Here is a 72,089-nt window from a genome sequence, read left to right on the forward strand (position 1 = left end):
GAAAGGTATTCTAGGTGGCAGTAGCTCAACCCTCGTAAAGCAGGAAAGCGAATTCAGGAAAGTAACTCTGTCTACTTGTATAAATTGATTATAGAGAGGATATTGATGATGCCATAATAGAATAATGATCTTTCATAACACTTGTGATAACCTGTTATTGATTTTTGAACCCTGATATTGATACTTGTGCTAAACATGTCATTGATCCTTTGAAATACCCTGATACTGATCCTGTAATGACTTAATATGATTAGTGTTCAAATCTTAATAACAACCCTGTTGATTCATATCCTGATTACTTGTTGTCTCCTATTGATACCTTGAATTCTCGTAAACCCTAAAAAAAACCTTTATGAACTGCCTTGCGTATTGTTTTGAGTAACCTAACTCCTTCATTCTTTTGTATCCCTTATTATGTAATGATCCTTTAAAATGTCCTGATTCCCTAACTTGCGTACTTTGTTTATCATTTGATCAAGATCTTTACATTGATCTTTGCTTACCTTTGATTCATTCACTGTCTTTGAATTCTTGAATTGAACTTAATAATGATTTTCGACTTGAAAGAGTCTGAATGATTTCATATTCTTGGTAATGATAAAATGAACTTAGTCAAACCTTTCTTTTCCAACACAAGGTTTTCCAAATGAATTCCTGATGGACTGGATTGAGACGTAAGAGACTAGTGGGACTAGTCCAGTCATATAAGAGGCTAGTGCGGCTAGCCCAATTTAAGGCTGAAAGTATGCCATAGGTACCTTAACGACCAGATGGAGGTCGGTACGGGCTGATCACCCGTATTATTATTTATGAAAGTTAAAGTAGTTCAATCAAGGGTTCCCCGTCACTTTATAAAGAGTAATTATATACATTTCCTTAGCAATTGCTTCCTTGAAAATGAAATGATTTAAAATGAATTAAGATGAGTTGATTGTGTTATTGTTTAGCATATAGCTTTGAGAACCCTGATTCTTATCTCTGACATTGTTATTAATCACAAAATTGATTCCCAGAGTTGAATAGATTCTTGCTTTCCACTTGAAAGATTCATTGAGATCGTGCTATTAATTTGTGATGAATGTCGGCTTTCACCCTGTCATAATCCTTGATCCTTGAAAGCCCAAAACCCTTTTTCGATACCTTTGCTTACCCAAAGATAGAAATCTGCCACCTAGAGAATTAAAGTAGAATGCCATAAAAATTATTTTGGATATTTGATATTGTTGCATCATAGAACTGTCATATAGTTACTTGCTGAGCTTTTTGTGCTCATGTATTTTGCTTTGTTCTAACCATGTCAGTTACGCAAGAGGATGTCCATACTTAGGCACACTGCTCGTAAGAGCGTACCTGGTGTCCCCTACCGTGTCGTAGGCTTCCAGATGCCAGAGCAGGTAGTACAGGATGTGTGAGCAAGCGTTGTAGTGGAAAGTTTGTAATGATACAATGGGTTATCTTATTATATAAATTGATGCATGATTCCAAGTCGGAATCGATTATGTAAATTTAATATTATATTTTGGGTTGTAATAATACTTACTGGTTAGTAGTTATGTCTTGTCTAAAACTTAATCCTGTTTAGATCCTGTTTATAGTTAATCGGGGTTTATGCTTATTTATTGTTAGTTTAATGGTGTGTGGGTCCTCATTTCTTGACCCCGAGATTGAGGGAGTCACACAATGAATTCAAGTACAAATTTCAGGGCGTATCGACGGAAAATAAATTGCGCGTGTCGAGTGGATCAGAGAAGGCAGGGTTCCCCTCCAAACCATTCGAGCTAAAATAGATTTTTGTTCATATACAGTTCGTCACGACACGCCTAATCGATTGGAATTGAGAAAATTCTGTCCATTTTGTTACAAACATATGATTCATGGGGAGATAAAGAAATAGATCGAATCGAGCACATGTATGTAACCCTGCCAATGAAGGGTAAAAATGCTATAGATCGGGTTCTGGGGTCTTCCCTCGAACTCCCCGAGTGGTATTTCGTAATGTAAAGTTAGTCTAAAGTAAATGGCTATTTAGAAGCTGGAAAGTATTGTAGGTTTGAATCCTACCTGGGGAGATTTGATTCATTCTGAATTCTTTAATTCAGGATAAAAGAAAGGGGCTCTCTGGTGCAGTCATATATTTTTTCCCGATTCATTCTTCCATGAATTGCTGAAAGCGAAAAGAGGTTCATCAAAATTTAATCAAAAATTCAAAACGACTCTTCAAATTAATGATTTTTTGTTTCTCGAATCTCCAACTGGTGATTTATTTAATCACATAGTCACATAGTTTGAGCTCCTAGAATATGTCGCCCTTGGGGCATTCTATTTGATTGTATCGAAAGGCCCAATAAATTGGGATTTCCCTATTGGTCCAGGTCATTTCGGGGCAAGCGGATCCTTTATGATGAAGAGGCCAAAATTTTTTTTACCTATATCTCTCGGCAATCTATTATTAACAACTTCTTCCCAACTTCTTTCACTGTAAAAGAATATGTATGATATTCTATCTTCACAATTTGTCTTAAACAAAAACAAGATAAAGAAACAAAACAATCATAATTTTTTTTATAGATATTCACGATATGTTCTCTATGATAACTGGGTTCATGAATTATGGTCAACAAGTAAACTCCCCCTTTCAATGGGGTTTCGAAGATAATTTTTTTTTATTGTCCCATAAATTCACCTAGGTAAATACACGAACTTGTTTTGATTATTCCTTTTTTTCATATTTTATTAAATTTAAAGAAAAAAAGAAGGATATCGGAAATGAAACCGTGGGCTTTTCAAAGTGTTTTTTTGTTAAGTATAGTCATGATTTTTTCGATCAATCTGTCTATTCAACAAATAAATGGTAGTTCTATCTATCAATATGTATGGTCTTGGATCATAAATAATGATTTTTCTTTAGAATTCGTTTACTTGAAAAAAAAAGGAAAATAAGTAAACTAAGTAAATATAGAAGAACCCATATTCCAAAAGAACAAATTCAAACTTGAAAAGAGTCTTTCCGATTCTCGAAGAATGAGGGGCAAAGGGATTGATCGAGAAAGATTTCTTATTCTTATTATAAGATCAATTTTTACAAATTATCCTGGATAAATTAAAATCAAAATATAATCACACCAATTAAAGCAAAATATTATGTATTTTTATCGGTCTAACATAAATTTTTTACCAGGCTTAAAAAAATTAAACCAAAATAAATGAATATCATTAGCAAGATTTGTTGAATTTAGTCTATATAATGGGTCTTAGGATAATACAAAATAATTTACTAAATCAAAGATAATTCGTATACTATTTATCTAAGCGAAATTTTTTTAACTATAACATATTTATTTTTTTAAACACAAATATAAATATCAATAAAACTAAAATTTTCAATTATTAATAAATTTTCTTAAACAAAATAGCACTAATTTAAAAAATATCATTAACTTATACACGGGTGTGTATTATCAAATCATATTATTTAAATTTTTAAATAAAAAAATTTCATAACTTAACAGTTTCACTTCAAATTAAAATAAAAAAAAATCATAATATTAAAAAAAATCCGTATATCACACGAGTTTTAAAATAGTACTCCCTCTGTCCTAACCATTTTTTTACAATTTTATTTTTAGGATACCCCTTCCAATTTTTTATATTTCAAAATTTTCCAAAAGTAGTAAAATTTTTATAATATAAAAAGTAAACTCTTTCGCTTCTTACCTCCACTATATCCACTTTATACATAAAATATTAATCGGTCCCATCACTTTACTCACTTTTTTTAACTTTCCACCACTACTTTATCATTTTTTTAATATCCGTGACCAACGCAAATGGAAACAAATAATCGGGATGCAGGGAGTATATTTTAAAATTTGAATGAACAAATTTCGTAATTTAAAATTTTCAATTCAATTGATAGTTTTTCAAAAAAAAAAAATAAGATTAGAAAAATTCGTACCATTGCACGATTGTAAGTTAGGCGGTGCTAAAAATATATTGCTTACTTATCAAAAGAGAATAATTGGGTGTAAAATTAAGATGTTATTTAAAAAAGAAAATGTTTTGGTAAATTAAGTCGGTCCCACATAGGTTTATTGCTTCAAGACGAGGGTAGTAAAAATTTATTGAAAATATCTTGACTCGTAGCATATATACACATCACGACACTAATCCAGCGTCTTACGAAGTCTAAACACACTCACCACAGAGAGAAAGAGAGAGTTGAATCGAGAGAGATGTCGTGGCAAGCATACGTAGACGATCATTTGTTGTGTGAGGTTGAAGGTAATCCGGGCCAACACCTCTCCGCCGCCGCCATCATCGGACACGACGGCAGCGTTTGGGCTCAGAGCTCCTCTTTCCCCAACGTAATTTCTTTTATTAATTTTATATTGATTCTAATATTCATTTTCCTTGGATCTCTTGATTGTGTTTGTTTCTATGGCATATGCGTTTCGTTGATTGTTGAGATCTGATGTGGATCTGTATTTGTTCAATTCATTTCTGCTTTTTTCATTTGATTTTAGATTGTTTTATCAGCAGCTTTATATTAACAATTATTATTTGGTGTGTAGATTTGATTATTATTTTTGTTGAAATATTCAGTAGTGGCAGGAGTTTATTCTGTACAGATTAGAGCTGTTTATAGCTCGAGCATTAATCTGATTTTAGAAATAAATGATTGTTAAGATTGCTATGCCTATCACCGGTTTCACGGTTTGTTATCTTGTTTTCTTGTTTGTCCGTGCAGAATTCATATTGTGTTGATTTAGTTCTGGTGTGTAGATTCAGTCTATTAGATTGCGACTTTAGTGTTTGTTATTCAAAATTTTGTGTTTAGTATATTCGATCCCTAGCGGTTGAGTTTGTCAAACACCAATCATCTGCCATTATTTTTGTTTTGTAGCTTATGTCTTATTAGGTGTTCTGAAGCCAGGGTTTACAAATTTCTATATATTCCGTTTTACAAAACTTGTCATTTTAGAATATATGTTTTGTTCCAGTTGATTGTTATTTCATTTTTCATTTTACTTTTAGGGCAACTTTTTTCTACTTCAGTTGCATTGTTGTCATAGCGCATGGCGCCCGACTAGTTGATTATTCAGTTTCAGAGGGTTGACTGGAGAGTGGAGAGTTTGACTTGCAAATTGTTCAAAAATTGGTCGACTGGTGCAAATCCTGTCAAAACTTGGTCCAAATTCAATAAAATGTGTTTTCTAATAACCTACTCAACATTTACATGAAAATCTCAAGTTTTTTATTATTTTTTAATAGAAGCTGAAATATGTGTCTGTGTGTATTTGTAAATTGATTAAATTTATATATGTCACAGTGTTGTAGTAATTAATATACATATAGGAACTTGGACATTTTTTGTGAGTTGTAAGTAACCACAGATATAATATATATCATTTAAATTTTATTAATTTATCAGCTAGTCAGCAATTGGATCTCCATCGAACTGATTTGGAACCATGTTCCAATGGTTAAAACAAAAAAAATGACGGATAGATGCTGTAGTCTTTATATGCATTTATAATGTATCAGGGACAAGTAAGGAATAAATTTTAACGACAAATTAAGTGTGAAACCCGCTATAAAACACGTGTATTGTGCCGGAGTTTATAAAAACTAGTATCCGCTAGTATCTCCAGTTCTTCGCATTATTTTGCCTCTCTGTATTCAGTTACAATGCACTGATCAATCTCTTGGTGCCTGCGACACCTTTTGGAAAGAGGAGCTGATCTTAAATAAATATTTTGCAAACATGCTGCCTTCCAGAAGTTACAAATTCCTGAAAACATTTCATATTTCTAACTCGCCAACACAATATCTAAAGTTCTATTTGCTAGTATCATGTCTCATGCTTGATCTTATTTGTTGAAGGATGTATTAGAGTATTTCCATTATGTATAGTTGTTTTCTAACTCGTGTGTGTGCGTGTTTCATGTAATTTGATGTATTCTGACTCGTGTGCGTGTGCGTATTTCATGTCATTTGATGTCTATGACTAATTTTGAGTTACATTTGCAATGTAGTTTAAACCTGAAGAGATTGCTGGTATTATGAAAGACTTTGATGAACCTGGCCATCTTGCTCCTACTGGACTGTACCTTGGTGGAACAAAGTATATGGTTATTCAAGGAGAACCTAATGCTGTTATTCGTGGCAAAAAGGTACATTTTAATCCTTTATTATCTTTGTATAACTCTTATATGTGAGTCTTGGCTTTATATTTCTATTATTGAATTTGAGTCCATCTATCTTTTACCAAATTAGTCCATCTTTAATTATTACTCCCTCCGTCCCAAAAAGGTTGAAACAATTTCCTTTTTTGGATGTCCCAAATTAATTGAACTTCTATTTTTGGAAAGTAACTTTATTATTTTAAATTACACTTTGGCCGTAACCAATGACAGCATACGTACTATTACCTGCCAAATTCATTAAAGTAGATATAAAAGGACAGCCACATCTTGCTTTTAGGAGTATAAACCAATAAAAAATTTAGTTAAATGGTGGTTTCTTAAAATTTGTGCAATCTTGACCGGGCCAATCTTCAAGGGACCAAGGGAGTATCTTGTTACATGACCATATCCTTGGAGAAGTGTTCCAGTCATATACTTGGTGAATGTTTCTTGACTATTTTTATGAAGAAGTTATACAATCTATTAAATCAATAAGCTAATATTAAAAAGAGAAAGATAACATTCTGAAGCTTATAAAGCTCCCGTTTTATAGTGGTCAAATTCAGGTTTTGATGTTAGGATCTTCCTGTGCAGGGCTCCGGAGGTGTGACCATTAAGAAAACTGGCCAAGCCCTAGTGTTCGGAGTCTATGATGAACCTGTAACTCCAGGACAATGCAATTTGATTGTTGAGAGGCTCGGAGATTATCTCATTGAGCAGGGTCTCTAGGCCTCCTCTGAAGTCATTTATTACATTATATATCTTTGATTTTGTTGGGTATGTGGTTTGTGCTTCTAGCTTCTATGGGCTGCACTACCATTGGAGTAGTGTTGGCTGAAAAATAACAATATGACTTGTTACCCTGTTGTTGGGTACTTGGTGTTATTATTATTTATCTTCAGTTGCTTCATACCATCTGTATTCTTTATAGTGTTTTATAATTACTGATGGTACAGTCTCTAAAACTTTTGATATGTGAGATTTTGACCGTTATTTGATTTATATGTTGGCATGAATCATGATTAAGGAGCCTTTGGCTGCCCTTTCTTTCTTAGATATGGAATGTAATTCATCTTTAGAATTAACGTTGTTCCCAACTGTGGAGGCATCGTAGACGCCTGCATTGATTTGAAATTTTAGTAATATTGCAACTCATTTTATTGTTTTCTTTTATGGTCTCTCGCGGCGATGTTTAGTACCCTTGACAGTTGGTTTGTGTTATGATCACGAGGACTCGTCCTGAACTATCTAGATCCTTACGGGTAGATACTTCACTTGTTAAACAAGTGATACTATTTTGCACAATTTATGTATACTTATATAACTCTTTCCCTCCTTGGAATCAGTTGTCCTAAACAGTTGAAATATTAACCCTTTTTTGCACCATATATTATAAATAAATACATGTTTAATGCTTCTAAAAAAGTAAAAATAAAACCTTCTACTAAAATAATATATAACAGACAGGACGATAAGAATGTAACAAAGAATGGACATGAGACGAGTAATGTTCAAACCGAGCGATACAAACATAAAACCTCAGTCCTTCAGTTGACATTCATGTTAAACACATGCATGTACTTCATTAAAAAAAGAACAAGAACACAACTACATACAAAGGCTATAGAATAAATCTATTGACGTGCTCAAGGGCGGAGGGAGAACGGGGGACGGTAGAATGCACACAGAGGCGTCCCGACATATACTTTCTTTCTGGCGTGCACGCATCTGTATAGTCAGCACTCAGCAGGTCTCACTTGCTCTTCAGTCTCTACATTTCGTTATCATGCTGCCTCCTGATGGTCTTATCCAGCACCTTGGTGTCATCAAGCCAATCTCTCTTGCCGGCCCCACCGATACTGACATTTTTCAAAACGATGAACTCCAAAAGGTATGTTTCTTTCTGATCATGTACTCATATGTACATGTATGCACTGATCTTTCTTATAAATATTGATTTAGCAAAATCTTTGGTTTGTGAGCTTTACAGTTTCTGAGTAATGCTAAATTATACGTCACTAGAGAGGAAGCTTCTAAATGCCAACATGTTCTTAGTCGTATCAGGGAGGTAATTTCTTTTTTTCAGTTAGCCTTTAATTTTAGTACTAACTACACAATACGAAATCTGCTAGATGCTTTCTTAGAAATTATGTAACTGGTCCAGCACTTACTCAAAGCAATTAAAAATGTTGTGTCAGATAAAAATGAAGGTTGTTGCTGGTCTATTTCCATTAACTTAATAAATTTCATAGCTCTACTCATTCTTTTTCAATCATAGATCATCAAACTTTGGGTCAAACAACTAACTCGCTTACGAGGTTACCCAGACCAGATGGTCGAGGATGCCAATGCTGCCGTGTTTACATGTGGCTCTCATTGTTTAGGGGTAAGCATGTCGACATATTTCTCTATTATCTCATACAATCATTTTGTTTGTCTTATTTGTAATTGATGGTTTATAGTTGAAAGTGACAAGAAGATTTAAGTACTAGTATATGCTAGATTGCTAATCTGATAGTGCTAGAGGCCAGAAACAATACTACAGATGTCGTTGGAAAAGAACTGAATTTTTTTATGTATTTTGCTAATTGAGAAACCGAAACTTGACTTCAGCAGATAAGTACTAAAGATAAGTTTGAGGAATCGTAGGCAAAGAAAATCCTAAAATTATGTGTAACTTCTGCTCATTTCATTTATGTTTGATTAGGTGACAGATTGTTTACTGAAATTGTCTTGCACGTCTCTTATAGTTATCCATTGTATTGTTAGGATGTGATATTTAACTTGGTGTCTTCTTCTATTAATTTTTTAAAATGATTGGAAGTTAAAAGAAGTATTTTTCAAACCAAGCCAACTCACATGACCTCTCCTTTCTTGACAGCTCCTTCTGTTTCAATTGCTTATTTGTGTTTCTGTTTTAGTTCCTTAACATTTCTGTTGTTGAATATGTTCCTCCTGACACTTTTTTGTTGCTTTATTATGTTTATAAGATTCTCTCAGTTGTGGGCTGTTTTGAATTTTGATAGGTACATGGTCCTGCAGATGACATTGAAACGCTCTACACATCTTATGTCAATAGAGAGGTAAATCATGGAGCTTTCCGATATTCTCTCAATTCATACAATATTTTACTATCTGTTATACCCAAAAATTGGTATATACTTTATTCGGGTCAAAACCGGGTCAATTGTTCAGAATTGGGATGTCGGTGCCTAAAATTAAGGAAAAGATAAGACATTTATTTTATTACAAAGGAAGAAGGCGCGCCCTACAGGTATGGGGAGGTGCGCCCTTATGCATACGAAAATAGTAATGCTGGCGTCTTACATAATCAAAGCGCGCCCTCGTTGGTGAAGGAGGCACGCCCTATTGATATATGAAAAAAGGAGTTCAACTGATTCTGAAAGCTATCCCCTAAGGTATTAGGGCGCACCCTAAGTGAGAAAAATAGCTTAGATGAGACTTCAACATGGTTACTTGGACAGGTTCTTTGGATGATTCTCGGAAGAGGGAGATTATTATTACTAACCTATTTGATGCAGGTACTCTATTGAAGAACTCCTTCCTATGGCATATCTACAGGAAAGGCGGTGTCCGTGGTCAGAGACCTCCAGGGGTATACCTGGACTGAAGGCCTCCTCCTGTAGTCAATGGGTGTCCTCATTGAGGATGTGGGGTGAAATTTGGTGTGTGCTTTGGGAGCTCTGTCTCTGTAGTCAACGGGTGTCCTCGTTGGGAGACTTTGGAGTATCCTGCACTTTGCACCTAAAAGCTTGGGATCACTTGTCCTGCAATTTGGTAGGGGCTCCTTATTGGGGGACAAGGATGCGTCCAACATTTGGGGTGAACCACGGCTATACCTGCGTCCACGGACTAGAGAAACAGCTGGTAGCGGAAGATTATCCTTGGCCAGGGAGATGCCTCATCCGTGAAGTCTCGAAATCGCGGACGAGCCTTGGGCCTTTGTGGTTGGGTCTCATCGACGGACATTCCTAAAACTAGTAGAAGACGGTTTACAGTGGGTTTCCCATTGGGCCTCGGGATAAGAAATCTAAGCCCATTAGGTTTCTTGTTCCCCAAGAACTACGTGGGCTTGATTCCCTATAAATAGGGATACGTAGGCAAATTGCAAGAGGGTCAGAAGCGAGAGCGCAAAGGAGCCACCACTAACCCTAAGTAATCTCAGCCCCCAATAATCTCCATCACCAAACACTGTTCATCTTTTCCGATGAATACTGTTCATCGGATCCACCGACTACTGTTCACGTTTCCGACGAAGAACCGCCGTCACAGATCTTGTTTCCGGCTACGAACCTCAAATTTTGTTGTTACCAAATTCCTCCGTCAACAAATTGGTGCTAGAAGGAGGGACTAATCAAGATCATAATCTCAGGAGGAAGAGATTTCTCGTCACGATGAAGGTTCTTTGACGCGAGAATTGAAGGATAGTCACGGAGGAGTTGCATACAACGACCACGAAGGAGATCCGTGAATAACTGTTTTCGGCAGGGGGGTCGAAGGATATTTGAGTGTAGTATCCGCGGTCACGAGGGAGATCCATGGATGACGATATCCAGCCATGGAGGTTGAAGTTTGCAGCCATAGCCGTGAAGGAGCTAAGTTGGATGCAAAATTCGGATTTGATGGGTTAAGCGATTTGCTTACACTGTTTGGGCCGTATCTCGAGTTCCGTAAGTCAGATTTGAACGATCTTACAGTCTATGCGAAGCTTGTTGAATTCTCTTTAATTCGGAGATGATATGATTGCGAGAATAAAAGTTGAGCAGTCCGAAAACAGAGGAAAACAGTAGCTGCGAATTTTTCCAAAAAATCCTATTTGGTTTAGAAGATTGGGAGAATCCTATTTGGTTTAGAAGATTGGGAGAAACCTATTTGGTATTGAAGATTGGAGTATCCTATTCTAATTAGAATATTGGAGTATCCTATTCTAATTAGAAGATTGAAGAATCCTATTCGATATAGAAAATTGGGGAATCCTATTCTAATTAGAAGATTGAAGAATCTTATTCGATTAAGGAGATTGGAGAATCCTATTCCAACAAGAAGACTGAAGAATCCTATTTGATTTAGAATATTTGAGAACACTATTCAGTTTAGAGGACTTAACCAAGAGCAAATCTGAGGAGGATCGGGAGGAGAACACTTCAAGAAGAAGGCATTACTGCCATGAGCTAGTCATTGCCGTTAAGATGATTCCTCGAGGTAACACTCGACTAGTTTTGTTGTGTTTTCTGTTAATTGTTTCTAGGACTTGTGCAGGGGGAATATTGTGAAAGAGATTTAGCACGACAGAGACCCCCACAAACACTTCGAACACGCCTTGATGAAGACATCTGAGGCCCAGGAGACTTCCAACATATTTCAGGAGAGTTTGCTGATTGGACACGTTCGTCCCTCTAGGACGCATCCTCCAGGTAACATTTAAAGTTCCATATTAATTATATTTCTTGCAGGTGGGAAATATTATCTGGGAAAAATCTCATGATTTGCGAAGCACAGTATCACAATCTATTAAGGCGCGCCCTGTGCATGTGAAATATTTAGTGGAGAATTGCCCTCCCAGGGCGCGCCCTCAGAAGAAAAATGGAAGTTTTCAATGAAGATGTCTTGATGATCAGATGAGTCATAGTCAGTACTTGAAGAATGGCTCGACTAGAACTAATTTCTTGTCTTTCAAGACGCGCCCTTTCTTTAAGGTGCGCCCTCAGAAAAATATTGAGAGTGAGATGCCCTTTATTGGATGACACTTCGTGAGATGCCCAAGAGATGTTTCTACATGAGATGGTTTCAGCATCCCTTGAGCTTTGTAGAAGATAGAAGCCTTCTAAGAATATTGATCTTTGATTTGGTTTAATTACATGAAGATTCTGTAGAAGACCCTTGTCGAGGTAGATGCTCATGTTACAGTGGACGCACCCTCCAAGGATGATTTCCCTTGTCGAGGTAGATGCTCCTGTTACAGTGGACGCGCCCTCCAAGGATGATTTCCCTTGTCGAGGTAGATGCTCCTGTTACAGTGGACGCGCCCTCGACAAGATGATTTTCCTTGTCGAGGTAGATGCTCCTGTTATAGTGGACGCGCCCTCGACAAGATGATTTCCCTTGTCAAGGTAGATGCATCTCTGACAGAGGACGCGCCCTCCATGGATGATTTCCCTTGTCGAGGTGGATGCGTCTCTGATAGAGGACGCGCCCTCCAAGGATGATTTCCCTTGTTGAGGTTGATGCGTCTCTGACAGAGGACGCGCCCTCCAAAGATGATTTCCCTTGTCGAGGTAGATGCTCTTCTGACAGAGGACGCGCCCTCGACAAGATGATTTCCCTTGTCAAGGTAGATGCGTCTCTGACAGAGGACGTGCCCTCCACGAATGAATAACCTTGTCGAGGTAGATGCTCCTCTGATAGAGGACGCGACCTCGACAAGATGATTTCCCTTGTCGAGGTAGATGCGTCTCTTCCAGAAGACGCGCCCTCCAAGAATGAATATCCTTATCGAGGTAGACGCGCCTCTTACAGAGGAAACTCCCTCCAAGGATGATTACCTTTATCAAGGTAGACGCGCCTTATATAAAGGACGCGCCCTCCAAGGATGAACACCTTTTTTAAGCAAAACGCTCCTCGTAAAGAGGACGCGCCCTCTAATTCACAGATAATTTTATTTGAAGAAGACGCCGCCACTATGAAGGGCGCGCCCTCTAAAAATATATGATTGTAAAAGATCGTAAAGATTTTGACTTTGAGTTAAAATGAATCACACTACTTGTGGAAAAGACGAGATCAACGATTTAGAGTTATGATTTGACAAGGAGCAAGAAATCGAATATGGAATGGTATTGTGTTGTTCATGGAATGATCACTCTCACCAACAAAACACGTCCTCCTTTCATCAAAGATTACTTATTATTTGAAGATCAGAGAACTGGTCTTTTATTCTGGTTATGCCTTCCCTTAGAGAGCGCCCTCTAATGATGACCCTTTCTGTTTAAGGCGCGCCCATGAGAAATCAATATTAGGATGAAAAAGTTGGAGAAAACTCTCAAATCTTTGTTAATGGATTGTGTTTTTCCAAGGTAAGTTAGGTGCACACTTTTATACAATTTCTCTTGTTTCTTATGCCGAGTTAGCTCATGTAAGCTTAGAGATATGGTGCATAAGTGGTAAACCTCTTTATACACGCCAAGGTTAAAGCTATAAAGATGAGAAGCAGATGTTACGCTGGGGGGTGTAAAAGTTGTTGTATAGATTCATGAGACGCGCCCTATTATGTTCAAAGAAGAAATATAGCAAGATGAAGAAAGAGGAATGAATAAGTTCGTAAAGGCATACCCTCAAATTGGTAGATGCTCATACAAAATTTTCAAGTTTGCTAGGGGGGTTGAAAATTCCAATCCCATTTTCAATGGCATATGGAATTTGGGGGGTAGTTGTTATGCCCAAAAATTGGTATAAACTTTATTCGGGTCAAAACCGGGTCAATTGGTCAGAATTGGGATGTCGGTGCCTAAAATTAAGGAAAAGATAAGGCATCTAATTTACTACAAAGGAAGAAGGTGCGCCCTACAGGTATGGGGAGGTGCGCCCTTATGCATACGAAAAGAGTAATGCCGGCGTCTTACATAATCAAGGCGCGCCCTCGTTGGTGAAGGAGGCACGCCCTATTGATATATGAAAAAAGGAGTTCAACTGATTCTGAAAGCTATCCCCTAAGGTATTAGGGCGCGCCCTAAGTGAGAAAAATAGCTTGGATGAGACTTCAACATGGTTACTTGGACGGGTTCTTTGGATGATTCTCGGAAGAGGGAGATTATTATTACTAACCTATTTGATGCAGGTACTCTATTGAAGAACTCCTTCCTGTAGCATATCTACAGGAAAGGCGGTGTCCGTGTTCAGAGACCTCCAGGGGTATGCCTGGACTGAAGGCCTCCTCCTGTAGTCAATGGGTGTCCTCACTGGGGATGTGGGGTGAAATCTGGTGTGTGCTTTGGGAGCTCTGTCTCTGTAGTCAACGGGTGTCCTCGTTGGGAGACTTTGGAGTATCCTGCACTTTGCACCTAAAAGCTTGGGATCACTTGTCCTGCAATCTGGTAGGGGCTCCTTATCGGGGGACAAGGATGCGTCCAACATTTGGGGTGAACCACAGCTATACCTGCGTCCACGGACTAGAGAAACAGCTGGTAGCGGAAGGTTATCCTTGGCCAGGGAGATGCCTCATCCGTGAAGTCTCGAAGCCGCGGACGAGCATGAGAAGATGATCTGGTGTGAGAAGATGATCTGCTATAAGCATGAGAAAACGAGCATAGTAACATGATACCCTACGATTTGTAGAATGATCACGTAGAGCAGTAGTGAGACGTCTTAAGAGAATGGGAAAAAGTAGTTTTCCAAAATTGATCCTTTGATTGAAAACAACCGCAAGACCAATATACTGCAGAGTGGAAGTGATGTTGTGAAAGTTGGATTTAGTGCAGTTGGCAAACACTTTAGAAAGTGTATCGAAGAAAATGTCACATTCAGACACCAAATTGGATTTTGAAAGTTTGGTTAAATTGATCACCCCCTGATAGTGAATAGCATGGAAAAAGTTTGTGATATCATTTTCAGAGGGAAAATTACAGAAATTGTCCATAGGAAAATTTAAAGCTTGATTGACGACTGTTTCATCAACCACATACTGTGTGTTTGCCACGGTGAATGAAAAAGATTTTGAATCATCGTCCACAGTAAAGGTTGTGCAAATCAGTCTAAGCAGATCGACATTTAAAATCACATTTGATTTAATAGCAGAGCTAACAATCGAATGGTCATTTAAAAATCTAATCCAAGGCTTAAATTTTTCCACATCACATTTTTCTGGATTAAAATAACCAACCTGATTATGCGCGACAATTTGGAAATTGAGAGCCATTTAAAATAATAATAAGACACACACTTTCAGAATTTTAAGAATAATATTAAGAAAATTTGAATTAATTAAATTAATTTAATAATTCGAATTAAATTAATTATAATCGAAAAATTTAGACAGAAATGTATCTCGTTAAAATTCTTAACTCACAAACGCAGATTTGAAAAGCCAAAAGACACAAAACAGAAATTAAAATTAAAATTAAAAATATCCAAAAACACCAAACACAAACTGATTTTTTTTAGCAAAAATCCAACAGCACTTCTGTATGTATATACTTGTATGTATATATCACAGGAGTGATGATTTTTGTATGCTGAGTAAAAACTCGAGCAAGGAAGACAAGGAAGCAGTTGAGTTTGATTCGAATATGAGAGAGAGAGAGAAGAGAGAAAAAAAAACTGAAAGACTGTTGAAAATTTTAAAAAAAACTATAGAGCTGAACTGATGAAAAGAAAACACACACAAAAATGATTAAGTAGTATAACTGGTATGACAATCGGATTGTCATACCGATTGTCATACCAGTATAAAATAAAAGGAAAATATTTATATATAAGGTTTATAACTGGCAAGACAATTGATAGTCATACCGATTGTCTTGCCAGTATAAAACTATACTGATAACCAAAATAACACAATTATATACTGAAATGACTTTCAGCAAGACAATTTCAATTATCTTGCCGATTGTCATTCTGGAAATAAAGCAATTATAAGCAGAATTAACATATTTATATATAAATATGTACTGAAATGATTTTCAGCAAGACGATTTTAATTGTCTTGCCGATTGTCATTCCAGTAGAAAGACAATTATATACTTACAGAAAATATTTATAAAAACAAAGACAATATTTCAGAATTAATTATTTTTGTTCCAAAAATAGATTTCTGTTGAATTTTAGCAAATAAAATTCATAGAAAAATATTTTTAGAGAAAATAAAATATTCTGAGATATTTGAAATTAACAAGAAGAGTAAATAAAACAGATAAGATAATATAAATTACATAGAATTAAGCAAGAAATATGATAAAATGATAAAATAAATTTGCAAATGAATTTTTCATTTATGAAAAATTCATTTGTAAATTCATTCAAGAACAGATCTCAGATATTAACTAAATTAATCACTAAAACTATTCAACATTCCCAATTTACCAACTAATCTGGTAAATGTGGATTCATCAAGTGGTTTAGTGAAAATATCTGCTATTTGTTCTTCTGTTGGAACAAAAAATAGTTCAACAGTACCATTCATGACGTGCTCTCTAATAAAATGATACCTGATGTCAATGTGTTTTGTCCTCGAGTGCTGCACAGGGTTGTTGGTGATGGCTATTGCATTTGTATTGTCACATAAAATAGGAATTTTGTTCAATACAGAGCCATAGTCTCGTAGCTGGTTCTTAATCCACAAGATCTGAGCACAGCAGCTTCCAACAACAATATATTCAGCCTCGGCCGTTGAGTTGGAAACTGTTTGCTGTTTCTTGCTGTACCATGAGACTAGTCTGCTACCTTAATGGAGTTTTCACATGGTCCAAGCTTGACAGCTATAGTTGATGGAGTCCTTGCTGATGCAGAATCCTCTAGATTGTACTTTTTGAGGAGTTCCTTGAGATACTTGGATTGACAAATAAATGTTCCATCTAACCTTTGATTTACTTGTAATCCAAGAAAGAACTTCAGCTCTCCCATCATGCTCATTTCAAACTTGCTGTGCATTAACTTAGCAAATCTCTTACAGAGATTATCATTAGTAGACCCAAATATTATATCATCCACATAGACTTGGACTAATATAGTATCATTCTTATGTTTTTTAGAAAAGAGAGTTTTGTCTATGACACCTCTAATAAAGCTATTTTCAATAAGAAATTCAGAGAGAGTGTCATACCATTTTCTTGGAGACTGTTTGAGCCCATAGATAGCCTTGAAAAGAAAGAAGACAGAATCCAAATGATCTGGATCTTCAAAACCAGGAGGTTGCTCTACATATACCTCTTCATCCAGCTTTCCATTCAGAAAGGCGCTCTTGACATCCATTTGATAAACTTTAAAGTTTGAGAATGCTGCGAATGCCAGAAATATCCTGATGGCCTCAAGTCTAGCCACTGGAGCATAGGTTTCATCATAATCAATGCCTTCAGCTTGAGAATACCCTTTTGCTACCAGTCTTGCCTTGTTTCTTGTAACCACACCATCTTCATCTAGTTTATTCCTGAATACCCACCTAGTACCAACAGCTTTCTTGTGTGTAGGTCTAGGTACCAATTTCCAGACTTGTTGACTTTCAAACTGATTGAGCTCATCTTGCATAGCAATCACCCAATCTGGATCAGTCAGTACTTCTTCAATCTTCTTAGGTTCCATCTCAGAAAGAAATCCTGAGAACAGACACTCATTTTGAGTAGCACGTCTAGTTCTGACTCCAACATCTGGATCACCAATAATCAACTCAAAAGGATGAGCTTTATTCCAGACAGTCTGTCTTGGAAGATTTGATCTTGATGATTCGCCTTGAAATTCATTGGGATGTTGTGTCCTACTAGATGATCCTTCAAAATCTCCCCCTGAGTTGTTGCCATGTTGACTTGAAGATTCTCCGTCAGTAGCAGTGGTATCTCCATTGTTGCCAAAGTTTCCATCACTATTACCTTGAGTATCATCATGATTAACAGGTTCTTCACCAGCAACAAACTCAGGTTCTTGACCATGTTCTAATTCTGAATCTGACATATCATCAAACTTCAGTTTCTCAGAAGGATCTTCAGTTTGGATACTAGGGAGTTTAGTGTCATCAAATGTAACATTGACACTTTCAGTTACTTTGTGTTGATCAATGATATACACTCTGTATGATCTTCTTCTATATCCAACAAAAATACCCTCATATGCCTTTGCCTCGAATTTACCACGACGATCATCTCCATCCTTGAGCACGAAGCATCTGGCACCAAATACATGAAAGTATTTGATAGAAGGTTTCTGTTCATTCAAAATCTCATAAGGAGTTTTCATGAAGTCTTTGTTGATTAGAGTTCGATTCTGAGTATAACATGCAGTATTGACAGCTTCAGCCCAAAAGTACATTGGAAGACCTGATTCACTTAACATCGTTCTTGCAGCTTCAATCAATGTACGATTCTTCCTTTCTACCACTCCATTTTGTTGAGGGGTTCTAGGAGCTGAAAATTGTCTGGTAATCCCTTTGTCTGTACAGAATCCATTGAGAAGTGAATTCTTGAATTATGTTCTATTATCCGACCTTATTGCTATAACAGGAATATTAGAATCTAACTCAATCATCTTGATATGATCAATCACAACTTATGGTGTTTCATCCTTAGAGTGAAGAAATAAAACCCACGTATACTTGGAATAGTCATCAACTATCACAAGACAGTAACACTTCTTTGACATCGAAAGGACATTAACTGGTCCAAATAAATCCATGTGCAATAATTGCAGAACATCAGTTATGGAAGATGTGTCAGTGCCTCTGTGACTTGCTTTCTTTGACTTTCCTTTCTGGCAAGCCTCACATAGTCCTTCTGGAGAGAATTCCAGCTGAGGCAGACCTCTTACCAATTCTCTTTTTACAAGAGAATTCATTGTTTTGAAATTGAGATGAGAAAGCCTCTTGTGCCATAGCCAACTCTCATCTGACGATGCCTTTGCATAGAAACAATTGACTTCAGGATTGCTTCCAGAGTTCATGTCAGCTACGAACAGATTTCCTTTCCGGATTCCCATTAAGGAGGGTTTTTCACTTTTCTTGTGCAGAATCTGACACTTCAGCTTGTCGAATAAAACATTGTAGCCGTTGTCACAGAACTGACTAATGCTAAGCAGATTGTGTTCAAGTCCTTGCACAACATACATATTTTCAATGATAACATTTCCAGCTAGCAAACAGCCATATCCCTCCGTTAAACCTTTGTTGTTATCTCCAAAGGTAACTACTGGGCCAGCTTTCTCAACCACATTTGATAGCAGGGCTCTATCTCCGGTCATATGTCTTGACGATCCGCTGTCAAGAATCCACACTACCGGTTGTACCTGTTTAATGCCCTGCAATATAAATGGATTAGACCTTCTTCGGAACCCAAGCTTGGCTGGGTCCGACATATTTGTAAAATTGGCCTTTATCAGGCAAAACAACATTCTTAATTTTAATATTCTCAACTTTCTCAATGACTGGACATTTGACCTTGTGAACAGCCTTGACAAATTTCTGTTTAGGCTTAGGCACAAATGTCTCCTTTCTAGCTTTAGGAGGACTAGCAGTCTTAGACCTATCATGCTTTCTATTATTCACATGCTGACGAGGAGTAGTCTTATCATTAGAAACATGCTTACCATTAAAATAAGCATACATCAGATTAAAAGCACAAGACATATAATCAGGAACACCACATGCTTTATGAGAGGGATTAACAATAGGCAACTTATGCATGGTAGACATGGCATTTGTGTTATCCAACTCATGTGTGTCTGAGTTAGTCTCAGTTGCTTTCACAACCTTGACTGGAACTTTTGACACACTTGACTTGGAGACAGCTTTCTCATTAGCATTATCTTCAGCAAGGATTTCTTCTTGAATAATAAATGAGGTCTCATCAAATGGTTCAGCAATTGATTCTTTATAGAGGGGTTCATCAACACCCTTAAGCACATGTGGTATTTCCCTGCCTTTAGCACAGACATGAGGAGGGGAGTTTATGCCTAATTTTCCAATAGCAGCATTGTAATCATAACCTATTTCAGATGTTTGATTAACAGCTTGCTTATTGTAAAACTCTTTGGACTTCGAACAAGAATTAAAGTAAGCTTTAACCTTAGCCTCAAGACCGGTGATCTTGTCTTTGAGAATAGTTTCAAGTTGTCTATAACAGTCAACTCTATTCTCTAGAAAAGATACTTGTTCTTTTAATTTATCTTGATTAATGTGCACAAGTCTTAATTCATTGACCTCTTTCTCAAGGTCTTTGATTTGTTGATTTAACAATTCATTATCACGACGAGCACAATCTAAGGAACCTCCTAGATGATAAACTAATTCAGCATCAGTAAATTTTACCTCTTTTCTTGATGATGAGGTGTTTGCATCACTAGCCATGAGAGCAAGATTCCCAACTTCTTCATCTTCACTGTCAGTATCATCCCAGCTTCTTCCCTTTGCCAGGTAAGCCCTTTCAGATTTACTCTTCTGATTAAAATCGTAAGAGTTCTTCCTAACTTGTTTTGGCTTCCTGCATTTTGTGGCAAAGTGTCCCAACTCATTACAGTTGAAGCATTGAATGGTGCTTCGATCAATCATCCCTGTTTTGTACCCACCACTGCTGGTGTTAGAGGATGAAGATCCACCTTTCTGGAATCTGTTGTAATTGGACTTGTACTTGAACTTGGGATTCCTTTTGAATCTGACATTTGAGAATCTCTTGACAATCAGGGCCATTGACTCATCCTCCAATTGCTCCAGTTCTTCCAAGGAATAAAAATCATCTCCTGATTGATTTGTAGTAGGAGGATCAAATTCTGCTACTATCACATTTTCTTCAACCTTTGAAGACTGTACCATTCTTTCTGACTGTTGAGATTGTTGTTGATATTGAGGTTGTTGTTGTTGTTCATCAGCTACTAGAGCAGTAGACGTGCTGACCACTCTTCCTTTCCCGTAAACTTCCTTCTGCTGAATCTGCTCCAACTCATAAGTCTTTAACACACCATAGAGCCTATCCAAAGAAATCTCACTCAGATCTCTTGCTTCTCTTATGGCAGTGATTCTATGTTCAAGATGAGTTGGCAGTGTTAAAAGGAACTTTTTGTTGACCTCCCTGATGGAATAGTATTTATCATTAATGTTCAGGTTGTTGATCAATGCATTGTACCTCTCAAACACTTCAGTGATTCCTTCTCATGGATTGGATTTAAAGTATTCATACTCAGAGGTTAGGATTTCTAACTTGTTCTCCCTAACTTCCTTTGTGCCTTCATTAATAACCTCAATAGTTTCCCAGATATGTTTGGAATCTTTACGATTCATCACATGTCTATTCATCAAGGGATCAAGGGAATCTACTAAAATTAATTGAAGGCTAGCATCCAGGGAGGCTTCTTCTATTTCAGCAGGAGAGAAATCCTCAGGATCTTTCACATAAGTTCTCGCTTTGGTGATCACCACATCATTTTCTATTACCTCTAGTTCAATAACCATAGGAATTTTTGGACCCTTCTTTAACACTTGCAGATATTTGGGATTAGCAACTTGTAAAAACAGTAGCATCTTCTTCTTTCACATAACATAATTTTCTTTATCGAAAAGTGGAATTTTAACAGTTCCAACTTTTTGTGTAGTCATTATGAATTTTTTGAGTGAATAAAAAAATTCAAGGAGTGAAAGAAACACAAAAGTCTAGGATCTTGATTTGTACGTTAATCAGAAGGCTCTGATACCAATTGTTAGGTCTCAATATGTTTGTAGAAGGGGGGTTGAATACAAACAATACCGTTTAATCGAATAAAATGCGGAATAAAAATGTGAAACAAAATTCAAGTTAAATAAAATTATTATTAAACTTGAAAGGTGTTACAACAACGGTATCGTTTACAAGGGATTAATCTCAAATCAATTATCACAAATCTAGAATAAATTCAACATGAACTTTTTCTATTTTTGCAATAAAAAGATCAAATGCTATAAGCGATTTGAGATTAAGTTCTAGGGATTTTGATCCGCTAGATTGTTACACAAGAACAAGATAAATAATTCTAGTGGTTTGGATTTAACTTTACAATCTAGAATTTTGATCTTGAATAAAGCAGATGAAAAATGATATGTCTTGCTTTTTGTTTCTGCTGTGTTCTTGACTTGTGTATTCTGTATGATATTTGAATGAACTGCTCCTTCTGCTTCTTTTAATCCAACAGTCGAGTAGAATGTACTGGCATGACAATCTCTTTGAACTGGCAAGACAATCAGAATGAACTAGCAAGACTTTCGGTATGACTATCAATTGTCATACCGATTGTCATAGTAGTTCAAAATCAGATTGTCTTACTGAATTAATAATAGATTTTAATGTAATAAAAAATCTGATAAGACAATCCTTTTGAATTAGCATGACTTTCGGTATGACTATTGATTGTCATACCGATTGTCATACTAATACAATCAGTTGTCTTTTTGAATTAATAACAGATTTTAAATCAATTAAAATTCTGAAAAACCTTAATATTAATTCTGAATTAATTAATCAATTAATTTAATTAATCAATAAATTAATCTTTGCAGATATAATTTATTTTCTTAATTAAATTATATGACTTAATTAATTAATAGAGAATTAACACTAACCCTGAGCAGCATCCATTCTTCTGTAAAACTTCTGAAAATCACTGAAATATATGAATCAATTCCACCACTTCAACGTTGACACTCGATGTACTGTCTGGTTCATGAGTGACTAACTTCCGTGACGTTTCTTCAAGCCTTGACCTTGATACTCTTGATTTTCTTCAGACTAAATCCTTGTAATTAATTGATACCCTGACGAGATCTCTGTCACTTGATTAAATCCACAATCTTGATTTATATCACTGAGGCTTGATCAATTTCTTGAGCTTCTTCCAGTGAATTAAGTCTTCAAGTCTGTAGATGAATAATGTTTCTTAACCCTTTGACAGATGTTACTCTGTGAGATCTCTCTAACGATAGATCCACTATTTACTTATTACATTCTTATTTGAGTTGAGTTAAATCCTCGAATAAACAAATAGGCTTAACATATGCCTTTCATAGACTTATGGGTTCAAATCCATAATATGCAACTAGAATTCATATCAGAAAAGGTCATAATGGAGATAGGTAATCAAGTTGGAAAGTACGTAAGTTCATGTCCAAATAACTACAAAGGTATCTTACGTGAATACATGTGCATCAGGGTTACATTGGACATCTCAAATCCATTAACAAGGAGAATGAAAGTAAGAAAATCCGGTAACGAATGGAGCTGGTTCACTTTTAAGTATAAGAACGTGCCAACATTTTGTTTTATCTGTGGTGTCCTTGGGCATTCGGATAAATTCTGTAGTAAGCTGTTTGAAACACCAGAAAATGAAATAAATAGGCCGTTTGGAGCTTGGATGAGGGCTCCCCTGCGTAGGCTAGTTAACCTAGTCGGATCTCAATGGTTGAGAAATGGAACGGAAAAGATAGTTACTGGAGAAGGGACCTCAGGAGGTGTGGTTCAAGCGAAATCAAAGGAAACAGTTGAAACGGATAAATTAGCGCCTAGTTTTGCGGGAAGGATGGATTATGAGGTGCTACAAAAGGGGGATATGATGTATCACAATCAAGAGCCTCGAGTAAAATCAGGAAATTCAAATAGTGACAACCAGGTGGAAGGAGGGAAAATGAATACGGGGCTAAAAGTGTAATCTTAGAGAGCAAGAAAAGGAGAACAGATTCAGGAGATGGGCCTATAATGGGCTTACATACAGAAATAGAACAGGAGTCCGATAATGAGGATACAATGTTCGTGGAAAATATTGTGTCAAAAAATGAATTTGGGGCAGGTTTCGTGGATCGGGCCCGCTGGGTATTATGAGTATTTTAAGCTGGAATTGCCACGGGCCTGGGACCCCGTGGGCTTTTCAATTCCTAAAGGACCTAGTTGTCCAAAAGAAGCCCAACATTATTTTTCTTTGTGAGACATTATGTAACAAAGAAAAAGTTGAGAAAGCAAAAAAATCAATAGGTTTTGAAGGGATGTTCGCGGTGGACTGTCAAGGGCAAGGGGGAGGTCTAGCAATGCTGTGGAGGAATTAGGACGAGATCACAGTTCAGACCTACAGTAATAATCATATAGACGTGCCAGTAAAAGCGCAAGGATGGAATGAGTTTAGGCTGACTAGACTGTATGGAGAACCTGATAGATCGAAAGAAAAAGTACTTGGAACCTTATTCGACTGCTATGTTCTCAAAATCAGATCCCGTGGTGCTTGATAGGGGATATAAAATGTCCTTGGTCAAGCTGATAAGAGAGGAGGGAGACTTTATCCGGCAAGACTGATACAAGGCTTTCAAGAAGTTTTGGATGAGTGTGAACTTCAAGATATGGAGTTGCAAGGCTACCCTTTTACATGGAAGAGGGGGCATGGAACGAGTAAATGGGGTGAAATTAGGTTGGATAGGGCTCTGGTTACTAAGGCATGGACAGACATATTCGTGAATGCTAAGTTGAGTAATCTAGAAGTTACAACATCTGATCACTGTCCAATTTTACTTGAACCAGTCATAGCCAGAACTATTCACGGAGAAGAAGACCAAAGTTTAAAAACGCTTGGCTGAGAGAGCCAGTTTGTCACAAATTTTTTAAAGATTCATGGACAGAACATTAAGAAGAAACCCTGTAGATGAAAATAAGCAAGTGCCTGGAGGCTGTTTCAGCTTGGGGATAAGATTTTACAGGTAACTTCAAAGAAAGAATTAACAGGTGCAAGAGAGTGATAACCAATACGAAGGGTAGTAGAGATATTAAGGCAGTCCAGAGACACCAGAAGGCAACTAAAGAGCTGTTAGAGGTTTTGACACAGCAGGAAGTTTTTTGGAAACAACGCTCCAAGCAATTATGGTTAAGAGAAGGCGATAAAAATAGTAAATTTTTTCACGCAACAGCAAAGGCTCGGAGAAAAAATAATCAGATTCAATCTTTGTTCAATAAGGAGGGGAAATGGTTTACTGGGATACTGGCCTAGATAATGTGATGGTGAATTATTTTGAAGAGTTGTTTAAAATGACAAATTCAAGCTGGGAAGAGGTGCTTGAGTGTGTTCCAAGATCAGTTGCAGATGCTCAGAATGCTTTGTTAGTAAAACCAGTTGAAGCAATCAAAGTCAAGAAAGCACTGTTTCACATGCACCCAGATAAATCTCCAGGTCCGGATGGTATGAGCCCATGTTTTTACCAGAAATACTGGGGTATTGTTGGTGTGGACATCGTCAATCTGGTCAGGTCTTTCTTTGATACAGGTCATTTTGTGGAGAGTCTTACAGATACTAATATTGTTCTTGTTCCAAAGAAGAAGAATCCTCAATACATGACTGATATTAGATCTATATATCTGTGCAATGTAAGTTACAAAATAGCGTCTAAGGTCCTAGCAAATCGGTTGAAGGGGGTTATTGACACAGTCATATCTGAGAGTCAAAGCGCTTTTATCCCAGGAAGGCTAATCTCAGATAATATCATGATCTCATATGAAATTATGCATTATATGAAGAGGAAAAATACAGGAAAGAAATGGTGGATGGCACTTAAACTTGACATGAGTAAGGCGTACGATCGTGTGGAGTGGAATTATCTGCGAGCAGTTCCTTGCAAAATGGGTTTCAAAAATTCAATTATCGAACTGTTTATGAAGTGTGTGACGACAACTCGATTTAAAATCGCCTACGGGGACAGGGAGTTCGGAAATACAATACCTGAGAGGGGCCTTCGACAAGGCGACCCACTCTCATCTTATTTGTTTCTTGCCTGTATTGAGGGACTGCCAGCTATGGTGAAGAGCTACGAAAACAGAGGGTTGATCAGAGGTATAAAAGTGGCTCGGGGTGCTCCAATGGTGACACACATGTTTTTCGCTGACGATAGTTACATATATTATCGCGCTAGTAAGGAGGAAGCCACCCAAATAATGAATCTATCAGCAAACTTTGAAACAGCATCAGGGCAGAAGATTAATGTGGAAAAATCTAGCGTATTTTTCAATGTACGCACAGATACAAAGAACGAGATCTTGGATGTCTTAGGGTTTCATGAAGCAGGCGATAACAGTCACTATCTGGGCTTACCAAACTGCATAGGGAGGAATAAGTCAGCTATGTTGGGATATCTAAAAGAGAAGATGAGGGCTGGTATTCAAAGTTGGGATGGAAAATTGCTAAATAAAAGTGGTAAGGAAATCTTATTAAAAACTGTTACGCAGTCGATGCCAAATTACGCTATGAGTGTGTTTCTCCTTCCGCTTGAGATGTGCAAGGATATGGAAAAGATGATGTGCAAATTTTGGTGGAAAATATCTAGTATGAAAGATAAAAACATCCATTGGATGAGTTGGGAGCGGATGAGTAAATCTAAGTTGGTTGGGGGTTTGGGTTTCAGATGCCTACATGATTTTAACGTCATTTTACTAGGAAAACAAGGATGGAGGTTAACAACTAAACCGAATAGTCTAATGGAAAGACTATTTAAAGCAAAATATTACCCTAATGATACTTTTCTGGGTGCCAAGTTGGGGGCAAGTCCTAGTTATGTATGGAGAATCATATTGGCAGCACAGGACATTTTAAAATAGGGTATGGGGTGTAGGGTGGGAAAAGGAAGCAGTGTGAGTATAGTAGATGATCCTTGGATACCTGATATCGAAAATCCATATGTTACTACAAGAAATGAAGCTATTAAGGGAAAAACAGTTTCAAATCTGATGGTAATGGGAGAGAGGAGGTGGGATGTGGACTTAGTGCGAGATATTTTTAACCAGAGAGACACAAGCCTTATTTTAGCTACTTCTGTGGGCGAGGATAATGATGGTTGGTACTGGAGAAAGGAGAAGCTTGGTCAATACTCAGTAAAATCTGCATACATTCTTATTCAAGAAAACAAGGGCCATGCAGATACTATTGGTAGCTCAAATTTTTGGAAGAGAATGTGGAATCTAAAAGTTCCACCTAAAGTAAAAAACTTTATCTGGAGAGCGAGTACAGGTTGTCTCCCTACTAAATATATGCTATGTATGAAGCAAGTGAACGTTAATATTCTCTGTCCATTATGTAATATAGAGGCTGAGAGTGCAAATCATGTTCTAATTTCTTTTACTTTTGCTCAGTCTTATTGGGACCTGATTGGAGGTAGTGGCGCTTCAGACTACACGGGCAATTTTCTTGCATGGATAACAAATATTTTTGACATCTGGGAGATCGAGAAGAGGTGTATGGGAGTCCTTCTATGTTGGTCTATATGGAAATGTAGAAACAATTTGGTTTGATCACAGAAGGGTATGGAAGCTAGGGAGGTAGTAGAGTTGGCTAGAGTGGTTCTTAGTCAGTGGCGTGATGCTCAGGATAAAACTTTTAACCGATCGTGGGGATTATTAGAACCTCATGATGGGGACGAGCACTGGACATTTCCAGAGATTAATAAGACTAAGGTAAATACCGACGCTGCCATTTTTCTTGCTTCTTCATGCTATGCTTTTGCGTTTATTGCCCGAAACCATCAAGGAGATTTAGTGGAGGCTAGATCGAGCTGTAAGCCAGGAAAGGTGACCCCAGAATTCGCAGAAGCAGTGGGGATACATGAGGCACTGAGTTGGATAAAGTCCAAGCATTTGATTGATGTTGTTGTAGAAACAAATTGTTTGGTTGCTGTGCAGGCCATTAGAGGTACAACAACCTTGTTTTCATATTTCGGAAAGGTTATTGAAGAATGTAGGGTTCTGATGAAGGAGCTCAAGGGCAAACGAGTTATCCTTAAGTTTTTAAGCGATCTACGAATGATGCAGCTCACTCTTTAGCGAGTTGTAGTTATTCAATAGTTGACCGCATTTGGAAAGCAAATGAAGCTTGTCCAGATTTGATTCATGTACTTACAAACGATTTGAAGTAATGAATATTATTCTGTTTCCTGGCAAAAAAAACAATGATTACACATTCTTAAATGATATAAAATAATATTAAAATAATTATATATATATAATAAAATAATAATTATCTTAATAAAAATAAATCTAAGTAAAAGTTAAACAAATTATTTGTTTTGGGTTAATTTTTAAGAAGATAATTTTAATTTTTATCATATAAAATAAGAAATAAAGTTTGATCAAAAATTGGAAAGTTGTTTGCTGTTTGCATCTTGCCAATATTTCATAATTTTTAGGTTTTAGTAAGTTTTTTTTTAGAAAAATACTTTATATTTTTGTTGTGAAAGTACTTTTAAAATCAATCCTATAAAACATAAAACGAGGAAGAAATATAATAATAATAATAATCGTAATAATAATAATAATAAAATCATTACAATTTAAAATTGAAATACAAATTTAATAAAATATATTATATACTATATTTATTTCATCTAATAATTTGTATAACAAACACAATAGGTAATTAATAAAAAAAGTAAACTATAATTACACATTTTTAAATGATATAAAATGATATTAAAAATATTTATATATATTACAAGTAACAATTATGTTAATAAAAATAAATCCAAGTAAGAATTAACAAATTATTTATTAATCGGGTTAATGTATATCATTTTTAAAAAGAAAAAAAATGAAATGTAAAAATTTGATTAAAAATATTTATAAAAATTAATTTTAAATGTTTATCATATAAAATAAGAAACATATTTAGATTATATTTAGGTATAAATATTATAGGCGTTTTGTTTGAATTTGTAAAAAGGGAAAGTTATGAATTGTCTTTTAAAAAAATGAATTTTATAAAATATAAAAACTAGGAAGTAATATAATAATAATAATAAACTATTATATTTCAAAAAATTGGAGTAAGGGTGTTTTGGTGGGAGACACTTAATATAGACTATGTTTATTTCATTTATTCTATTATTCTACTGTAATATCTAATAATATGTATAACAAACATAATAGGCAATTAATTAAGAAATTGGACTATAATTATATATTCTTAAATGATATAATATAATATTAAAAGTAATATATTATATATATAATACAAACAACAATTATCTTAATAAAAATATATATAAGTAACAATTAACAAATAATTTATAATCGGGTTAAAGTTGTATCATTTTAAAAAAAAAAATATTGGAGTGGGTAAGTTTGATTTAAAATGATAATAATCATTTGTATCTTATAAAATAACGAAAATATTTAGATTATATTTATGTATAAATATTATATTATTTTGTTTTATTTTGTAAAAAGTGAAAATTACGGATTGCTTTTTAAAAAATTTAGAGCACATTAATCCTCTAAAAGATAAAAAACGAGGAATACATATAATAATAATAAATCTATTACAATTCAAAATTAAAATACAGATTTAATAAAATACATTACTGATTATATTTATTATATTTATTTTATTGTAATATTTAATAATCTGTATAACAAATGCAATAGGTAATTAATTAAAATTTGAACTACAATTATATATTTTAAATGATATAAAATAATGTTAAAAGTGTTATATATATAAAACAAGAAATAATTATCTTAATAAATATAAATATAAGTAACAATCAACAAATCATTTGTTAATCGGGGTTAAAGTAGTATCATTTTCTTAAAAAAATTGGAATGGGTAAGTTTCATTTAAAATACTTTTGAATAGATAATTTTAATTTTTATCTTATAAAATGAGGAACACGTTGAGATTGAATTTATGTATATATATTTTTTGTTTCATTTTGTAAAATAAGAAAATTACGGATTATATTTTAAAAAATTTAGAGTACATGAATTCTATAAAACATAAAAATTAGGAAAAAATATAATAATAATAATAATAATAAATTATTACAATTCAAAATTGAAATACAAATACCATAGAATACATTTAAAAGTATTATCACAATTGATTAGTAAACAAAGGTACTATTATTGTTTTCAAAATCATTACTAAATAGGAAAGAATATAAAATATTGTTACACATGAAAGTCCAAACAACTTCTCAATCTTTGATCAAACTCTTGAAAAGAAAATATATAAATAAAAAAAAATTAATTACATAAATATATTATGTGGTATGATTAAAATATTATTTTTACAAATTTATAATGTGAAAAAATAGACAACAATGAAATAAAATAAATTATAATATTTATATTATATTTAGGTTGTTAAGGTCAAATATAAAAATATAATAATAACTAAATATATAAATATAAAAAGTATAATTTTTTGAAAAATCTATTATTTTGAAAAACAAAAAAATTGTTTAGAGAATAAAATTATTATATTAAAATTTAATTAAGAAAAAAAAAATATTCAAAAACAATTATATAAAGAAATAAAAATCATCAGTGCAGAGGACCGGCACAAAGCTAATTCAAGATGATAAAATGCAATTTTAAATATGATTCGGTCGGTGGCCGTGTGGTCTTTTCCCTTTTTGATAATACTTTTATGGTCTAAGAAAAGAAGGGTATTATCTGATATATAAGTGTATTTTAATATTAAATAGCATTAAAATTATTATAAAAGTTTTTTAAAATTCGTTGAATGTTTATGAGATAAACTTAGGAACATCGATCTCTATAAGATAATAGTAGAATGTGGCAGAAAAAATATCTTCTTTAGTGACTGAAAATTATATATAATCGAATGTTAGTTTGTAATTTTTAGAAATTTGGAACTTCAGTAAACAAAATATAAAAAATAAAGCATAAAAAGTTCAGAACAAGTACATTTTGGTAGCCGAGGCTAGCCTTGGTGGAAAATAAAAAGCAAAACGAGGGGCTTCCTCTGTTTTACAAATACCATGTTTTTGTTGGTCTCGTCAACTGGTTTACTTATCTCCTTGTCTATAAATTTAATACAACTGTCAATCACATATATAGAAAAAAAAAGAGAGAGAGAAATTAAATTGAAGAGAAGACGGAGTGTGGGATAAGATGGTGACTAGGAAAAGTGCAGGACGAAATGGACGGGTTCCCACCTTTGTCAACCTTATCCTCTTATCCTCCGCCTTCTTCTGCACTTTCTACACTTCCCATCAAATTGTGATCATTTGAAATAGTTTAATTAAAGTTAGGACAATATTAATGATATTAAATTGGTTTTTAAAATGTTACAAAATATTAAGTATCAAATTAGTCCTCCTGTATCCAGGGACCCAGGCAGGGGTCGGCCGGCGGCCCCAAACTCCCGTATAATAATAAAATTTATATTATAATTTATGAAAATAAATTATATATTTACATACTTAGTAGTAAAAATTATTTATTTTCAATTTTCGCCCCCTCAAAAATGTATAAATTTTATGAATTTAGTACTAATATTAATGATGTTCACAATAATTATGAATTTATATACACGAATTCAAGTATATTTTGTATATTGAATTTGTTAAAAATAATAGTTATTAATTTATTTAATATATACTAAATTAAAAATATATATTAATTGTTCCCGAAAAAATTTCGCCACCCCAGACTTCGATTTCTGGCTCCGTCCCTGCCTGTATCTACACAAGAAGCACTAATAAATTTTTTTAATAAAATTATTTAATACTGCCACATTAGGCATGACATACATTTTGTAACAATTTATTATATCATTTTTTGTATATCTAGTGTTATTGGTGTAAACGTAAGAGGTTCATTTTTATTTAGCAAATTTAGCAAATAAGGGTCTAACACATCACATTTTTTTTAACTATTTTCAAAACTAATTTTGTATCCGTATTTATTTTTAATTTTTAAAAGGTTCTTTGTAACATTAATATGGAGAATATAAAGTAATGGAATAAAAAAACATTACAATATTAATATTAGTTTGAAGTATTAGAATTTAATTATTTTAACATATAAAAAAATGGAAATTTTCAAGGTGACCATTTGGGGATAACTAAGAAGCAAAAAAAACCTAATCCACACATTATTCAATGCATGCATGGCCCCTTGCCCATTTGTATGGTTATAAAGTTTCTTGCAAAGCTCCCCAAAAACCAAACATATTTCATGCTCATCCTATAAAAGCAGATTTATACATTCATTCAGCTCATCACTGCTATTTATTTCACCTTGTCAAAATTAATATTACCTTTTCAACTTATTGGATTATCATCTTTCTCACATAAGGAGGAAACAAATACATAGGATTATGATGATGTCAATGAATCATGATCAAGCTGGTAAAAACCATTTATTTCAAGGCTCGTGTGGAGAGCAATCTATATTTTTAAGAAATTTGGAACATGATCAGAAATGGGATTTGATTGAAAAGCAAAGTTGTGATTCCGATCAATCATCGTCTATTGGAGTAGCTTCCACAAATTCAGATGGATCTTCGATATCTTCTTCTTTAGACACGTCCGATGATGCATCTTCATCGTTTACGTCTAATCCTGCAAATTCAAGTGGATCTTTGTATGATTTATCCGATCTCATGTCCCAATTACCGATCAAGTAAGCTCATTTCTTTCGTAAAAATAAATTACCTATTTCTCGCAATAGAGCTGAGGTCGGTTTAAATTTTACGACATATTTGTTTAGTTGACATTTATATGCTGTTCTTATTTTAAGATCATGTTAGAGATTTAACTCGGACAGTTTTAGATAAAACAGTTACTTAACGGCTTCTTGTATGTAATTAGTGTGTAATACTGATTTTCAGGAGAGGGTTATCAAAGTTTTATCAAGGAAAATCTCAATCATTCAGTTGTTTGTCAAGGGTGGGAAGCATAGAAGAAGTTGCAAAGAAAGAAAGTGCTTACAACCACAACAAAAGAAAGATAATCAATGGATGCAAGAGTTATGGTGGTGGCTTGAATAACTATAAATTATACAATCTTCCAAAGCCAGTTATTTCAAAGAAAAAATCCAGGGGATTGTTTTCTTCTTCATCCCTTTCCAATCGAAAAGGATCCAAGTAATTATTTCAGAAATGTTCCGTTCATGTCAACCTTTTATTCCAAGGTTATAAATGTTCTTGCCGATGCATCACCGTGATCGCATGACTGAACTTATATAAACTAACAGATAAATTTTTGGTTTTTTTTAATTTATAAATCGAAGATTAGAATGTATTGTACCCCATATCTGGAAGTCGTAAGGAAAATTACTTGATATGGTGATATTTTATGGATGTTCGTTGTTATGTAGAAATAATTCCGGTATATTTATGCATAAATAAAAACACATGCTTTTGGGGAAGTATCGAGGATGTGATATATAATTAAAAATGATTTGGAATATTCAGAAGTTTATTGGAATGAAATTCGGTTTACATAATTAATGAAATTCTTATTTTTGAATTGACATTTTGATCATGTCAAGCAATAAACTTGTTTATTTTGATATACGACATAAGGGAATACGTTACAAAATTAACACAAATAATTATGTTTTGGTGCGAAAATTTGACATACAAATATGAAAAAATATGAATATCATTAGTTTCAGATTTGATTTTCAATTAGCTTTACGGGCACACGACACGGAACGAAAATAAACGAAATAAATAAATAAATAATTTCCAAATATATAATATTAATAATAAAATTCATATATCTTATTTTATACTAAATAACAAATACGACTAAACTATTCTATTTTTCTATACTTTATATAAGTACTAAATATATTATATTTCACAATTAATATTTCCTATGCAGTATTTAATTATCCACCGCATATTCTATCACGTGATTGACATGATATAAACTCCTTACTAGACCGGGTCTGGGCCACCTAGTCCAGGTCCGGGTAGGTCTAACTCCTGCCCAATCCTTTGGGTCCATCTCCGCCAAAACTCGGAACTGAAGTTTCCTCGAGGCTCGGGTCTCAGAAAGCCCAACATGTGAGGCACGAGCTCAACCACGTGACAATGACATCTATTAATGACCAATCATGAAAACAATCAAGTCACGTGTCGGAGGATTTTTGGAACACTCTGGGGGGTGAATACAGTTTATGCAGATAAATCTATTCAAACACTCAACAAGATAAACAGTTTTGTATTGATGATAAAAACTGATTACAAAGTAATCTCTCAAAGGATGAACAAATATTCTTGAGAGCTGCTAGGTTACATAAAGAATATATCAATACACGACACATAAAGTATTAACCTAATCTATGTTTATATACTGGACAACTACACAATCAAATTCCTATATTATATTACAATAAGGAATCATAAAACATATCCTTAATTTGATTTCTACTAGAAGTAAAGTCCTTCACCGATTTGAATTATGCAAATTCTTTCCTTCTTCGATATCTCCTGACTTTTAGCTGAAGTGAACAAATACTGATACTAATTACTGATCAGCAAATGCCGATGACATATGCTGATGACCTCACCTTTTGTTAAACTCTGATATCAAATACTAATAACAAACTCTGATAGTTTATAAGCTGATATCATTAATTTTTTCTAACAATCTCCCCCAACTTGTGCATTATGAAATATGGACAAGTTCTAAATTGATGATGTCAATACTATCTAAATGCAGAAATTCAAACAGATAATCTTTCTTACAGTCAGTGCTTCCAAACTTTATCTTCGGTCTTGAACTTCAGTACAATCAATAGCTTCATCAAGGAGTTTATTGAGTAGTCTTTCAAGAACATTTACTTCCATTATCTGCTTGATATCTGTGAGCTCCTTTGTAGATTCATCATTTTGATAAATAACAACTCCGAGGTCATAAAGATTTGATTCTCCAAGTGATAAATCATCCAGTTCCGAAAATCCAATTTTCTTTCCATCATGATCGAAAGTAAGAACTTCTCTTCCTAGAGATTTAATCACTTTGGCTCCTCCAGTATGCATATCAACAGTATGTCCAGATTCATGAATGTATTTTGGAACATAATTGGACTTGTATGTCATTCCTCTCTGCTTCATATGTACTAAGTTCTTCAAAAATTCAGACCATCTAGCAGTAGTAGAGTTGGTTACCTTGAGTAGAGTAGTGATGAATTCCAACTCCTGCCATGGTTTATTCTTCAAATGCTCTTGAGTGAGCCTTAACCTTCTTTCAGACTCCAGAAAATAAATCAGCTTTTCACCAACTAGATTATTTACAATCTGAACTGATTTAATTTTATGCAACCCTTCAAGCTTTGCGTTATCACCAATTTCTGTCAGATTTTCAGGATTCCTTAGAATCAAAGCATCAACAACAAAGTTATCAGCATTTGGAAGTCCCAAGCCACTTCTTATATCGGCTCTTCTAGACTGAGAATTTTAACTGTAGATCTTGTTTATAGTCTCAGAAGAATCCCTTACTAGTGCAGATGTCTTGGTTTTTCCATAATAGCTTCTTTTTTCTTCTAAGGTCAACTCTGGTATATCAGAGTTTAAATTCTCTGAATCAGGATTTGTGATTTTAGCTTGTTTTTTACTTGAACTGTCAACAACTTGAGTAGTATTAGAGGTTGTGACTGGTTGGGCTTCAGCATTTGTTTCGTCTACAACTTGAGCATTGTCAGAGGTTGTTACTTCCTTTAATTTTTTAGCCCAATCAGTTCCATGAATCATCTTTCTCTTCTTGTGGAACTGGTTAGCTTCTTCTTATGGAATCTTCTGATCCTTAGCATCATCATGAGGTAAAACTACTGAATAGATTGGATCTATCAGTATTTGAGATTTTGAAACATTAGATGTTGATTTCCTCTTGGATTTAGCTTTAGGCTTGGATTTTGACTTTTCACCAATATTTTCTTTCCCCTTATAACTCCCGTCAGCATTTAAAACTGCTTGAGACCTTAAAGACCCTTCAACATCAGTTTGACAGACCTCCTTAAACACCACACCTTTTGTAGGTCTTCTACCAGGAATATCTTCATAAGGTAAGAAAGTATCAGTATTTACTGACTTTAAAGATTTGTATTCTTCTTCCAAATGCCTAAGATGTTCCCTATCAATTCTAGGATTTTCTCTTTCAAAAATTCTTCTACTTACCTCAGAATCAAATGCTTGAATCTTTGGATCCTCGTAGAATAGAGTTGTTTTCTTTTCTTTCACCTTCAGTGTTTGTAGATACTAACTTGCTTCAGCACCGGCTTTTATCTCCAGAATGCCTTGGTCTTCATCAGCATTTGTGACTTTCAGAGTTTGAGATTTAGTCATGGTCAGTTCTTTACTTTTCACAGTCTTTGAGACTTGCCTAGAAGATATCCTCATTTCTCCACCTTGTCTAGACTGAGTAGTGGTTTTTGATATACCTCAAGAACCAATCAGATCTCCACCTTGTTTCTTCAAAACAAACTCCTTTTTACTACCATGACCACCTCCACCATGACCATTCTTATCATCAACAGCTTTCATCGAGAGTTGTTTACATTTAGATTTTAACACTTTCTCCCCATTTTTGCCATCATCACCAAGTAGGAGGGAAACAATTAGCTCCATGGATTGCTGTACCTCATCTAATTGACTAGACATCTTAGCTTGTATAGCTTCCAACTTAACCTGATTGGCTTTCATTTTATCATGTCTAGCAAGGATAGGTGCTATCTGCCTTTGGATCTCCTTGGTTGTGGTCAGCTTGGTTTCAAGAAAGGATTCCTTGAGTTTATCAATATGAGTATTAGCCTGAGACTAAGTATGCAGAACTGATTTGACCAATAATGTAGATACCTTAAGATGTATCAGAATATCAGGATTTGTAATACTATGCTCTGCTCTCTCCAAATGTTGAGAAGCATTTACAACAGAGATAGGATAAGAAGCGTCCTTCCAGTTAGAATTCCATTCTGCATCATAAAACTTTCTACTGTTCTTTGCATCAAGCTCAGCTAATCTCATTTGCTTTTCATGTCTAGGCATGTCTTCAGGAAAGAAAAGTTCATCCTCATCGGGACTTAAATTTGCATTGATATCTTCTCCATCATTAGACTCACTTCCATGCCATATTCCTCATCAATAACTGGCTCATGTATGAACTGAGCTACTTCATCTCCAGCTTCAGTATTTAGTAATTCATCAGGAATTGGAGCTGTGTGAGAATCCGCTGCTTCAGAAACTGCCATGTCCTCAACATTTAACACCAGATCTCCAGGAATAGTGGCCATATGAGGTGGAACTTCAATATTTATTTCCAGGACCTCAGTACCAGTTGAATATTGTGGTGATTCTGCAATGATAGGTTCATCTTGAATGGATTGTTCTGCATATACATCAACAACAGTAACAGGGAGAATAATAGATGGTGGAAGAATAGATTGAGTGGACTGTCCTTCAATAAGAATATGGATTGTTGCAGTGGATGACATAGAGATGTGAGTGCACTGTAGGAAAGTATCAGTACTTAGACCTGCAGGGAGAATATCAACACTTGGTACATCAGAGTTTATCCAAGGGTCTACAGACTGTTGTTCATCGGATGTATCTTTAATACTATGTGCACCTGCAAAATTTTCAACAAAAACACTTAAATCTCTATATTCTTTTAGAGTAGTCTCACTACTTCTCATTCCATTCATCTCATGACTTTTAATAGTTAGAGTTTCCTCACAAGAATTAACTAAATCCTGATACTCATCTACCTCTCCTTTTTCCAAGTAAGGATCCGACCTCTCATTAATTCTGTTTTTCTCTAAATCTTTTCTCTCAGTCTCACAAGAAAGGCTCGGTGTTTTTTGTCCTACATAAATAAGAGGTGGTTGAGAAGAGTTGTCTGCGATCATATGACCGGAGATACTCCTTTGTAAAGGTCTAATTGTTAGGACGAAAACACGCGCCAATTTTACACACAAGTATACGTGTTCGCAAGTAATATAAAATTCTTTCTAGTTCGTTCCCACAGAGACTGGTTTAGGTTAGGTTCAATTTATGCACTTATGCAACAATGATATGATTATCGTTCAATGCTAAGATGAATAACAAGTTGGGTTTTGATTAAACTAAGAGATTATACTAACTACAATTAACTAAGAGAATAAGAGGGTTGAATTACTTATATGAGATAAACATGGGATTCTAACTTCATTACTACTTCTATCAAAGTCATTGTTCTTAATATTGGCATGCAATGGTGATGACAACTAATCAGATAACACGAAACTAGTAAACGCCAACTTTCGTTGCACGAATACCCTACTACCAGACATTCACAAAAGAGATGGAAGCTGAATAGACACCAAATATATTGAGATCCTATATGTCTATAGAATTTGACAACATAACGGTTTAATATGCAAGTTATCTAACGTGATTACATAGGGCAAGTAAGATGGTTATAATTACCTATGAATCATGCATACCAAATACATGAACCTATGCTAGAATGGCAAGTTCTAAACCCCTATATTCACTTTCACTTCAATAGAGATTAACACATTATCTTATAAGTTCGCGACGCTCATAAGACGAATAAGCACAACCAATACTAGGATATCATAAAAAATCACCACACACTAAGATATTAAAACAAATTAACTATTGAAATCCATAAGTAAATCCGCTAGAACCCCACGATAACGATTAGCCCATAACTGAACTCCTCATCACCGTGGGTTCCGATGAAAATATGGTATAATAAACTAAGTCTTTATAAACTGAATATATAATCAAAGTATGTAATCAAGATTAATAGGTTCAACAAAACAAGAAAACAAGCATCCAAAATTACAACTCAATCAAAGAATCACAAGTATAAACTAGCTTTTCTTCTCCTTTGTCATATTTGTGCTCCTAGTCTTCTCGCCGTCTTCTTCTTAGTCTCCGTTATAAAAATTGTCTTTAAATAGTCTTTATATAGCAGCCCATTCAGAAGAGAAGTCCAGAAAATCAATCTTCTACTTGAATCAGGATTTCTGAAAATCGCCTTGGCGGCCGCGCGCTATCCCTGCGCGGGCACGCTGTAACTCTACTACTCTGGCGCGGGCGCGCGCTAACACAGCGCAGGCGCGCTGACCTTCTGGAAAAAAATATTATTTCTTCTTTTCTTGCTTGCAGCTGCTGGCTTCTTGTGCAACTTGACCGAGGCTCCATTCCTGACACTCTTCAAGCATAAAATCATGTAAAATCCAGCCCTTCTCCCTGTCTATGCCCTGAAATGCAAAACACTACAAAAACACATCAAATAAACAAATAACTTGAGTATAAAACACCAATTCGAGCCTTTATAGAGAGTTCTAAGTGGATATAAATACCATTTAACACACCCCCAAACTTGAATCGATGCTTGTCCTCAAGCATAAACAGACTCAAAGAACAAGAAATAAAAATGCATGAATGCAACGATCCCCTCAGAATAACTAAACCAACCAATGAGCATTATCTTAACAAATGCAATTATTCGCACAAAGATCAATCAAATCCCACAATTCAACTCACAAACCAGAAACGTGCGTGTGTGTAATTGCTTAACAAATATATTCTCGCAACTAGATCAATAATCATGACTCACTACTCATCAAGACAATCACAAGGTTATAAATAAAATAAAGGTTAAACTCAAAATAACTGATAACACTTCAATTTTTATATCGGAGTTATACACGGAATCATGCTTTTATTGATAACATATAACAAATACAAATATGCTTATTTGATCGTGCAATGAGTAAGGTCCACAAAAGACTTATACAATAATACCCATGTAGCGAGCGTTAGGTTAGTGGATCCCAGGCTATAAAAGCCTTAGGTCACTAGGCACAAATCCCCTAGAACTTAATAACTCGAGTATTAAAGAGCCCACTCGTGATCAATTATGCATCAACAACTTTTTTTTTCTTTTTTTTTCAAAATTTCTGAACGAGTGTGTTTCGCTCCATCTCGCTCAACCCTAGACTACTCATATAAATATGAGCCGGCTACTAGCCATTTGACACCTAACCACAACAACTAGCAATGAAATCCAATATTTTTCTCCAATTTTTAAATATCCATGTTATTTCGCCACTAAGAGAATATCATATATTCTAGATATAAACAAGTAATTAAACCTCGACAAACAAATAAACCATGATCATGATCTAGCACTTAAGAAACCTACAAGACTTAGTAAAATTTTATTATTTCTAGCATGCAAATCAAATCGATAGGACTTAATATCCCTCTATACGACATCACTACACTCGCATCAATATCACAAATCAATCGGAAAAACAAACTTAAGGGATCATGATAAAATGCATATGCAACTATATGCAACATACTAACCATGCAAAATAAAAAAAACAACATGACAAACATGCAACTATATGAACTAAAGTAGCATGGATATGCAACTACATGGACACACACAAAAACTATATTCCTTAACTACCACCCCCAAACTTAAAATTTTTACTGTCCTCAGTGAAGGTAATAGCAAGGAATAAGGGCATACATACTCGGAATCATGATCATCACCTTCCGCGGGTGGAGTGTTAGGAAGTGGGTACTGATAAGTGGCATTTTATACCACTTAGAGCGTCTCATAACGGCTTGAATTGGTGTCTTGAACTCGAGTATTTTGTGTATTTAACGTGTTTTTGAGTGTTTTTGTATTTTAGGGTGTAACTTGCTTAGTTAGGAGAATTTTTTCAAAATAAGCTAAGGGAAGTACTTGGGATCAGTTGCGGGGAGTTGTGCGAAGAAATCAGCAAAATCAGAAGCAAACTTAGGAAAATTCTAGAAGGCTTGCGGGCGCCCGCCTGGAAGGAGCAGGCGACCGCCTGGTAGCAGGCACCCGCCTGGAAGGAGGAGGCGGCCGCCTGGGTTCGTAATTTCAGAATCTGATTTTTAGAATTCAAGTTCTAATGGGCTTCTGTTGGTGTTGTTTCTTGTGGACTCTTATATAAACCTATTGGGGAGACATTTTCAACAACAAGTAACAAGGAGAGGAGATCAAAAAGACCGTTTTAGAATGCAACAATGAAGAAGATGAAGCATACGTTATCTTGTGATTCTTTTAATTCGTTGTAGAAGTGGATGCTAGTTTTCTTTACTCTTTGAACCTTAATACGCTTGTGATGTACTCTGTTATTTATTAAGTATTTTTATTAATTTATATTGTTGTGTTATTATCATGTTTTCATTAGGACCCATGGTGACGATGAGTTCTATTATGGGCTAATCGTGATCATGGGATCATAGTGGATTTACTATGGATTTCTTTAGTTAATTATTTAATATCTTGGTATGTGGTGATTGTATGATATCTAGCATAGGTTGTGCGTATTCGTCTTATGTACGTCGTGAATATATAAGATAGTTTGTTAATCTCTTGTGAAGCGACAGTGAATCTTGAGATTTAGAACTTGCCATGCTAGCATAGGTTCATGTATTGTATGCATGATTAGTGGATAACTCTAACCGTTTTACTTGCCATGTGTAATCATAATGAATAACTTGCGCTTAAATCGTTATGTTGTCAAATTTTGTAGACATATAGGGTCTGTTACAACCAGCATTTTCGTGTAATATTAATTGTAAATTTGGTGTAATTTTAAAGCCGAATGCCAATATATTCAACTATTGTATGTTTGTGTGAATGAGAATGTCCGCGTCTTAAATTTTCGTTATGTGGTATATGATTTTTTTCAAAGCAAAAGTTTATTTATTTCTTTTATTTTTAATTTATAAGGAATATTTTAAATCTTGAATAAATATCTTTTTAAAAGTTATTTTGTTCACAAAGTTTAAAAGTGGTTTTATAAAATTTCTAAAAATCCAAGTTATTTTATGGTATAAATTTTATAATTTTTGAACTTGTATTTTATTTTATAAAAATAAATCTTTATAAATGTTAGTTGTCATAATTAGCAAATTACATGGTTGTCCTTGCATGCAAATCCTTCTCTATTCAATTCAAAGGGCTAAAGAGACAATTCCAACCCCACTAACTCTTATTTTTCTAGCCAAATTCCTTCTTTACCCTTGCATGCAAAATGAACCAAGTATAAGTGGAGGGATAGTCTTCTCAATTCTCATTCCCACTCACATTTGCCAAATCAAAAACCATAAAGCAAGCAATTGATATGATCATCCACTCCACTCACCATCACACTTTCTCCTCCCACCCTCCTCACTCCCTCACTCTCGGCCCTCCCCCTCCTTCTCTCGGTTTTTCAGCCGAAACCAACCCCCTCCCCATTTTCTTCATTCCTACACCATACACCAAGTTTCCACCTTATACATAAGTAAATGTTACTTCCCATACCATGATCACATATATTCCAAGGAGTTTTGAGTAAAAAGTTTAAGTTTTAAAGTTGCATGTTAAGGTTTTAGTTGAAACTCAAAGTACAACCTTGATTTTTGTGGATTTAAGGTTATTTTTTAGAGGACTACAAGGAATGGTGAAGTGCCAAGTCTTGAGAAAGAAACTCTTGATGTTAAATGGCCATTCCCTTCCATTTCATTCGGCCATGACCTTAAGGGAGCCGAATGAATGGTCCTAGAGATCATTCTTGTTGTTTGGTTCAATTTTTTGTATGTTTATGTGATAATGGCATGAAACTTGTAGTGAAAATTTGATAAAACTCTTTGCATGCTAAGTGATCATATAGGTATAGCTTATTCTAGGCTTGCATGTCAATTTTATGATAGAATATATTTAGAAAATATGTTGTTTTGGTTTGCAAAACTCGAAGTTATGCATGTATTTGAATTTCTCTTGAAATGTTGGAAGATTTTGATCATTAGGAAGGATTTTATTAGTAAGCTATAATTTAGGTAGGAATAAGGAGTTAATATTGATTAATGCTTCTTGATGCATGGTAATAATTCATGTATATCTTTTATAAAAATGCATAACTTGTTGTTTCAAAAACTTGATGATTTGTGAGTTGTGAAATGTGGTTTCTTTTGTTTTGCCATGATTGCACCTTAGGTAAGGATGATCTCAACCAATATTATTTTGAGTATAAGGGAGTTAGTTCAGTAGATCACCATGTCTAAGTCTTGGTTTGGGTATTGGGTTGTTGGTGGTTGAGTTTGTCAAGTAAAAACCTTAGAGAAAGGAGAGTCATAGTTTCTGCAGAAAATCAGTTTAGTACCCTGAGGTTTAGAGTGAGTTTTGACCATATCATTGATGTGCACTTTGAGGCCCAATCCACCAGAAGTTAGTATTGGGAGTATATAAAAGGTTTTAGGTATTTTTTGGAGGTTTGCATGTCATTTGGTTAGGTGCACAAGTAGAATAACAAAATCTGTCCAGCAGGGGACAGTTTTGTTGCAACTTAGAAATAGGGAGATTTGACCATGTCATGGGTAGGCCCTCATTAGGCCCTGTTGGGCCTTAGTTATAGGGAGTGTTAGAGAAGTTTTTCCAACCATAGATCATAGGATATGAGTTATAACCATGTGTCACAAGTTAATTCAAGTCAGAGCGATTTCTGCCCAGAAAACAAGGGAACCATGGACTTTGAGCTTAGGCCCAAGAAGGCCCAAGCCAGTCCCTTGAGCCACATTAAGTTTGGGAGATGCCCTTAGGTCAGGAGGGTCTTGTGTAAAAGTTTTGAAGGAAAACCTGTAGTTTAAGAGTGTCTAATACACTCAAGAAACCATAGATATCATTCTGAAATTTGCACCAGTGAGCACTTTCACTTATCACATAGTTTTAGAACACTTAGGAGTGAGATTTAGGTTGACCAACATAGTTGTAAGATAGTATAAGGTCAGTAGAGAAAAAGGCCCAAGTGAGGGTCAATAGGTCTTGGATAGTTTAGTAAGGGCACATCGAGTTAGGAAGCCAAAAATTAGAAGACTTTGTCTAGTTTAGCGACCAAGTGTCTTAAGTTGTGAGTCGAGATCATCCAAGCCAAGTGTTACATTATGGTGTATATGGTGTTATTTGGCATTAATATATGATATGTGATTATGTGTGTGCAATTATAATTTAAAGGTGAATATAAATTAAGTGCATATAGGCCTAAGTGTCATCCGTGTTTAAATTCGGGTTGTAAATAGGTTAAGTTGGTGAGGATATATTATAATGAGGATTATTATTATTTATGTAGGATCTCGAGACGAGGGAAAACTTGCCATAAAGGTCGAGTGAAGCTTCCAGTTGCTCCTACCAGTCAGACCAGACCAGCCTTTCTCAAGGCAAGTGATTCAACCTGTCTTTCGTATTCACTGTAAATAGTTCATTTATATCGATGCAACTATCCTGAGTCATTTTGATATATATATATTTAAGTCAAGCGTATCTTATGTTTATCCTTAAAATGCCATGAACCCTTGAGTACGTATTGCAAGTAGTTCAAAAGTCTTATCATGATAGTAATTTAAAGTAATTTGAATGCCATGATAAAAGAAAGGGTAGTTACAACTCTTGGTTGATTCTCTTGATTAACATGCTAATGATTCCTAAGTATTGATATCTCATCCTGATACTTGAACCCCTATAGAACCTTACCTTGAACCCTGAAAGCCAGATATTTATCAAAGTGATTCCTCATTGATTACCCCTCTTTCTTATCTTAAAGCTTGACAATTCTGATAAATCCTGAGCTAAAGATCATTTCTTCATACCTTAACACCCTTAGTATTCATGAAGCTTACCTTCTTGATGATCCAGCACTTGAACCTTGATGAGAAACCATTGCTTTAAGCCCAGTTTGGCATTACCCTTCATAATATCCAATAGCCTCGCTAAATTCCCTTGTCCAAACTTTGATATATGAAAACCATTCAGTTACCCTAATAGAGTATAGTTTTGTGGATCATGACCCTGAAATTTAGTACCATATTTCCCGTGTTTCGAGTAGATCTATAATTCCTTGATAAAATGTTTCTGTTAAAAGAGATTTTATTATATTTCGGCATCAGTTTTTGAAATAAATAAAACGTGGGTTTTCAGTCCCAAAGGGGGATAAACATTTTCTTGAATAGTGGATCTGGACTGAGACGCGAGTCCTTTCCACTCTTATATTAGGCTTAAAAGTTGCCTAGGGATTCCCATTAATATTGTAGAACCCAGCGAGGTTCGGGATTACTTCGCGGCTGATCACCGGCTGTAATCCGTAGCGTCATAAAATGATTTTGATTAAAAGTATGATTTTGAAGTTGTTTTGATACAAACAAAATGATGCCACCTCCCAAAAGTTTTATCTCTCGATATCATTGGTTATGTCCTCTCATTGACATTCTTTAATATATATCTCGACTTATGTTTTTTATCGTAATGATTAGCACTTGTTGAGCATTTGGCTCACTCCTTGCTTTATCCTGATATTACAGCTAGCAGCTATGGTTAGATTCAAGCAGACCGCCCGTAAGACCTGTGATGCTGATGCTTATGTTCGAGCTCAAGTAGAATAAGAGATAGTAGTTTTGTGTGAGGAATCGATATTTAAAATCAGTTGTAATAGATGGTAGTGTTGGGCTGTTCCAAACCCTAAACTATAAGATCTTGGATTTGGTTATGTTTATTTATTTTTAAACAGTGTAATAGTTACATTTACTTTGCTGTTTAAGTTGGGGGTGTGACAGGTTTTGGTATCAGAGCTACGGTTTAGAGTCCCTGGACAGCCCAAATAGGTTATAGGGTATATGTATAGGTTATAGATAATATGCGAGAGAGTAGGTTAAGTAAGTTTATTATTAATACTCCTTTTATTGGTTTGCCAGCAAAGGGCGCATTCCTCGTCATCCTCTGGGACGGACGACACCATTCCTTTCTCCGTGTATGCTGAGTTGAGGCGCGAGTTCGACATGCTTCAGGGCAAGTACGACCGACTGATAGACCGACTAAACAACGTGTACCCGGATAACCGAAACTATGAAGGGAAGCCCAAGGAGCAAATGACTGCGAGACTTGAGACCTTGGTTCAGTACGTCAACACTAAGCTTGAGGAGATGCCAGCACACCGAGACCGCACCAGCCAGCATGTCATTCAGATGGTGGCGGATGAGCTCCAGAGCATTGTGAAGACGCTTCGAGAGGAAAAGACTACCAAGCCCCATTCAGATGGAGTGGAGCGTTAGTTCTTTCCATTTACCTTTTCATGTTGTTGTACTATCAGACTCCGTAGAATTCCCAGTTATTTCCGTTATTTCCTTTAAATAAGCCTGTTGTTCCTAGAATCAGACTTTGTCCTAATCCTATGTATTGTGACCTTTAAATTTCAATAATCATTCTCTATTGTTCCATTTGCTCTCAACTGTTATTTTACGTTTCTATATGCATCGCCATATCTGCTTAACTTGAAACTTGACCTCATAAGTAAACAAGAATGCCATGCGATACCCTCAAATTATTTCAATCATTCATATCTGTTTTGACATAACTCTTATTTCAGGATTATGCCTCCCAAAAAGAAGAACCCTACAACCACATCCACCACAGACCCAAATATTCTTCGATTACTGGAAGCTTTGCAACAACAAACCAATGTTATAGCTCAACAACAACTAACCCTTCAACAGCGAATTGAAAACCAAGATAACCGTGAACCACACCAACCACCTAAACCACCAGTACCACCTAGACAAGTTGTCACTTTCAAAGCTTTTCAGAATGTGAATCCACCTGCATTCCATGATACCACTGATCCAGTAATAGCTAACACATGGATTAAGGAAATGGAAAGGGCTTTTGAGTTGGTACAGTTAGGAGACGATCAGAAGATGTCGTATGCTACTTACTTCTTGAAGGGTGAAGTCATCTATTGGTGGGAATCAGTAAAAGCTATGGAAGCAACTCAACAAGTTTCTTGGGAGATATTTAAGAAGTTATTTTTGGACAAGTATTACCCTAAGTACATGCAGAATCAGATGGAGTTTAAATTTCTTGAGTTGAAACAAGGGAACATGACTGTATTGGAATATGAGAAGAAGTTAACTAAGTTGTCAAGGTTTGTAACAAAGTATACCAGCACCGAGGAGGAAAAAGCGAAGAAATTTTAGCAAGGATTGGAGCCTTGGATCAGAGATAGAGTGGCTATGTATGAGCTTGAAACTTATGCGGGAGTAGTACAGAAAGCTGCTCTGATTGAGAATAATGGGACGCAGTCAAGGAAGGAAAGGGATAACAAGAAGAGGAAGGTTCCATTTTATGGAGAAAAGTCTGAAGCCGGAAGTTCACAAGATCGGAATGTAAAGAGGATCGGATTCCATAAGGGAGGAAATTTTCAAAAGAAGGGAAATTTGGGTAAAAGGCAAGAATCAAAAGGGAACAACCAGGCAAGCCAAGGATAAGTTGGAGAAAACAGGTTCCAGAAACCCGAATGCAAGCACTGTGAAAGAAGGCACCCCGGAGTGTGTAATAAGTTGAGCATGACATGCTATAGGTGCAATCAGAAGGGACATTTGGCGAATGAGTGCAAGATGCCGAAGCCAGGAGTTACGTGCTACAAGTGTGGGAAGACTGGACACATGGCTAGGGAGTGTAAGGCAATCGGACCAGTCAAAGCTCTAATGAACGTGGCAAGTACCAGTGCGAGCGTGCCAGCTGAGGTATTGGCATTACCTCCACCACCCGCACCAACCCCGCAAGCAACAACAAGGACATTTGATCTGAAAATGAAGAATGCTGTTCAGAATTCTGAGGTGATAGCAGGTACACTTTTACTCAATAATGTCAAAGCTAAAGTATTGATTGATTCGGGAGCAACAAGATCTTTCATATCAGAATCTTTTGTTGATAAGCTTCAATGTGATAAAATGATTATGAGTGAGGTAGTAAATGTGGTAATTGCGAACCAAGAGAAGATTCATGTGAATCAATTCTGTCCGAAGTGTGAGATCGATATTTCAGGATATAAGTTTTCAGCCGATTTGATACTCTTCAAGTTGGGGGAGTTTGATATAATTCTAGGTATGGATTGGTTAGGAGAGAATAACGCTCAGATTAATTGTAAGACCAAGAAAGTGTATTTAAAGATGAAGAGTGGAGAGAAGGTAGTATTTAAGGGGCAGAGGCAAGAACAGCTATTTCTTATAATCGTTCAGGCTAAGAAGCTACTTAGAAAAGGTTGTGAGTCGTTCCTAGCGTATGTAGTGGATTCAGAAAAAGGCAGTCCCAGCATAGAAGATATCCCCGTAGTTAACGAGTTTCCCGACGTGTTTCCAGACGAACTACCAGGCTTACCACCAGATCGACAAATCGAGTTCGAGATCAACCTTGCTCCAGGCACGGAACCAGTTTCAAAGGCCCCATATAGGATGGCACCAGCAGAAATGAAAGAGTTGGCGAGCCAGCTACAAGAATTGTTAGATAAAAGAGTGATACGGCCAAGTACGTCGCCATGGGGAGCACCTGTTCTGTTTGTCAAGAAGAAAGATGGGAGTATGCGGCTATGCATAAATTATCGGGAGTTGAATAAGGTGACGATCAAGAACCGCTACTCGCTACCAAGAATAGATGACCTTTTTGATCAGCTGAATGGAGCAAAATGCTTTTCAAAGATCGACTTGAGATCGGGATACCATTAATTAAAGATCAAAGAAGAAGATATTCCCAAGACAGCATTTAGGACCAGATATGGGCATTATGAATTCCTAGTAATGCCGTTTGGATTGACCAACGCCCCGGCCGCATTTATGGATCAGATGAATCGAGTATTTAAGAAGTATTTGGACAAGATATTCATTGATGACATCCTTATTTATTCTAAGTCGGAAGAAGAGCATAAACATCACCTCTGGATAGCATTGGAGATACTTCGGCAAGAGAAGTTGTATGCCAAGTTTACCAAATGTGAGTTTTGGTTAAAGGAAGTTCAATTTTTGGGGCATGTCATTGGAAATGAAGGAGTTAAAGTGGATCCGGCAAAGATTGAGGCAGTTATGAGTTGGGAGAGGCCAAAGACTCCTACGGAAGTGCGAAGTTTTCTAGGATTGGCAGGATACTATAGAAGGTTCGTCAAGGATTTTTCGAAAATCTCCACGCCATTGACCAAGTTAACCAGAAAGAATCAAAAGTTTGAATGGAGTGCAGAATGCGAGGATAACTTTTAAGAGTTGAAGTAGAGATTGGTAACAACTCCGGTGTTAGTGCTTCCAGATGACCAAGGAAACTTTGTGATATTCAGCGATGCTTCACATAAGGGATTGGGCTGTGTGTTAATGCAACATAGTAAGGTGATTGCGTATGCGTCAAGACAGTTGATACCGCATGAGTTGAAGTACCCAACGCATGACTTGGAACTAGCCGCCATAGTGTTCGTACTTAAGATTTGGAGACATTACCTCTACGGAGAAAAGTGTGAAATCTACACAGATCATAAGAGTTTAAAGTATATTTTCACTCAGAAGGAGCTCAATATGAGGCAGAGGAGATGGCTGGAATTGATCAAGGACTATGACTGCTCGATAAATTACCATCCTAGAAAGGCGAATGTTGTGGCCGATGCTCTAAGTAGGAAGGAGAGACTGAATATGATGACAACATCAAAGGAATTATCTGAAGAAATCAAGACATTTGAACTGGAACTTTGTGATTGCGGAAAAGTTGAGGAAGTTTGTCGTGCAATGACCTTTTAGCCAACACTAGTGGAAAAGATAAAGAAGTGTCAAGAAGAAGTAATGGAGAAAGAGAAGAATCAGTTATCTGGAGAGGAGATTAATACTCAAAGGGATGAGCAAGGGATACTAAGGTTTTCTTCCAGAATTTGGATTCCTCATGTACCTGAATTAAAGAATGAGATCCTACGCGAAGCCCACAATTCGAAATTTTCTATCCACCCTGGGAGTACCAAGATGTATTGGGACTTAAAGAAAAACTTTTGGTGGCCAAATATGAAGCGAGACGTAGCGGAATGGGTTGCGAAGTGTTATACTTGTCAGAAAGTGAAGGCAGAACATCAACGACCAAGCGGATTAATTCAGCCCCTAAAGATTCCAGAATGGAAATGGGAAAATATTGCTATGAACTTTATAGTAGGACTACCGCGAACGAAATTCGGTCATGACGCTATATGTGTTATAGTTGATCGTCTTACGAAGTCAGCGCATTTTCTTCCAATTAACGAGAAGTCGTCATTAGACAAATTGGTTCATCTGTATGTGCGCGAAATCGTACTAAGGCATGAAGTACCCGTATCAATAGTTTCAGACAGAGATCCCCGATTTAACTCGAGATTCTGGAAGCAATTTCAAGAATGTCTTGGCACGAAGTTGAATATGAGCACGGCGTACCACCCGCAGACTGATGGTCAGAGCGAAAGGATAATTCAAACAATCAAAGACATGTTGCGCAGTTGTGCAATCGATTTTGCAGGAAGTTGGGACGACCACTTGCCGTTGATTGAATTCTCTTACAACAATAGCTATCATTCCAGTATTGGCATGCCACCATACGAAGCTTTGTACGGGCGAAAATGTAGATCACCAACAAGTTGGGATGAAGTAGGAGAAGGAAGAATTCTCGGCTAGGAATTGGTACAACAGTTGCATGACACAGTCAAGTTAATTCAGAAAAGGTTGCTTGCTGCTCAAGATAGACAGAGGAAGTATGCGGATCCAACGTGTAAGGATGTTCGATTCCAAATTGGCGAAGCTGTTTTGTTGAAGGTGTCACCTAGAAAAGGGTTGTCTAGATTTGGCAAGAAAGGGAAGTTAGCACCTAGATATATAGGTCCTTTTGAAATTTTGAGTCAAGTGGGGAAGGTGGCCTACGAGTTGGCCTTACCACCTCAGTATCAGCATGTGCATAATGTGTTCCATGTGTCGTTGCTTAAGAAGTACAATCCTGACGCTAGCCATTTGATAGAATATGAACCAATAGAAATTCAGACAGACCTGTCATTTATGGAGCAACCAGTCAAAATACTCGACTGGCAAGAATAGAGTCTTAAAAATAAGTCAGTTAAGTTAGTAAAAGTACTTTGGAGGAACCCTAAGGTCGAAGAATCGACTTGGGAGTTAGAGTCTGATATGCGTTCCCGGTATCCTCATCTGTTCTCTTAGATTCTGGGGACAGAATCCCTTAAGGGGGAGAGGATGTTACAACCGGCATTTTCGTGTAATATTAATTATAAATTTGGTGTAATTTTAAAGCCGAATGCCAATATATTCAACTATTGTATGTTTGTGTGAATGAGAATTTCTGCGTCTTAAATTTTCGTTATGTGGTATATGATTTTTTTCAAAGCAAAAGGTTATTTATTTCTTTTATTTTTGATTTATAAGGAATATTTTAAACCTTGAATAAATATCTTTTTAAAAGTTATTTTGTTCACAAAGTTTAAAAGTGGTTTTATAAAATTTCTAAAAATCCAAGTTATTTTATGGTATAAATTTTATAATTTTTGAACTTGTATTTTATTTTATAAAAATAAATCTTTATAAATGTTAGTTGTCATAATTAGCAAATTACATGGTTGTCCTTGCATGCAAATCCTTCTTTATTCAATTCAAAGGGCTAAAGAGACAATTCCAACCACACTAACTCTATTTTTCTAGCCAAATTCCTTCTTTACCCTTGCATGCAAAATGAACCAAGTATAAGTGGAGGGATAGTCTTATCAATTCTCATTCCCACTCACATTTGCCAAATCAAAAATTATAAAGCAAGCAATTGATATGATCATCCACTCCACTCACCATCACACTTTCTCCTCCCACCCTCCTCACTCCCTCACTCTCGGCCCTCCCCCTCCTTCTCTCGGTTTTTCAGCCGAAACCAACCCTCTCCCCATTTTCTTCATTCCTCCACCAAGTTTCCACCTTCTACACAAGTAAATGTTACTTCCCATACCATGATCACATATATTCCAAGGAGTTTTGAGTAAAAAGTTTAAGTTTTAAAGTTGCATGTTAAGGTTTTAGTTGAAACTCAAAGTACAACCTTGATTTTTGTGGATTTAAGGTTGTTTTTGAGAGGACTACAAGGAATGGTGAAGTTCTAAGTCTTGAGAAAGAAACTCTTGATGTTAAATTGCCATTCCCTTCCATTTCATTCGGCCATGACCTTTAGGGAGCCGAATGAATGGTCCTAGATATCATTCTTGTTGCTTGGTTCAATTTTTTGTATGTTTATGTGATAATGGCATGAAACTTGTAGTGAAAATTTGATAAAACTCTTTGCATGCTAAGTGATCATATAGGTATAGCTTATGCTAGGCTTTCATGTCAATTTTATGATAGAATATATTTAGAAAATATGTTGTTTTGGTTTGCAAAACTCGAAGTTATGCATGCATGTGAATTTCTCTTGAAATGTTGGAAAATTTTGATCATTAGGAAGGATTTTATTAGTAAGCTTTAATTTCAGTAGGAATAAGGAGTTAATATTGATTAATGCTTCTTGATGCATGATAATAATTCGTGTATATCTTTTATAAAAATGCATAACTTGTTGTTTCAAAAACTTGATGATTTGTGAGTTGTGAAATGTGGTTTCTTTTGTTTTGCCATGATTGCACCTTAGGTAAGGATGATCTCCACCAAGATTATTTTGAGTATAAGGGAGTTAGTTCAGTAGATCACCATGTCTAAGTCTTGGTTTGGGTATTGCGTTGTTGGTGGTTGAGTTTGTCAAGTAAAAACCTTAGAGAAAGGAGAGTCATAGTTTCTGCAGAAAATCAGTTTAGTACCCTGAGGTTTAGAGTGAGTTTTGACCATGTCATTGATGTGCACTTTGAGGCCCAATCCACCAGAAGTTAGTATTGGGAGTATATAAAGGTTTTAGGTGTTCGTTGGAGGTTTGCATGTAATTTGGTTAGGTGCACAAGTAGAATAACAAAATCTGTCCAGCAGGGGACATTTTTGTTGCAACTTAGAAATAGGGAGATTTGACCATATCATGGGTAGGCCCTCATTAGGCCCTGTTGGGACTTAGTTAGAGGGAGTGTCAGAGGAGTTTTTCCAACCATAGATCATAGGATATGAGTTAGAACCATGTGTCACAAGTTAATTCAAGTCAGGGCGTTTTCTGCCCAGAAAAACAGGGGAACCATGGACTTTGAGCTTAGGCCCAAGAAGGCCCAAGCCAGGCCCTTGAGCCACATTAAGTTTGGGAGATGCCCTTAGGTCAGGAGGGTCTTGTGTAAAAGTTTTGAAGGAAAACTTGTAGTTTAAGAGTGTCTAATACACTCAAGAAACCATAGATATCATTCTGAAATTTGCACCGGTGAGGACTTTCACTTATCACATAGTTTTAGAACACTTAGGAGTGAGATTTAGGTTGACCACCATAGTTGTAAGATAGTATACGGTCAGTAGAGCAAAAGGCCCAAGTGAGGGTCAATAGGTCTTGGATAGTTTAGTAAAGGCACATCGAGTTAGGAAGCCAAAAATTAGAAGACTTTGTCTAGTTTAGCGACCAAGTGACTTAAGTTGTGAGTCGAGATCATCCAAGCCAAGTGTTGCATTATGGTGTATATGGTGTTATTTGGTATTAATATATGATATGTGATTATGTGGCTATGTGTGTGTAATTATAATTTAAAGGTGAATATAAATTAAGTGCATATAGGCCTAAGTGTCATCCGTGTTTAAATTCGGGTTGTAAATAGGTTAAGTTGGTGAGGATATATTATAATGAGGATTATTATTATTTATGTAGGATCTCGAGATGAGGGAAAACTTGCCATAAAGGTCAAGTGAAGCTTCCAGTTGCTCCTACTAGTCAGACCAGACCAGCCTTTCTCAAGACAAGGATATATTAAAGCTTGACAATTCTGATAAATTCTGAGCTAAAGATCATTTCTTCATACCTTAACACCCTTAGTATTCATGAAGCTTACCTTCTTGATGATCCAGCACTTGAACCTTGATGAGAAACCATTGCTTTAAGCCTAGTTTGGCATTACCCTTCATAATATCCAATAGCCTCGCTAAATTCCCTTGTCCAAACTTTGATATATGAAAACCATTCAGTTACCCTAATAGAGTATAGTTTTGTGGATCATGGCCCTGAAATTTAGTACCATATTTCCCGTGTTTCGAGTAGATCTATAATTCCTTGATAAAATGTTTCTGTTAAAAGAGATTTTATTATATTTCGGCATCAGTTTTTGAAATAAATAAAACGTGGGTTTTCAGTCCCAAAGGGGGATAAACGTTTTCTTGAATAGTGGATCTGGACTGAGACGCGAGTCCTTTCCACACTTATATTAGGCTTAAAAGTTGCCTAAGGATTCCCATTAATGTTGTAGAACCCAGCGAGGTTCGGGATTACTTCGCGGCTGATCACCGGCTGTAATCCGTAGCGTCATAAAATGATTTTGATTAAAAGTATGATTTTGAAGTTGTTTTGATACAAACAAAATGATGCCACCTCCCAAAAGTTTTATCTCTCGATATCATTGGTTATGTCCTCTCATTGACAGTCTTTAATATATATCTCGACTTATGTTTTGTATTGTATTGATTACCACTTATTGAGCATTTGGCTCACTCTTTGCTTTACCCTGATATTACAGCTAGCAGCTATGGTTAGATTCAAGCAGACCGCCCGTAAGACCTGTAATGCTGATGCTTATTTTCGAGCTCAGGTAGAATAAGAGATAGTAGTTTTGTGTGAGGACTCGATATTTAAAATCAGTTGTAATAGATGGTAGTGTTGGGCTGTTCCAAACCCTAAACTATAAGATCTTGGATTTGGTTATGTTTATTTATTTTTAAACGGTGTAATAGTTACATTTACTTTGCTATTTAAGTTGGGGGTGTGACAGGGTCTCAACATAATTGATGCCTATTCAACTTCTATCTTAATTGTGGATTCTTGGTAGAATGGTATTCGTATAATGAAAGGTGGCGCTTATCAGTTTCGTGTTGTTCGATTAATATCATCACCATTACATGTTAAGGGTAATAACAATAACTATTGAATAAAGTAGTAATGAAGTTATGGTCTCATGTGTGTTTAATATTTATAATTTAAGTGTTTAATTCTCGTAGTTAATATTAGTTAATCAACCTTAATTGTTATTGTCTTGACATTGAAGAGTAATCATACATTGTGAGTAAGTGTTAAGTAAATATAATTAATCAGAGTCTCTGTGGGAACGAACTAGAAATCATTCTATATTACTTGCGAATGCGTATACTTGCGTGATTTATTTAGCGCATGCTTTGTGCCTAACAACTTTTGGCGCCGCTGCCGGGGACTCAGTGTTAATTTGTTTAGTTTATGTACTTGCTATCATTGGTCGTTAGGATTCAGTGATTAATATTTTTTACTTAATGCTTTCAGTTTTGTTTCAAGTACTCTAGCGAGCGTTTATGCAAACATGTTCTTGCACTCGCAAGAGGACTCTGGATAAAGCTGGGGAGACATATACAACTCTTAATTTTCCGGAGAAGATAGTTTTTGAAGATTCGGATAAAGAGAGTGAAAAGAAAGAACTTGAAATAATGGGTGATCGTATAGTTCAAGCTGATCCAGCTCTTATGGACTTTTCTCGGCCTAAAATTGATGACATTCAGTCAAACATCATTCATCCGGCTATTGAGGCCAATAATTTTGAAATCAAGTCGGGCACTATTCAGATGGTGCAGAATTCTGTTTCTTTTGGAGGTGCTGCGACTGAAGATCCCAAAATGCATATCAGGAATTTTGTCGAGATCTGTAGTACTTTCAAATATAATGGTGTTACTGATGAGGCTATCAAGGTGAGGCTTTCCCATTCTCTTTGAGGGACAAAGCTAAGGACTGGTTACATTCTTTACCGGCTGGGTCCATCACTACTTGGCAAGATCTTGCACAAAAGTTTCCGGTGAAGTTCTATCCAATGGCTAAAACTGCAGCTATGAGGAGTGCTCTTACTCAGTTTGCGCAGCAACCAGGAGAAACTATGTGCGAAGCTTGGGAGCGCTATAAGGAGATGTTGAGAAAGTGTCCACATTATGGTATGCCTGACTGGATGGTGATCACTGGTTTCTATAATGGTTTGGGGGTCCAATCTCAACCCATGCTCGATGCAGCTTCTAGAGGTGCCTTGTGGGCCAAAAGCTATACTGAAGCCTATAATCTCATTGAAACTATGGCTGCAAATGAGTATCAAAACCCAACTCAAAGGATGATGCCTGGGAAGGTAGCATGTATTCTGGAAGTTGATGCAGCTACAGCTATTGCAGCGCAGCTCCAAGCGCTGTCTATGAAGGTCGATTCTTTAGCCAACTATAGAGTCAATCAAATAGCTATTGTCTGTGAGCTTTGTGCAGGCTCTCATGCTAAGGATCAGTGTTCTCTTGTTAATGAATCTGTTCAGTATGTGGACAATTATCAGCGATCGCAGCAGCCTGTGCCCGCTACTTATCATCCTAATAACAGAAATTATCCCAATTTCAGTTGGAGCAATAATCAAAATGTTGTTCAGCAACCATATCAGCAAGTTACAAGTAAATAGTTTAATCCACCTGGATTCCAGCCACCTCAGCAATATGCTCAAAGGCAAACATATCCTCAACAAGGAGGTGTTGCTCCACCTTCTAGTGCTGATTTCGAGGAGTTAAAGCTATTGTGCAAAAGTCAGGTTATTTTGATCAAGACCTTAGAAAATCAAATTGGACAAATAGCCAATGCCTTGCTCAATCGTCAATATGGCACACTTCCCAGTGATACTGAAGTGTCAGGCAGGAAGGAAGCTAAGGAGCAAGTCAAACCTGTCACCTTAAGGTCTGGAAAAGTTGTTGATGCTGAAAAAGCAAAAGATGGAGAAGCTGAAGTTGTAGATGAAGAAGAAAAGCAAAAGGAGAAAGAGGGGGAACCAAGGAAGACTACTGTTGAACACACTCTGCCTGAGGGTAATACAGGGGAGAAACGGCTCTATCATCCACCACCTTTTCCTAAGAGATTGCAAAAATAAAAGCTGGACAAGCAATTTGGTAAGTTTCTGGAGGTGTTCAAGAAACTTCACATTAACATACCTTTCGCTGAGGCTCTGGAGCAAATGCCTAGTTATGCGAAATTTATGAAAGGTATTCTTTCAAGGAAGGTGAAACTGGATGATCTTGATACCGTTGCTCTGACGGAAGAGTGCAGTGCTGTGCTGCAACAAAAGTTACCTCTAAAGCTTAAGGATCCATGTAGCTTCACCATATCTTGCACCATTGGCAAGTTGTCATTCGACAAGTGCCTTTGCTATTTGGGAGTAAGCATCAATCTGATGCCGTTGTCTATCTTCAAAAAGCTGAATTTTCCTGATCCGAAGCCCACCTATATGTATCTACAATTGGCTAATCGCTCGATTACATACCCATGAGGCATCGTGGAGGACGTGCTAGTAAAGGTGGACACGCTCATCTTTCCTGTAAATTTTATCATTCTGGATTTCGAGGAAGATAAGAAGATTCCCATAATCTTGGGAAGAACTTTCTTGGCTACAGGCCATACCTTGATAGATGTGTAAAAAGGTGAACTTACTATGAGGGTGCAAGATCAGGATGTGACATTCAATGTGTTCAATGCAATGAAATTCCCTACAGAAGATGAGGAGTGCTTCAAGGTGGATTTGATTGATTCTGCAGTTACTTCAGAACTTGATCATGTGCTAAGGTCTGATGCCTTAAAAAAAGCCTTATTGGGGGAATTTGACAGTGATGATGATGAAGGCAATGAGCAGTTACAATATCTAAATGCTTCTCCTTGGAAACGAAAGCTAGACATGCCATTTGAATCTCTTGGTAATACTGATCTCAAGAAGACTGAGGGAAAGCTCAAACCATCTATCGAGGAAGCACCTACTTTGGAGCTTAAGCCATTGCCTGAACACTTGAGGTATGCTTTTTTAGGTGATGCATCTACTTTGCCTGTTATTATTTCAGCTGACCTTTCAGGTAGTGATGAGGACAAGCTCTTGAGGATTCTGAGAGAATTCAAATTGGCCATCAGATGGACTATAGTAGATATAAAAGGGATCAGCCCTTCGTACTGCATGCATAAAATTCTACTAGAAGAAGGTAGCAAGCTGACTGTTGAGCAACAGCGAAGGCTTAATCCTATCATAAAAGAAGTGGTGAAGAAAGAAATTTTAAAGTGGCTGGATGCAGGAATCATATATCCTATTTCTGACAGTTCTTGGGTGAACCCCGTGCAATGTGTACCTAAGAAAGGAGGTATTACCGTGGTAGCAAATGAGAAGAATGAACTCATCCCCACTCGAACAGTAACCGGATGGAGGGTATGCATGGATTACAGAAAGTTGAATAAAGCCACAAGAAAGGATCACTTCCCTCTTCCATTTATTGATCAAATGCTTGATAGGTTGGCTGATCATGAGTGTTATTGTCTTCTGGATGGCTATTCGGGCTACAATCAGATTTGCATTGCACCATAAGATCAAGAGAAGACTAGTTTCACTTGTCCATTTGGCACGTTTGCTTTTTGCAGAGTATCTTTTGGCTTATGTGGCGCACCTGCTACTTTTCAGAGATGCATGATGGCTATATTCTCTGATATGATTGGAAATAATGTCGAAGTGTTCATGGACGACTTCTCCATCTTTGGACATTCGTATGATGAATGCTTGAATAATCTCCGTTTGGTGCTCAAAAGGTGTGTGGAAACCAATCTAGTGCTCAATTGAGAAAAATGTCATTTCATGATGCAACAAGGCATCATTCTTGGGCATAAGGTCTCTAGTAAGGTTCTTGAGGTGGATAAGGCCAAGGTGGGAGTCATTGAAAATCTTCCGCCACCTATTTCTGTGAAAGAAATTCGTAGCTTTCTTGGTCATGCGGGTTTTTATCGGCATTTCATCAAGAACTTCTCTAAGATATCTAAGCCGTTGTGCAACTTGCTCGAGAAAGATGTGCCTTTCAAATTTGATGATGAATGCTTGGCAGCATTCGAGACTCTCAAGAAGAGTTTGATCACTGCACCAATTATTACGGCACCTGATTGGAGAGAACCTTTTGAGATGATGTGCGATGCAAGTGATTATGTGGTGGGAGCAGTTCTTGGGCAGCGTAAGTCTAGTATCTTTCATGTGGTCTACTATGCTAGTAAGATACTAAATGGAGTTCAATTGAAATACACCACTACTGAGAAGGAGCTCTTGGTGATAGTTTTTTGTTTCAAAAAATTTCGATCTTATCTACTTGGGACAAAGGTGACAGTGTTCACTGATCACGCGACCATCCACTATCTGGTCTCAAAGAAGTATTCGAAGGCTAGACTTATTCGTTGGGTGCTCTTGCTACAGGAATTTGAGTTAGAGATCAAGGATCGAAAAGGTACTGAAAATCAAGTAGCTGACCATCTCTCTAGATTGGAGATTCCCAATTCTACTTCACATGATAAGACATTGATCAACGAATATTTTCCGGATGAGCAGTTGTTCGCAATTCAAGAGGAAGAGCCATGGTTTGCAGACATTGTAAACTATCTTGTTAGCAATATAATGCCTCCTAATATGAATGCGGCTCAAAAGAAGAAGTTTTTGCATGAGGTGAAGTGGTACATGTGGGATGAACCATATTTGTGTAGACAAGAAGCTAACCAGATCATCTGGAGATGATCCCATTCTGTGAGACGGAGGGGATATTACGAGACTGTCATTCCACAGTTTATGGTGGACATTATAGTGGTGAAAAGACAACAGCTCGTATTCTTCAAGCAGGTTTTTTCTGGCCTACGTTGTTTAAGGATGCACATCAGTTCGTTTTAAGGTGTGATTGTTGCGAAAGAGTTGGGAATCTTACCAGAAATGATGAGATGCCTTTAAATGTGATGCTTGAAGTTGGGGTCTTCGATGTTTGGGGAATCGATTTCATGGGACCATTTATCTCATCCTGCAATAATCAGTACATCTTGCTGGCAGTCGATTATTCTCGAAATGGGTAGAAGTCAAGGCTCTATCGACTAATGATATAAAGGTAGTGTTGATTTTTCTTCATAAGAAGATATTCACAAGGTTTGGAACGCCAGGAGTTATCATAAGTGATGAAGGGTCGCATTTTTACAATCGTAAGTTCACTTCTATGATGCAACGCTACAATGTGAATCATCGCATTGCTACTGCCTATCATTCACAAACTAATGGTCAAGCTGAAGTGTCTAATAGAGAGATCAAGCGCATTCTAGAGAAAGTCATTTGTCTGTCAAGGAAAGATTGGTCTTTGAAGCTCGATGAAGCTGTTTGGGCTAATAGAACAACATACAAGACTCCACTTGGGATGTCCCCATTTCAACTTGTCTATAGTAAGGGATGCCATTTACCTGCGGAGCTTGAGCATAAGGCTTATTGGGCATTGAAGAAGTTAAACCTTGATCTAGATGCAGCTGGGAAGAAGCGAATGCTTCAGTTAAATGAAATTGATGAATTTTGACTTCAAGCGTACGAAAACAACAAAATGTACAAGGAAAAAGTAAAAAGGTGGCATGACATGAAGCTATCTCCTAAGTCATTCGTGTCGGGGCAACAAGTTCTTCTATTCAACTCTCGTCTCCGACTTTTTCCTGGAAAGTTGAAATCAAGGTGGTCTGGACCATTTATCGTCAAAACTGTGTTTCCACATGGAGCGGTGGAGATTTTTGAGAATGATCCGGGCCAAACATTCAAAGTAAATGGTCAGAGATTGAAGCACTATTATGGGGATACGGCAAACCGTGAAGTGGTTAGTGCCGTTTTATTGTCAACTTGATCGCATTACTCTACGTCAAGCTAATGACGTAAAAGAAGCAACCCAAGATATGAGACCATATGAACCCTTAGAATTTAGTACTCTATCCAAAAACCCAAAAAAGTCATAAACATGTTGGCAGAATTATTTTTTTTCCAGAGACCTTGCAGGCGCCCGCCTGCTAGGACCAGGCAGTCGCATGAGAGCAGGCGCCCGCCTGCTGGTACCAGGCGATCGCCTGCTGGTACCAGGCGATCGCCTGTGGACCTGAACCTTAAAAAATTCGTTTTCAGCCTATAAAAAAACAAGAAAACAAAAACAAACAAAAAAAACCACAGCCCACAATCCCCATTACCCACAATTTTCTTCCTACAAATTAGCCACAATCCCACTCCAATTCAAGTTCTAACCATAAGCCTACCCTATACATACATACAACCTCATATTACACATCTCATATACTTTCAACTCTCAAACTCTCTCCTACACACAAAACACAAACTCTCAAGCCCTAATTCTCAGTTTTCATGGCACCAAAGATATCAAGAACTATGGGTAGCAGCAGCACCAACCCGACTGCTACTAATTCATCGAGGAGCATTGCTGCGAGGCCCCGATTGTTTGATAGGGCTGTTGAGGAGGCGTATGCTAAGCTTTTGAGAGAGGGGGTTCTTTGTGACGATTGAGAATTTTTCGACGTAATTAAGTCAATAAAGTATGAGTTATGTGAAGTGATTATAAAATATGTGATTAAGTGATGATTAATCGTCTTTATTGTATATTAGTATCTGGGAGCGTAGATAGACGCGCTCCAATTTAAAGAGTCAGCTTAGGAGTTAAGCTGTGTTGTCGGGCCGTCGGGTATATAGGAACCCGTCCTAAAAAGGGAATAAAGTATATAAAATGTGAAATATGTGTTATAATGTGAAATGAATGTTTAAGTGAAGTATTGCGTTCTAGTGACGTGTCGGTCGATAATGATATTGTAAAGCGTAATTGAAACGTTGAGGGTCAGGCCGTCAGGCAGAACGTGACCCGATACGCGAAAAGAGGAGTAATGATGAAAAGGGAAATTTTTTATGATCAAACATAAGTTGTGATATGTCAATATATGTGCTTGCATGTCTGTATGCGTGATTACGTGATCTATTGATATTTTTATGGATTTAAGGGAATTATTTGATTTAAATAAGGTTTATTTAACCTTCGCACATTTTTATAAAATTATCTGAGTAAGGTAAATGCATGAGAATTGTTTTGTTATCTTCGGAATAGTCTTAGAAACTTTCTAAAAATGATAGACAGATTTATTTTGTGATCATTGCATTTTAAATTGATTTTTATGTGATAAATGCTATTATTAGCACAAACTTGTAAAAATTGTATAAAATCAACCGTACGCTCAAACGTTTATTATGAGTAATGGTTGGAAAGCTAATTTCGAGATTCATGTTTTAAAATTATCATTTGTATCAAATTCATCTTTTCTGAGAGAGATATTTGCAAATCGAATTCATTTTTTTAGAATAAAGAGTGAATTGGAAATAGAATAGCCTAATTACTATACTACCCTTCCTTGGTAGTATATAACCCCACCTCACCCCCTCTTTCTTTTTTTTTCTCACCCGAGCACCCCTCTTCTCTTTCTTTTTCTCTCATTTTCTTTCTCCCTCTCGGGACTTCTCTCTCTCTCTCACTCTCGGTACTCTCTCTCTTCAATCTCTCTCTTGTTCTTCATCCTCTTTCGATTATAAGACCATGATTGTGTGAGATTTTGCTTTATATATCATTATATATAAATGCATGTCACTATCTTCAAGGTTTTTGAGAAAAATCCAAAGTTGGATTTGGTGGTTTGATTCGGTTTTCATGAAAACAAAAAGGGTTTTGATTCTTAAATGATTTAGAGTGAAGATATGTGTTTGCATGTGTGTATTTACTTGTGTAAATTGGTGGTTGAAGGTTGGAAACCCCCGAATGGGGGCACCACCGTGATGCCACCGCCACCGGTGATGAATTCCGGTGAACCGGTGGTGAGTAATGATGTTAAAACTGAGCTCTAGTATCTTTAAATCAAATTTTCTGTGTTTACATGTGGTATTTTGATGAAAAGCTGAATGGAATTGTAGTTCAAAAGTTAATGAGTTGATTTTTGTTAGTTATGGATGTTATTCTAGCATAATGTTAAAAGATTAGGGTGATTAAAGATGCAAGGATTTGAAATTAAGTTTGCATGCGAGGTTTCTTTGATAAAAGAAGAAGAGGCCGAATGGCTCTTAATTTTTGGGAAGATCATGTTGATTTTGTTGGTGTGAATGATTTATTGATAATTGTTTTATAAATTATAGAGTAATTAGAATGAGTTATGGTTAGAGGTCCAAAGTGATGCATGCATGTTTTGATTCTTGGAAATTTCGAGTGTCTCTACTTGATTTTTAAGAAATTAAGTTGTATTAAGTGTTAAAATGAGTGATCATCCATGATTACGTTTAAATTATGAGTTTAAAGGAGTTGTAAGAATGAAATTGAACTAGTTTGGGATGATATACTTGATGCATGTCAATTAAGAGCTTTGCATGATTGATTCTTGTTGTGTTAAGTGATAAGGCCGAATAGGCCATAGGAGTTAAAAGTCAAGACTTGATTTTTGGTAATTGAAAGAATGATTGAGTGTTTATATGTGAATATCTTTGGGTTTGTTTGTTGATTGTAGTATGTGGTTCGAATTAAGGAATAAAAGAAAAGGGAACTAAGTTGATTGATTTTAAAAAGCTATAAGTGATAGTTATGGTTGTAAAGATTTAGTGGTGTATGAATTGTGTAACCGTATAAGTTATAAATGTTTGATTTGAAGAATAGTCAAGGTTAAGTGAGTATAAGTTGATTATTGAGTATATAAAGATATAAAGGCTATGAGAAAAGAATGTGTTATGTGCTATGTGCATGTGTGTATATAAGCTATACTCGTATAGTTCGAGTCAAGAGTATAATCGAGCTATCGTATTGAGTGAACGTTCCGGGAACGAGAGTTGAGAAACTAATTAAGGTTTTGGTTTTGATTGTAGATTCGGAACGTGAGGGCATTCAGTCTAGGAAAGGGAAAGGTATACTAGGTGGCAGTAGTTCAACCTTCGTGAAACAGGAAAGCGAATTCAGGAAAGTAACTCTAATTACTTGTGTAAATGGTTATAGAGAGGATATTGTTCATGCCATGTAGAGTATTGAACTGTTAAAGTAATGAACCCCTATTTTTGATTTGAGATACCCTGTCTTTGATCTTGTGAAATTGTTATTAATAAGCTTATTGATTCAACCCTTTGGTAACCCATTTTCCCTATTCTGATTGTTGTTATTATACCATAAACTTTATAAACCCTATAAGTACCTTTACGAACCCCTTGTAATGATGCTTCATTCCTTGATTACCTATTTCCCTATTGATCCTTGAAATGGTTTTGATTTTCCTAACTTGAGTACCTTGCTATCATTGATTCAAGATCCTTAGAATTGAGCCTTGCATATCTTTGATTCATTTCCTTAACTTTGACTTCTTGAAATTGAATTTAAGAATGAGTTTCGACTTGAAAGAGTCCGAATGATTTCATATTCTTGGTAATGATAAAATGAATTTAGAAAACCTATCTTTTTCCAACTCAAGGTTTTCCAAACGAATTCCTGATGGATTGGATTGGGACGTAAGAGGCTAGTGGGACTAATCCAGTCATAGTAAGAGGCTAGTGGGGCTAGTCCAGTTTAAGGCTGAAATTATGCCATTGGTACCTTAAAGACCGGATGGAGGTCGGTATGGGCTGATCACCCGTATTATTATGAAATGAAAGATAAAGTGGTCCAATCAAGGGTTCCATATTGATTTTAAAAAGGAATTGAAACTTCCTACTCAGTAATTGATTCTTTGAAAATGAAAATGGTTTATATTGCTTTGAAAAGAGTTGAGTGTGATATTGTGAAGCTTATAGTTCATGAACCCTGATTTTAATTCTGTTGATCATACAATTGATTCCATATAATGAAAAAATTGTCGCTTTCCATTCGAAAGATCATTTGTGATCCTGTTAATGATTCGTGATGAATGTCGGCTTTCACCCTACCTTGAGTATTGTTCCCTGAAAGCCCAAAAATCTTCTTCGTAACCCCCTTTTTTTCATAACCTAAAAGATAGAAATCTGCCATCTAGATCTGATAAAGTAGAATGCCCTGAGATCGATAAAGTATATTAAGGGTTTTATATCGTAGAACTACTTTATAGTTACTTGCTGAGTTTTATACTCATATGTTTTGTTTTAATCTAACCATGACAGTTAAGCAAGAAGATGGCCAGGCTTAGGTGCACTGCTCGTAAGAGCGTACCTGGTGGTCCCTATCGTGTTGAGGGATTCCGGTTGCCAGAGCAGGTAGTAGTGTTTTTGAGTGAGCAAGCGCTTAGCCAGAGAGTTGTAAAGATACAATGGGTTATCTGTCGGTTCCAAGCCGGGATCGACTATGTATATTTGATTTTATTTTGGGGTTGTAAGTTATATTTTTGATTGGTAGTTGTAATCTTGTCATATACTTTATCCTGTTTGATCCTGTTAGTAGCTAATCGGGGTTTATGCTTATTTAATTAGTAGATTAAAGGTGTGTGGGTCCTCATTTCCTAACCCCGAGATTGAGGGCGTCACATTCTTGTCATCGGGGAGGGATGGTGAGTTGTTACCGATGATTGCAGAGAAGGGATGGATTACTTTCTACGAGTCGCCTGAGGCGGTCCCGATGAGTGTTGTTCACGAGTTCTATATGAACACCAAGGCCAACAAGAATGGGTTTTCTGTTGTTCGTGGGCTTACTATTGATTACCAGACCGAGGCGATTCACCGTGTTATTGGGTAGCGACAAAGGAAACCCGAGGAGGAGAATTGGAATGAAAAGGCCCCTGAGGATTTTGACTCAGATTTGATTATTACTACTCTTTGTCAGCCAGGCACGATATGGAAGTTTAAGAGGGGATCCAATGATTATCGTAGTTTCCCTGCTATCGCCATGAACAGGTATGCTCGTGCATGGAATGCATTTATTTGTGCTAATATTCTTCCTTCTTCGCATGCACATGAGGTTACAGTTGTGAGAGCTAGGTTGTTGTGGGGGATTCTGAATGAGGAGTATTATGTGGACCTTGGTGAGTTCATCTACCAAGGGATTTTGAAGTTTTTAATGGGGAAGTCGCAATATAATATCCCGTATACCTCTAATGTCACTAAGTTGTGAAAGGCAGTTGGAGTCCAGTGGCCTTCTTATGAGCAGCTGTAAATATCGGCCGCTCCTATTGATTCATCGACGCTGAATGCGATGCAGGAGTGGACAGGTAGAGAGCCCGAGTCACATGGTTTGGAATATTACCTCCCAGGAGGACGTCCAGCAGCTGGTGCTACCATGGCTAGGTCAAGTCAGGCTCAGGGAGAGGCAGGTTCTTCGAGAGCCCAGGGAGGAGATGGTTCGGGATTAGCTGATGTCCAGTATAAGAGGCTTTCCAGAAGGATGGATGCGATGTATGAATCACAGAGTAGGTTTGCGCAGGAGCTCATCCTAGCGCTTGGGACGGCATTTAGAGGCCTTGGAGCTGACATCCAGTGGCCCGTTTTTGGTGAGGATTCAGCTTATCCACCTCCTGACACTTCACCCTCTGAGGGTGATGATGATGATGATTCTTCTGAGTAGGTATACCCTGTGTTCCTTTCTATTGCCTTTACTGGGGACAGTGAAGATTCTAAGTTTGGGGGTGGTAGTTAAGGAACATATTTTTGTGTGTGTGTCATGTAGTTGTATTTTTATGATAGTTTAGTTCTTATAGTTGCATTTTTTTCCATATAGTTTTTTTTTTATTTTATAGCTTTATTTATCATGTCATATAACTTATGCATATACCATGATCCCTTTTGTGTTGCTTTACCGATTGATATGTGATATTGATGCAAGTGTGGTGATAGCGTTAAAGTGATGTTAAATCTTGTTAGGATGACATGCATGCTAGAAACACTTGTAATTTTACTAAGTCTTAGAGTATGCTTAAGGACTAGATTGTTGTCATGGTTTGATGGTTTTCAAGGTTAATCTATTGCTTATGCTTAGAATGTATGATAGGCTCTTAATGATAAAAGGCATGAAAAGATAAAATTGGAGTAAAAATTGGAATTCATTGTTAGTTATGGCTAGGCGTCAAATGGCTAGTAGCCGGCTCGTATTGTATACGAGTAGTCTAGGGTTGAGCAAGATGGAGCGAAACGCACTTGCTCAGAAATTGGAAAAAAATAGAAAAAAAAAGAAAAGAAACAAAAAATATGGTTAAATGCACAATTGGTCACGAGTGAGCTCTTTGGTATTCGAGATATTAAGTTCTTAGGGGACTTTGTGCTTTATGACCTAAGGTTTTTATAGTCTAGGATCCGCTAACCTAACGCTCGCTAAATGGATACCATTGCATAAGTCTTTTGTGGACCTCACTCATTGCACGATCAAATAAGCATTTGTTTATGTGTTGAATAAAAAGCATGATTCCGTAATAAACTCCAATGATCTTGAAGTGTTATAAGTCATTTTGTGTCTAGAATAAATTCTTCATATAATCTTGTGATTGCCTTGAGGATAATTAAGTTATGGTGATTGATCCAGTTTTGAAACATATCTGTTAAGCATTCGCACACACCACATTTCTAGTTGTATATTAGCTTGTGTGATTTGATTGATCTTTAGTCGCCTAATTGCATTTGTTGATATGTCATGTGTTAGTTGGTTTAGTCATCGCGATGGGGATCACTGCATTCATATAGTTTTCGAGTTTTTATTCAGTTTTTGAGTCTGTGCTGCTTGAGGACAAGCATCGATTTAATTTTGGGGGTGTGATAAGTGGCATTTTATACCACTTAGAGCGTCTCATAACGGCTTGAATTGGTGTCTTGAACTCGAGTATTTTGTGTATTTAACGCGTTTTCGAGTGTTTTTGCATTTCAGGGTGTAACTTGCTTAGATAGGAGAATTTCATCAAAATAAGCTTAGGAAAGTACTTGGGATCAGTTGCGGGGAGTTGTGCGAAGAAATCAGCAAAATCAGAAGCAAGCTTAGGAAAATTCCAGAAAGCTTGCAGGCGCCCGCCTGGAAGGAGGAGGCGGCCGCCTGGGTTCGTAATTTCAGAATCTGATTATTAGAATTTAAGTTCTAATGGGCTTCTGTTGGTGCTGTTTCTTGTGGACTCTTATATAGACCTATTGGGGAGATGTTTTCAGCAACAAGTAACAAGGAGAGGAGATCAAGAAGACCGTTTTAGCACGCAACAACGAAGAAGAGGAAAATACGTTATCATGTGATTCTTTTAATTCGTTGTAACAGTGGATGCTAGTTTTCTTTACTCTTTGAACCTTAATACGCTTGTGACGTACTCTGTTATTTATTAAGTATTTTTATTAGTTTATATTGTTGTGTTATTATCATGTTTTCATATGAACCCATGGTGATGATGAGTTCTATTATGGGCTAATCGTGATCATGGGATCATAGCGGATTTACTATGGATTTCTTTAGTTAATTATTTAATATCTTGGTATATGGTGATTGTATGATATCTAGGATATGTTGTGCGTATTCGTCTTATGTGCGTTGCGAACATATACGATAGTTTGTTAATCTCTTGTGAAGAGACAGTGAATCTTGAGATTTAGAATTGCCATGCTAGCATAGGTTCATGTATTGTATGCATGATTAGTGGGTAACTCCAACCATTTTACTTTCCCTGTGTAATCTTAATGAATAACTTGCGCTTAAATCGTTATATTGTCAAATTCTGTAGACATATAGGGTCTCAACATAATTGATGCCTATTCAACTTCTATCTTAATTGTTGATGCTTGGTAGAATGGTATTCGTATAACTAAAGTTGGCGCTTATCAGTTTCGTGTTGTTCGATTAATATCATCACCATTACATGCTAAGGGTAATAATAATAACTATTGAATTAAGTAGTAATGAAATTATGGTCTCATGTGTGTTTAATATTGATAATTTAAGTGTTTAATTCTCGTAGTTAATATTAGTTAATCAACCTTAATTGTTAATGTCTTGACATTGAAGAGTAATTATACATTGGTGAGTAAGTGTTAAGTAAATATAATTAATCAGAGTCTCTGTGGGAACGAACTAGAAATCATTATATATTACTTACGAACGCGTATACTTGCGTGATTTATTTAGAACATGCTTTGTGCCTAATAGGTACACAACATCCTCACCGAAAACTGGTCACTGGATGTCACCTCCCGTGGCTCTGTGAGCAGTCCCCAACGCTTGAGTGAGATTATGTGCAAGCCTACTATGGATGTCATGCATCGCATCCATCCGCCTCGTCAAGCGCCTATACTGCGTTGAACCCAAACTAGCACTGTCCTCGACATCTGGCTGATGCTGCTGTTGTGATAAACCGGCCTCACCAAACTGATGTCCCCATGCCGCTCTACGTGCGTGAGAAGAATCATCAGCATAAGTCTAATCAGCTGGCCGGCCACCTGGCAAGTGATCATAAGTGTAGCCAATCTCCTCCTCATCAGCCTTTCCCCCTTACCACTCCTGCATCACTGTAATTGTCGAACTATCAATCGGTGCACTAGGCAACTGCAACTGCTCGTGTGCGGGCCAATGAACTCCAACTGCCACACTCATCTTCGTCACAATCGACATATACGGAATGGAACCCGTAGTGCTCCCACGCAGAAACCTCAGAATACCCTAATAAATAATGGAGCCAAGATCCACATAGTCGCCATATAATATCCCCCACAAAAACTTGGCATGATCCACAGTAACGTCGTGCACATGTGAAGAAGGCATAATGTTCGCACAGATAAAAGGGTTCCATGCACGACTGAACCTGTTCATGCAAGAGGCAGGGAAAGTAGCATACTCATTCGAGCACTTCTTGAACTTCCAGTGAGTGTTTGGGACACACATCATCACAACAATCATGTCCAAGTCAAAATCCTCTCCGGTCTTCGTCACCCAATCCTTCTGCTCAGGCTGTTTCTCGGGCTGGTTAATCACACGATGAATAGCCTCCACATTATAATCCACCGTCAAACCCCGAACCACCGAGTACCCGTTCTTATCCACCTTCGCATTCGCGTAAAACTCGCGAACTATACTCATGGGCACAATAGCGGGTGCTTTACAAAAAGAAACCCAACCCATCTCAAGAATCAACTCCAAAAGCTTACCATCTCTCCCCGATGGTAGGAAACCCATCTCCTTCGCTATGGGCTTCGATAGCAGCCTCGTATACTCCGCCTCCGGAGTAGCAAACCTCGGCCTCACACCTCCAACACTAGAAGAATCGGTGGTGCTGCTGCTAACTTGGGTTCTTTGTCTCTTGGGTGCCATTGAATTTGAATAAGTTGAGAGAAGAGAAGTGTTTAAGAGAGATTTAGAGTTTGAGAATTGAAAAGTGTGGTGGAGAAGATTGTGTATAAGTGTATGTATATATAAGGATTAAGAATTAGGTTTAGAATAGAAGTGGGATAGATTATGGAATTAGTGGGAGTAATGGGGTGATTGGAATTTATTTGGAGAAGGAATTAAGGGAAATGGAGGAGGGAAATTCGGCTGGAGTTTGTATCAGTTTTCATTTTTTCTGATTTTTTTTCTTCAATAGGGGTATAGCTCGGCTGCCCCGCCAGGCAGCACGGGCACGCCGTGTTACTGGAATTCCAGCGCGGGCGCGCCGTGCTTCTGCCAAAACTTCCTGCTTTTTCCTGCTTTTCTAATATTTTTGTGTTTTCTACTTGCTTTTTCTTCCTTCTAACTCCTACTAATGTACAACAAGCTTGGGTTGCCTCCCAAAAAGCGCTTGGTTTACGTCGCTAGCTTGACGTAGAATCCCGAGATCAAGTGGACAATAGAACGACACTAACCACCTCACGGTTTGCCATATTCCCATAGTAATGCTTCAATCACTGTCCATTCACCTTGAACGCTTGGCCTGGATCATTTTCAAAAATTTCCACCGCTCCATGCGGAAACACAGTTTTGATAACAAATGGCCCTGACCACCTCGACTTCAAATTCCTAGAAAAAAGATGGAGACGAGAGTTGAACAAGAGAACTTGTTGCCCCGACACAAATAATTTGAGCACTAGAACCCTATCGTGCCACCTCTTGACTTTCTCCTTATACATCTTGTTGTTCTCATACGCTTGAAGTCGAAACTCATCGAGTTCATTCAATTGAAGCGTCATCTTCTTACCCGCTACATCCATATCAAGGTTCAATTTCTTCAAAGCCTAATATGTTTGGTGCTCTAGCTCCACAGGCAAATGACATCCCTTACCATAAATTAATTGAAATGGAGACATGCCTAACGGAGTCTTGTATGCCGTTCGATATGCCCAAACAGCTTCATCCAGCTTCAAAGACCAATCCTTTCTCGATGGGCATACAACTTTCTCTAGAATACACTTGATCTCTCTGTTAGATACCTCAGCTTGACCATTAGTCTGAGGATGGTAGGCTGTAGCAATGCGATGATTCATATTATATCTTTGCATCATAGCAGTGAACTTGCAATTGCAGAAATGTGATCCCTTGTAACACCCCCAGATCCGGGGTCAGGGATCCGGGTCGTCACGGTCTTTCTTTCCACAATTATCACTTAACTTAATTAATAATAAACAACTTCAAGCTGTGACCCCACACTAACACACACCACCACACGTCATAGTCTCAGAGATGAAATTGAAATAAGTACAAGTCCTTGAATCCACAATTAAAAGTTATTACAACCCAAAATGATTACTTGATAAATTTACAGTTAATTGCCATTATCTGCCACAAGTTATAGTTATACAATATTTGGTTCCCAAAAGTAGAATGTCTGATCTAAAGGTAGATCTACCTCTGCAGCTATAGCAGCTACGATCTCAACGGGAAGGCGCGGAGCGCTTCCCACGCGCTTGCGCTGGGTCCGCTGGAGCCTGGCCATCTTTCCTAATTATTATTGTGTGATGAAGAAATGAAGCAAGAGTGAGCATTACAGCTCACAAGATAATATATAGTGATAACAATAATACAAGTATCTAAATGGATACTTACTAGAATCCTTTATCATGTGTAAGGTAATTACTTACTGGATATAAGTTTAAAAGAAGATGAAGTTACCAATTACTTCACTATACTTATACCATTTTTAGAAATCTACTTGAACTACTACTGTTCAAAGTATAATAAGATTCAAGAGGTCATCCCATAGATGAGACCATAAATTGAAACTTGAATATATTCAATCTTTGAAATATTTTTAAAAGAAATGAAGTTACGAGATACTTCATTCAATGGAAACACCAATAAAACTATTTGACCCTGTCAATGCTTCGGCAACCACCCATTCGTAGCCTTTCGATCGAAATGCTACGGGTAGTGTTGCAGAATTATCCAACTGGATGATGAACTCATTACGGGAGTTTGCCGCGCCAGGAAGACCACTTACGATGATCAGTCGTAGTAGTACAACCCCACCATTTTCTACATATAGAGGAGAACCTGTCGGATTTACTTGTCAACCGAACACTGAACTCCTAAGGAATGGACCGCCTTAGCGGAACTTCCAAGCCATTTGGGCCAATATAATAAGGCTGGGCCGGTGCTACTCGACCACTTACGCCACTCCTAGTTCAGATGAAATCCATGACTCTGAAACGTAAAGCTCGTCCCCACTTTCCCCAAGTAGAAACTTGTTGATACGGCTCCACCAAGAAGTCGTAT

At 36.7% G+C, this 72,089-nt stretch overlaps 2 protein-coding genes, 1 long non-coding RNA gene and 1 other non-coding gene across 4 annotated transcripts; 3 read left to right on the forward strand and 1 right to left on the reverse strand.

The window, feature by feature from the left end:
• The first annotated feature begins 4,159 nt into the window (after positions 1–4,159).
• Positions 4,160–7,187, forward strand: LOC141666623 (profilin-like). Its single transcript, XM_074472724.1, has 3 exons — positions 4,160–4,364; positions 6,036–6,173; positions 6,780–7,187. Exons 1-3 carry the CDS (start codon positions 4,233–4,235, stop codon positions 6,912–6,914), a joined length of 405 nt encoding a protein of 134 aa, XP_074328825.1. The 5' UTR covers positions 4,160–4,232; the 3' UTR covers positions 6,915–7,187.
• Positions 7,188–7,848: 661 nt separating this feature from the next.
• On the forward strand, positions 7,849–23,561 carry LOC141665225 (uncharacterized). Its single transcript, XM_074471202.1, has 5 exons — positions 7,849–8,076; positions 8,176–8,253; positions 8,464–8,571; positions 9,212–9,339; positions 23,066–23,561. The coding sequence occupies exons 1-5, from the start codon at positions 7,864–7,866 to the stop codon at positions 23,559–23,561; spliced, it is 1,023 nt and encodes a 340-aa protein (XP_074327303.1). The 5' UTR covers positions 7,849–7,863.
• An 8,179-nt stretch (positions 23,562–31,740) lies between these two features.
• On the forward strand, positions 31,741–33,052 carry LOC141663805 (uncharacterized). Its single transcript, XR_012551668.1, has 2 exons — positions 31,741–32,305; positions 32,514–33,052. It is a non-coding gene; the product is annotated as an uncharacterized LOC141663805 (long non-coding RNA).
• Positions 33,053–55,480: 22,428 nt separating this feature from the next.
• LOC141669671 (small nucleolar RNA R71) lies at positions 55,481–55,587 on the reverse strand. The gene has a single exon (XR_012553939.1). It is a non-coding gene; the product is annotated as a small nucleolar RNA R71 (small nucleolar RNA).
• Between the last annotated feature and the right edge of the window lie 16,502 nt (positions 55,588–72,089).

This window comes from Apium graveolens, chromosome 6, assembly GCF_009905375.1.
Source record: "Apium graveolens cultivar Ventura chromosome 6, ASM990537v1, whole genome shotgun sequence".
NCBI classification, from domain to species: Eukaryota; Viridiplantae; Streptophyta; class Magnoliopsida; order Apiales; family Apiaceae; genus Apium; species Apium graveolens.

Coding starts and splice junctions, on each gene's coding strand:
- LOC141666623 (XM_074472724.1), top strand. CDS start 4,233: ATGTCGTGGCAAGCATACGTAGACGATCATTTGTTGTGTGAGGTTGAA. Junction 4,365..6,035: donor AGAGCTCCTCTTTCCCCAAC/GTAATTTCTTTT, acceptor TTTGCAATGTAG/TTTAAACCTGAAGAGATTGC. Junction 6,174..6,779: donor CTGTTATTCGTGGCAAAAAG/GTACATTTTAAT, acceptor CTTCCTGTGCAG/GGCTCCGGAGGTGTGACCAT.
- LOC141665225 (XM_074471202.1), top strand. CDS start 7,864: ATGCACACAGAGGCGTCCCGACATATACTTTCTTTCTGGCGTGCACGC. Junction 8,077..8,175: donor AAAACGATGAACTCCAAAAG/GTATGTTTCTTT, acceptor TGAGCTTTACAG/TTTCTGAGTAATGCTAAATT. Junction 8,254..8,463: donor TTCTTAGTCGTATCAGGGAG/GTAATTTCTTTT, acceptor TTTCAATCATAG/ATCATCAAACTTTGGGTCAA.